The sequence below is a fragment of the Camellia sinensis genome, chromosome 8 (assembly GCF_055761805.1).
Source record: "Camellia sinensis isolate YWXY chromosome 8, ASM5576180v1, whole genome shotgun sequence".
Classification (NCBI taxonomy): Eukaryota; Viridiplantae; Streptophyta; class Magnoliopsida; order Ericales; family Theaceae; genus Camellia; species Camellia sinensis.
Genome location: NC_138968.1, coordinates 122,110,356 through 122,182,444, shown reverse-complemented (window position 1 = coordinate 122,182,444; position 72,089 = coordinate 122,110,356). Strand labels below are relative to the sequence as shown.

At 35.9% G+C, this 72,089-nt stretch overlaps 3 protein-coding genes across 3 annotated transcripts; all 3 read left to right on the top strand.

Moving 5' to 3' along the window:
• Nucleotides 1–30,767: 30,767 nt before the first annotated feature.
• On the top strand, nt 30,768–31,597 carry LOC145798020 (uncharacterized). The gene is made up of 4 exons (XM_082885465.1): nt 30,768–30,875; nt 30,992–31,129; nt 31,233–31,263; nt 31,419–31,597. Exons 1-4 carry the CDS (start codon nt 30,768–30,770, stop codon nt 31,595–31,597), a joined length of 456 nt encoding a protein of 151 aa, XP_082741591.1.
• Nucleotides 31,598–42,068: 10,471 nt separating this feature from the next.
• On the top strand, nt 42,069–44,398 carry LOC145798019 (zinc finger BED domain-containing protein DAYSLEEPER-like). Its single transcript, XM_082885464.1, has 4 exons — nt 42,069–42,961; nt 43,190–43,338; nt 43,453–44,247; nt 44,349–44,398. Exons 1-4 carry the CDS (start codon nt 42,069–42,071, stop codon nt 44,396–44,398), a joined length of 1,887 nt encoding a protein of 628 aa, XP_082741590.1.
• A 1,351-nt stretch (nt 44,399–45,749) lies between these two features.
• On the top strand, nt 45,750–52,362 carry LOC145797077 (mitochondrial acidic protein MAM33-like). Its single transcript, XM_082883273.1, has 3 exons — nt 45,750–46,132; nt 46,816–47,150; nt 51,932–52,362. The coding sequence occupies exons 1-3, from the start codon at nt 45,983–45,985 to the stop codon at nt 52,110–52,112; spliced, it is 666 nt and encodes a 221-aa protein (XP_082739399.1). The 5' UTR covers nt 45,750–45,982; the 3' UTR covers nt 52,113–52,362.
• The last annotated feature ends 19,727 nt before the right edge of the window (nt 52,363–72,089 follow it).

The following is a 72,089-nucleotide window of genomic DNA, read 5'->3' as shown; positions in this document are numbered from 1 at the left end:
GTTACTATCTGCGCTCAATTTATTAATGAAAATTTCCTTCCCGTTTCACTATTACTTGTACGCAGTTTTTGGTATTAACGAAGAGTTTTGCCTTCCACTACTTTGGATAAAATGATTACTTTCTGTTGTGCCTTCTAACTATCGATTGGATAACAGTGTAATCTTGGCAATTATATTAGTTAAACTTTAATTTATCCGAACAAGTAAATCGACTCTTGGTGCCGAATAGGACTAGTAAATCGATTCATGAAGCCGCTGCGGCACTCAAGCCGAATAGATTAATGAATCTGCCCTTGCCCTAGCTGATTCATGAATATTAAACGCCGAATCAAACAATATTGATGAGTCGATTCGTGAAGCGGCTGCGGCACTCAAGCCGAATAGATTGATGAATCTGCCCTTGCCCCAGCTGGTTCATGAACATTAAACGCTGAATCAGACAATATTGATGAGTCGATTCGTGAAGCGGCTGTGGCACTACTCAAGCCGAATAGATTGATGAATCTGCCCTTGCCCCAACTGGTTCATGAACATTAAACGCCGAATCAGACAATATTGATGAGTCGATTCGTGAAGCGACTGCGGCACTCAAGCCGAATAGATTGATGAATCTGCCCTTGCCCCAGCTGGTTCATGAATATTAAACACCGAATCACACAATATTGATGAGTCGATTCGTGAAGCGGCTGCGGCACTACTCAAGCCGAATAGATTGATGAATCTGCCCTTGCCTCGGCTGGTTCACGAATTTGCCTTTACGGAAGTTAATACTGCCGAATAATAATGTTTGATGGGGGGCACGACTCGGTCGGCGCTGGGCTATTTAGGTTTTGATATTAATGAGATTGCCTCGGTGGCGCTGCCCTCGTAGGGAATAAATGAACGAAAGTCCTATCTATGTGCTCAGTTAGCAACTTAATCCAGGTCTTTGATGAAGAATAAACAAGCGCAAATGTTGAATAGACTCTTCTTTAACAGCAAAGGGGAAGCGATGACGCTAGCTGAGCTGAGAGGAGACATGAATCGAAGTGACGAACCTTCGTGCGCGGGAGGCAGGATTTCGAGAGATCGGGAGAAACGTGAATCTCCTCGTCGTCGAAGTAGGTTGCCTAGGAGGGACAATGAGCCACAGGGCAAATCCCCGCAACCCTGTTCTGGTAGGGAGCCCGGTGCGAACCCACGCCTATTGGGTTTTGCAGTCTTCGTGGGGAATAGACCCATGACAGATGTGGACTCGATCGTTCGAGATTCAAGTGTGGCAGTCGAATTTGCTCGACAGATTTTTCCTCCCGAGGTCCAGCAGTCGATGGTAGGTCGGCAGGACTTCGAAGTGTTTCGTGAAGGTATTAACGGTGTGGTGAAGGGGCTTTACACCGCCTACGAAATCGGCATGCGTCTCCGTGCTGCCCGCCGAGAAATAGAGAAGAGGGATGAACGCATCCGAAGCTTGGAGGCTCGCGTGGAAGCGGCTGAGCGTGAGCTAAGGAAGGTCAAGGCCGTTCAGGCGCAACCCGTTGGACAAGCTAACCCAATCGTGGAAGAAAGGGTCACCCAGCGGCTTATTAGTACCGCGCTCGCCGATCGCAATACGGCGATCATGTTCGCGATGGAATCCACGAAGGGGAGGGCCTATGAAAAAGGCTTCCACGAAGGCTGGAAATTAGGGATACAGAAGACCAAGGAAAAGCTCGCCGAGAAAGTTTGCCGACGTGAAAATCGTTCGGCGATTCGGCACTGCTACGCTTTAGCCAAATCCTCCGGTCGGCTCAGGTGCTATTTTCTCAGGGCTAAGGACACCAACCATCACTTGGTAATGATGCTTGCCAGCTCTGGCAAACGAGTTGATGATGTAATGGTCAATGTCCGACGCAAATGGGAATTCGGTAAAGGCGAAGATTGCCTAGGCCCTATTCCCAGATAGAGGGGTGAACCAGGTTACCGTATAACTCCTTGTTTGTTGATCTTTCTTTTATTCGGCTTTTTCTTGAAGTCTAACCCTTTGTTTTTACAGGCAATAAGTTGAAGAGGATTCTAACCTCGGCTGACGACGAAGTCCTTGCGGAAATTAAGACTGCACTAAAGTACTTTGGCCGTCCAAACGTACATAAGCAAAGGAGAGCTGCCCATATTCTCCTGCGGTACGAGCCTACCTATACTACTACATTCTCGGCCGCAGACGACATTCCGATCCCAACTGGCGAACAACGCCTTACAGCTCTTATCTTCCCCAGCTTCAAGACCCTCAGGCAAATTGGTCTCGAAGCTTTTGATTCGGAGCAAGACTTAGAGCCGGTGGTTGAAGTAGTTGCCGAATCAACGAAGGTGTTCGCTGCGGAGGCTGAAGAGGTCGACGAAGCTCTGAAATCAGCGTTTGCGGCAGCTAGTCTTAACCAGCCTAACTTTTCGTCCACTTCAGGTCGGGCGGAGTTTTCCTTCGGAGATATTTTTACAAACTTGGGAGATCTACCCGGCACTTTTTCTGAAGGCATGGCTGGGAAAAATCTCACGCAGATGGCGAGAAAGAGAAATGCCGAGTGAATGGCCGCCCGAAAGAAAGCCGAGGCCACTCGTTCTGAGCCTGCCCTAATTGAATCTTTATAACCGGTTACTGGAGAAGAAACGGCTCAAGTTGTTGTGGCCGAGACGAAGGGGGCTGAACAGCAGGTTACGGAAGAACGAATGGTTTCAAAAGAGCGGGGTGAAAAACGTTCCACTGAGGGAGAGGCCAGCTCAGAGGATAGCCCTGCTGACAAACGGCCTCGCTTAGAGTAGTCTGACGTGGTTGTCCCTTTCATTGTTCAACCAAAGATCAAAGACACGCCAATATCCTCTAACGCATTTGCCATGAAGGATCCAGCCGTGGTGTTGAGCTTGGCCGCCTCAGTTTCGCTACCGGCTGACAAGGCCACCTTTCGAGAAGAGCCTGATTTGGTAGCTATAGCGTTCGTTGCCCAGTCGGCCCTTCTGGTATGTATATGATACTTTGTTTTTTGCTCGTTTGGTTTGGTTTGCATACGATATTGCTTGGTGTGGTGATCCAAACTTGTTTTGCAGACGGTTGGAAGGATAGCCGAACTAGGCCGCCGGCAGCATGATGCCATTGAAAGAATTGGCCGCTTAAAGTTTGAAGCTGAAGGTGAAAGAATTAGGGCCGAGTTCGAGGCGATGAGAGCCACAATGGAAAGTGCTCGAGCCGAAGCTGAAAAGGAGAGGGCTCGGACTGCTGACCAGCTCCTATCTGAAGCCGAGGATAGGGCGAACACTAGCGAGGAGTCGCTCAAGTTAGCCCAGGAGGCACTTTCTAAGGCAGAGGCCGTGTTAGAAAAATTGAAGGCGGCCAAGGAAAAAGCCGAATCTGATGCTTCTATGATGCTAGAGACTGGGAAGAGCGCCGTCTCGAAGGAATACGTAGATGAGGTTCCCAAATTCAAGAATCGGGGATTCAAACATGGGTGGCTCAAAGCCCTTGCTACCGCTGGAATTACATTGGCCTTGCCAATTCCATACGAGCTAGTGGACGTTGAGCCACTTGAGTCTGATCCCGAGGATTGATCTGGGAGACATTCTAGTTTTATTAGGTATCTTCAATTTCTATGTACGTTTTTGTTTAGTGGATTCTTGTTAGTTCAAGGTAATTTTCATGTATAAATTAGTTACTATCTGCGCTCAATTTATTAATGAAAATTTCCTTCCCGCTTCACTATTACTTGTACGCAGTTTTTGATATTAACGAAGAGTTTTGCCTTCCACTACTTTGGATAAAATGATTACTTTCTGTTGTGCCTTCTAACTATCGATTGGATAACAGTGTAATCTTGGCAATTATATTAGTTAAACTTTAATTTATCCGAACAAGTAAATCGACTCTTGGTGCCGAATAGGACTAGTAAATCGATTCATGAAGCGGCTGCAGCACTCAAGCCGAATAGATTGATGAATCTGCCCTTGCCCTAGCTGATTCATGAATATTAAACGCCGAATCAAACAATATTGATGAGTTGATTCGTGAAGTGGCTGCGGCACTCAAGCCGAATAGATTGATGAATCTGCCCTTGCCCCAGCTGGTTCATGAACATTAAACGCTGTATCAGACAATATTGATGAGTCGATTCATGAAGCGGCTGTGGCACTACTCAAGCCGAATAGATTGATGAATCTGCCCTTGCCTCAGCTGGTTCATGAACATTAAACGCCGAATCAGACAATATTGATGAGTCGATTCGTGAAGCAACTGCGACACTCAAGCCGAATAGATTGATGAATCTGCTCTTGCCCTAGCTGGTTCATGAATATTAAACGCCGAATCACACAATATTGATGAGTCGATTCGTGAAGCGGCTGCGGCACTACTCAAGCCGAATAGATTGATGAATCTGCCCTTGCCTCGGCTGGTTCACGAATTTGCCTTTGCGGAAGTGAAGACTGCCGACTAACAGTGTTTGATGGGGGGCACGACTCGGTCGGCGCTAGGCTGTTGAGGTTTTGATATTAATGAGATTGCCTCGGTGGCGCTGCCCCTGTAGGGAATAAATGAACGAAAGTCCTATCTATGTGCTCAGTGAGCAACTCAATCCAGGTCTTTGATGAAGAATAAACAAGCGCAAATGCCGAATAGACTCTTCTTTAATAGCAAAGGGGAAGCGATAACGCTAGCTGAGCTGAGAGGAGACATGAATCGAAGTGGCGAACCTTCGTGCGCGGGAGGTAGGATTTCGAGAGATCGGGAGAGATGTGAATCTCCTCGTCGTTGAAGTAGGTCGCCTAGGAGGGACAATGAGCCACAAGGCAAATCCCCGCAACCCTGTTCTGGTAGGGAGCCCGGTGCGAACCCATGCCCATTGAGTTTTGCAGTCTTCGTGGGGAATAGACCCATGACAGATGCGGACTCGATCGTTCGAGATTCAAGTGTGGCAGTCGAATTTGCTCGACAGATTTTTCCTCCCGAGGTCCAGCAGTAGATGGTAGGTCAGCAGGACTTCGAAGTGTTTCGTGAAGGCATTCACGGTGCAGTGTAGGGGCTCTACACCGCCTACGAAATCGGCATGCGTCTCCATGCTGCCCGCCGAGAAATAGAGAAGAGGGATGAACGCATTCGAAGCTTGGAGGCTCGCGCAGAAGCTGCTGAGCGTGAGCTAAGGAAGGTCAAGGCCGTTCAGGCGCAACCCGTCGGACAAGCTAACCTAATCGTGGAAGAAAGGGTCACCCAACGGCTTATTAGTACCGCGCTCGCCGATCGCAATACGGCGAGCATGTTCGCGATGGAATCCGCGAAGGGGAGGGCCTATGAAAAAGGCTTCCACGAAGGCCGGAAAGTAGGGATACAGAAGACTAAGGAAAAGCTCGCCGAGGAAGTTTGCCGACATGAAAATCATGGATTTAAACATGGTTGGATCAAGGCGCTTCAGGCTGAAGAAGCTCTCCAAGCAGCGGGCGTCGATTCAGCATTGCCACTGTACCAACGTAACCATTTTCTATTTTCGGCCTTTGAAGTCAAGCAGAGTGAGGATGAGGGTGACGTCATGTAAAAACACTTAATCTAACGTTCGAACGCAGATCGCGTTCATAACAATGTAATTATTGCCTGATTGAATAAAATGTTTCATTGTAATTTGCATTCGGCACACACGTGTTTGCATGTGTTTCATTGTATAAACATTGACCGGCCCGAATCAACTAGGCATTTTAATTCCGAACGGTTATATACCAGCTTGTCATGAGCGTTCTTCATTAAATATATATTTGGCATGTGTCACGCACGGTCAATTGCGTCGATGAGGCTCCGAATTCGGAGGCTTAACCGGCCCAAAGGTGTCATGCACCAGGGGCTCCGAATCCGGAGACAGTCAGCCCATCTATAATTGCCATTTATATAATTAGGCCATTTTAACTCCAAAAAAGAAAAAAATTAGCACATGGAGTGGCTGTGGCCAATATCGCTCAGTGTCCGTCTTTTGGGGTTGTGTTAATGAAAACGCCTCGGGGTCATTGCAAGGATTTAGAAATAAATTGCCTTGAACTTTTCGCTCTAGTAACTTCGCTTACTGTGTTTAGACTCGTTTTAAAACGATTTTGTTGTGTGGGGTTAGATAAGTGTGAATGTCAAATGGAGTTTTCTTCAGCAGCAGAGGAGAAACTTGGACTTTGGCTGAGCTTGACATTGCAATGAATCGCAGCAGAGAACCCACTCGTGCGGGAGGTAGGGCGTTCAAAAAACGGGAAAAACATCAGCCTCTAAGTCGTCGAAGCAGATCAGCCCAAAGGGAGAAACATCAATGAGGGAGTTCTCCGCAACCGCGACCGAGAAATGAGGCCGACGTAGCGCCGCGACCATTGAGTATTACTGTTTTCGTGGGGAATTCCTTTCTTGTCCTGGATCTTGGCCTTGACGTTGTCTATGGTGTCGAAGCTCTCCACCTCGAGAGTGATTGTCTCGCCGGTGTGAACATCGTGGATTCAAGCGCGGTCAGATCAAGGCATTTCAAGTTGCGGATGCTCTCCGATCAGCGGGCGTTGATTCGGCGCTGCTGCTGTACCAACGCGACACCGTATGAAAATAAATATTGTAATGCTTCGAACGCAGATTGCGTTTTTTTAATTACTGTTTAATCGAATAAAATATTTTATTTTAAAAGTTTATCTCATTCTGAATTTTTATATGCTTAATTAAGCATCTTATTTTGAATGCTGGCACGTTTTGTCTTGTTCATGCGGTTGTACTGGCTCAACCTACATATCCCTGCCTTGATGTGTAAATGTTTTGATTCTGGAGGGCGCTCCGAATTCGGAATATTACTCGGCCCTTGAGCGTCGCCCTATGGCACTATCTGGTTAGCCGAATTTGGAGGCTTTATCGGCCAAAGACGTCGTGTGCCGATGGGGCTCCGAATCCGGAGGCTTTTTCGGCCCAAAGACGTCATGCGCCGATGGGGCTCCGAATTCGAAGGCTTTTTGGCCAATCGTGATATCCATAAAGAGCGTTCCGAATCGGGAGGCTTTTTCGGCCCAAAGATGTCATGCGCCGATGGGGCTCCGAATCCGGAGTCTTTTTGGCCAATCGTGATATCCACAAAGGGCGCTCCGAATCCAGAGACTTTTTGGCAAATCGTGATATCCACGAAGGGCGCTCTGAATCCGGAGACTTAATCGGCCCAAAGATGTCATGCGCCGATGGGGCTCCGAATCCGAAGTCTTTTTGGCCAATCGTGATATCCACGAAGGGCGCTCCAAATCCGGAGACTTTTTCGGTCCAAAGACGTCATGCATCGATGGGGCTCTGAATCCGGAGTCTTTTTGGCCAATCATGATATCCATGAAGGGCGCTCCGAATCCGGAGGCTTTTTTGGTCCAAAGACGTCATGCGCCAATGGGGCTCCGAATCTGGAGTCTTTTTGGCCAATCGTGATATCCACGAAGGGCGTTCCGAATCCGGAGACTTTTTCGGCCCAAAGACGTTATACGCCGATGGGGCTCTGAATCCGGAGTCTTTTTGGCCAATTGTGATATCCACGAAGGATGCTCCGAATCCGGAGCCTTTTTCGGCCCAAAGACGTCATGCACCGATGGGGCTTCGAATCTGGAGTCTTTTTGGCCAATCGTGATATCCACGAAGGGCGCTCCGAATGCGGAGACTTTTTAGCCAATCGTGATATCTACGAAGGGCGCTCCGAATCCTGAGGCTTTTTCGGCCCAAAGACGTCATGCGCCGATGGGGCTCCGAATCCGGAGTCTTTTTGGCCAATCATGATATCCACGAAGGGCGCTCCGAATCCGGAGGCTTTTTCGGTCCAAAGACGTCATGCGCTGATGGGGCTCCGAATCTGGAGTCTTTTTGGCCAATCCGGAGGCTTTTTTGTCGGAGCGCTATTTTAAATAAGAATCTAACTTCTGAACAAGAATCCTTCCATTACAAAGGTGGAATGCGTACATGGCGAATCATTTAGAACTAGGATCATTCTCCACAAGTTGGGTTTGATGACAGAATTTTCATGAGTGTTTCAGGAGCAATGTCGCGTACCTAATTTTCCATCAGCCGGTCTCCTATCATTCGAAAATACCTTCAGGAGCAACTCTCTCGGTGTGTAGCGGCGCGGCTGAACGCGTTGATCATATGTCCTGGCAAGCTGCTGCTGGTATCGCCTAGAGCTTCCGTGGCTTTTTGCTAGGGAGCCGTCCGATATCGTCGAGGCTGTTTTGATTTGGCACATCAGTGGAGTTGACCTGCAACTCCCTTGGTGTCTTTCCAGATAGGAGATAACATGCTTGTACGGATTGCTGGGAACCACAGATCTGCTCAATGCCGTGTTTGGTCGGGAAGCGTAACAGCTGATGATAGGTGCTTGGCACGGCCTGAATATGATGTAACCAAGTTCGCCCCATGATGAGATTATACGACGCAGGGAGCTTGACGACCAAGAATTCCACATCCACTGTTTGGGAGCCCGCTCGAACGGGAAATGTGATTTTTCCCAACGAGTACTCTGGATTTGCGTTGAAGCTGAATAATGAATGAGGAGCCGGAGATAGGTCTAATTTGTTGAAGCCGAGTTTGATGAAGGTCTCATAATACATAACCTCCTAACTGCTCCTCTGGTCTATGAGAACGTGTTCAATGGTAAATCGGTTTACGTATAGTTCAATGACCAATGGATCAATATGGGGAAGTGTTATGCCGATAAGATCGGAATCGTCGAAGATAATACTCGGAGCTTCGTGGGGCTATTTCATTGGTGTGCGTTGCTTCTGGGGGGCTGATTGAATTTCGTGTACGGTACGTGGCGTTGGAAGGCTGTATATCATATGAATAACGCCGAGCGGAGGTGAGTCCTGCCGAAGGGCAACTGTTTTGATTGCGCTCTTTCAGACATGTTGCTGGAGCCGACCATCTTGGACCAATTCCTCAATGTGGTCTTTCAAAGCATAGCAACTATTCGTATCATGACCGTGATCTTTGTGATATTCACACCGCCTATCCCGCCTTCTCGTGTCAGGGGGTCCAACCATTTTGGACGGCCATTTGAAGAACGGAAGATGTTGGATTTTGGACATAACCGAGCTGATTGGCTCTGACAGCTCCGTATATTTCTTGTCGGCGTGCTTTGTGTGCCTGCTATCGACCTGCAGTTGCTCATTTGCTCGGTGTGAGCATTGATCGCTCGATCAACGAGAATCCCGTTTCTTGTCTCATTTAGCTCGTTGTCGTGGTTCAAGACTCTGAGGTGGTACGAAACTTATTGGCTGAGCAATTTCAGGAGGGGCTGTTTTGTTGGCCATTTGTCCAGCTTTAACCCGCAAGGTGTCGTCTTCCACTTTGCAGTATTCTTCAATTTTTTTCGTCAATGCCCAGACTTTTTTGGGGGGCATTCTTGTCAGGGAACTGCGAAGTGCATTGTCTGGGTGTAATCCCATTTTGAAGGCGGTGATGGCCATTGAGTCGTTGCAGGCGTCATCAACAAGATTAAAGCACTCCCAATATCGTGCCGAATATGCCCTTAGTGTTTCTCCTGGCTGGATCTGCATTTCCCAGAGAGAGCCGGCTTGTTTCGGCTAGACCTCGTTAGTGATGAATCTGGCCCTGAAGGATTTCTGTAATTGGTGAAAAGTTTTGATCGAAGCTGGCTCCAGTTTATAATACCACCTGACAGCCAATGGTCCCATACTGCTGGGGAATATTCAGCACATGAGGGCCTCGTCGTCTGCATGCAATGTCATGGCTTGCTTGTAGTGGTGGATGTGGTCGGTGGGGTCTGATTTTCCGTCGTACAAGGTGAATGACGGTGCTTTGAATTTCTTGGGTAGCACTGCCTTTGCAATCCGTCGTACAAAGGGATCGTGTTGATCTTCGTCTGAATTGTTTCTTCTTCGCTTATGCCTTATATGGGGACTTTCTTCAGAAGAACTGGTAGTTTCAGGTTGCCCCTTCTTCCTGGGCTCCGGGGATAACGAGTCGGAGCCGCTATCAGTGTCGTCTTGTCGGGCTCGAGGTCGTCGAGCACCTGCCTTCGGAGATCGTTCCGGATTTAGGCATACAGCTTGTTTGGACTTTGCCACTTCCAAGGCCAAATCTTCGCGAAGACGTTCGTTCTTCGCGATCATGTTCTCCAACCTTTGTTCGTTTTGCTTTGCTTGTTCCATGATCGCTTGCATTGCTTCATGCTCTGGAGTCGAGGGTGAGGAGAAGTTCAGAGCGCGTCTTACAGGGATGGTGTCTGGTCCAATCATGTTTGATGGAGTGAGGTCATCTCTTTGCGTCGTTTCATCAGTGGCTATCGGAGGGTCTTCCGTTGCGCCCGCCATGGATGTGTGTGAGTATTCCCACAGATGGCGTCAATTGTGGAGAAGTGGTTTGGAAATACTCTTCTGATCCTGGGAGACGCTCGTGATTCGCTGATAGTCACTTGAAAAGGAATAAACACTCCGGTCGGGGGTGCCGGAATTAGCACTCCGACGGATAAGTCAGTCTCCACACTCAAGAATGCTTGTATTCTAAGTTAAGAACAACAATTCTCACATACCTTTCTTATTCTGTTGCTCCTTTACTTATACTTGTTTCCTGGGCCTCGGGGCTAGGCCCACTTTTCACTCATTATCCTCTTATTTACTCGGTTCCATAGTTCAATATCTATTCGGCCTATCTGTATTATTCGGCATTCTGATTGTACAGGATAGAGCCGAGTAATATCTGTCTTCCAGAGTACGCTTCTGACTCTTCCAATTATCCAGCTCCCACAAAAGCAATTCAGCAATAGAAGAACATTTGATATTAAAAGAAAAAAATAGAACTCCGTCTAAGAAAGCTAAAAGAATTATTTTCTTAAACTGAATTACCTCGTTGGACTTTGAATTCTCTCACACAAATCAGAGAGAAAGAAACTAATGGTGCTAAAATCGAGAACACCGGTATTTTCAATTTCCTGCATGCATATATATAGTGGTCAGTTTTTGCACTCATGTTCAAAATCTATTTACTTGCCATTCCTATGGATAGGTGATTAGTTGTATTTTCACTTTTGTGATTGGTGTGTGCTTTATATTTTTTGTAGTCAATTTCTTAGTCTCTACCATTTCTATATCCAAAAACTACTCTCTTTTTTTTGTTTATAAAAAATGATTCTGAGATTTTCGAACCCTCGAACCTAAGATTTTCGTCACAGGTCACCAATTGCTGGTTGTTCGCCATGTTCTAGGTTCATCTTTGCACCAGTCGTTTGCCGTGTTCTGGGTTCATCTTTTCATATTTACACCAGTTACACCAATTGCAATGAAGTTCCTAAGGAAGAAAATAAAAGAGATTTGATCTGGTGTGGTTCACTCTATGGTAGGATTGCAAATAGACCGTTATGTTAAATAGAATTTTGATATGATTTGGTCAAACTTAAAATTATAAATAATATTAATTTGAATCATCAACTAAGAAAACATCACATATATTATATAAAAAGATTATGTATATACAACTGAGTTTTCTGTTAGTTCAGCAGATGGAGATAGACGGGGGCTTAGATTGTGACTCGGAATGAATTTTAAGGTTTAAATTGATGCAATTGAAATCTTGAAATTTAATTTGAAAAACATGCGAAATCTTGGATTTTTTTTTAATTTGTCATTTTTTAATTTCTCAGCGTTCGGTTAACACTAAAAAGTATTTTAACTGACAAAAATCTTAATAAAGAACTAATTATGGAGTAAATTTTAAAAACAAAAAGAATAAAAAAAATAATATTAGTACATAATTTTGCTTCTGTATATTTATATATTCATTTTTTTTTTCAAAATTGCGAATCATAAAATGTGTGTAATTGTTTAGACTTAGACTTAAACAGTTTGAGATTTTTCCTGTTTGGTTCAATTTTTTTTTCCCCAAAATTGCGAATCATAAAATGTGTGCAATTGTTTAGATTTAGACTTAAATAGTTTGGATTTTTTTTTCTTCATTATTTCTGTCATAATTCAAGAGGACAAGTTAATTAAGTAAACCAACCTCTTTGCCCATGTTTGGGAAAATTGTGATTTTTTGGTTTTTTATTTTTTTATTTTAGTAGCAAAAATTGTGATTGTTAATTGATAGATGGTGGGTAGGCTTAGCAAACCATAATTGTGATTTTTTTTTTGTTTGTTTTTGTTTTTATTTTTGTTTTTTTTGTGTGTAATACTATTAATTTTTTTGCAGGTTGGTTTATGACTTTGTGTTATTGAGAATAAACACCTTCTCGGGTGATTCTTTATCGGCACTTATCTACTTTGACGGTAAGTATTCTGTATGAGTGTTAGATTTATAATGAGTGTTAGAGTTATAATCACAACAATTATTTTGTGTTGTATTTTTTTCCTGTAATACTATTAATTATACTTTCTATAAAAAAATTTATAAGAAATGAAATGTTTCACTGTGTTATCCGGTTAAAAAAATTATTATTATTATTTTTTTGTTTATATCACCATTTGTGTTTGTGTGTTTATAATTGCTGTGATTTTTTTTTAATTGTTAGTTTTCTTTATGTACATCAAATATGTTTCAATGTTACTGTTTATTTTTTATTATGAGTGTTCTAAGTGTCTTGGGTTTGTAATTTTCTATTTTGTGTGCTGCTGTATATAACAATTTTGGGCTTTTTCATGTTTGGTATGTTTCTACTTGGTTTGTTTTTCACCTTTTTTTTTTTTTTTTTTTTTTGGCCTAGGTGTGGAGTTAATAATTATCTGTCATGATCTGAGATGATATACTAATTAAGTAAACGAACCTACTTGCCCATGTTTGGAAAAATTGTGATTTTTTTTTAATAATAAATTTAGGTATTGTTTGAGTAGGGAAAATTGTGATTGTTAATTGATAGATGGTGGGTAGGCTTAGCAACCATAAAACCCATAATTCAGTTTTTAAAATTTTTTGGGGGTTTTGGGGGTTTTTTCCCCATAATTCAGTGTCTTGGATTTTAATTTTTGTATTTTTTTGTGTAATACTGTTAATTATACTTTCTGTAATACTAAATATTTCAACTAAATTAAACATTATTTTGTGTTGTATTTTTTGGTGTAATATTGTAAAGTTTTTTGCAGGTTGCTTTACGACTTTGTGTTCTTCAGAATAAACAACTTCTCGAGTGATTCTTTATCTACACTTATTTACTTTAACTGTAAGTATTCTATATGAATGTTGGATTTATGCTTGAAACTTGAGAAACCAAAATATGAACACCTAAATCATACATTATTTTGTGTTGTATTTCTTTTCCCTTTAATATTGTTAATTATACTTTCTATAAAAAAAATTATAGAAAATTAAATGTTTTGTTGTGTTATCAGTTTTTTTTTTTTTTTTTTTTTTAAATTTTGGTTTTTTTTTTCCTGGAATTTCTTAAAAGTTTTTCCTTATTTTCCTTTGTTTATATCTAATCTTTTTTATTGTAACCATTCTAAAAAACCCTTTGTTTAATCATATGTTTATTTTCAAGTGTATTTTTTTTTTTTAAAGAAAGAATTGAGTAGTCCCAAAATTTCATATGCTTTTTTTAATTTTTATGTTTACGTAATGAGTTTGTGATAGTCAGAACAAATAACTTCTACAGTCATGTTTTATTAGTACTTATCTTCTACTTCTCTTTTGATTGTAAGTATTTTTAATTATTATTTTTTATATGTTTAACCAGATGTTTGAAAAATTTATATTCAGCTTGTTTTTAAATTATATCTCAAGTTGCACACGTTGTGGCCCATCATTACCACAATCTCTTTCACTTGCAATTTTATTTAATTCTCCACAAAATGAGATTAGTACTTACAATAATATGCATTACAAAAATATAAAACCAAAAATATGAAAATACTTACATAAAAATATAAAGCTTATATTATATTGTTAGTATACGAGTGCCGTTGTAGCTAATAATCTCATAATATATTATTACTGCCTTTTTCATAATTACATATAAATAACTATAAAATATGTAATTAGTATCGAATATATAATGTAGGCACATTTTAAAAATAGCCAAATTTCATCTACGTAACACATATTACTCAAAATAAACATATGAAAACACTTATATAAAAATACAAAACTTATTATATTGTGAGTATACGAGTGACATTGTAGTTAACAATTCCATAATATATTATTACTGTCTTTTACATAATTTTATATAATGTAGGCACTTTTTTAAAATAGCCAGATATCATCTGTGTAAGTGTTAGTTTGCTAACAATCTCAGGAAAAATTGTTAATCATATTATTTAATTTTGATGTTGTCTAAAATATTATTTGTAAAAATCTGGATTTTTTAATATACATATTATTTGACACAAAATATTATCTGTTTAATATATATATATTTGTTAATTATTATTTAAATAAAAATATTTTTGAAAACTCTACTATTCACTTTTTGAAAAATTAAGCTGATCACTATTTACTTTTTGACAAAATTAAAATTGATTAATTATATTGATTGATTGGTTGTATTATTTTGACAAATTTGGTATTAATGGGTTGTCACGCCCCATTTTTCAATTACTCTGAAACATTACCAAAGCCTTTAAATTAGATCCATTTTTTTTTTAAGGGTCTATTACCCTTGGGTGATAGAAACACAATGATACATGTTCTCTTTCTCCATGAATATTACAATGACAACAATAATACATGCCAAGTTTCCACTACGGAGCTACAAATAAATAATTACAAACCACAAGATACATTTTTTATTCCCTTAACATCTATGATAAATTTTACACATAAGGTACATAGAATCCATACTCTTCAACTAATGAATCCGAAATTCTCTTCCTGAAAAAGAATAAAACAACGAGGGGTGAGCACTAATGCCCAGTAGGAATCTCATAGGTCTACAACAATAGCAACCACATAGATAGAAATGAATATGCATGCAGAGTGATAACATTTAGTAAGATGGCATTTTGTAAGCTCAAAATATTATACCAAAAAGTATCTTTTCTTAAAATTTCACTTGAACCTTTTAAGAAAACTCCTTGCCATAAATGTAGTCTCTCATCATTAAGAAGCCATAAATTTTCTTCGAAAACAAGTACACTTAAGGAAGAACATCATCTTAAATTTATTAACCCGATTCCAAATTATTCCTCATTTTGTTTCCATTTTAATATTCCACATTTCGTTTCCATTCTAACATTACACATTTCATTTCCATTTCTAATTACCATACTCCATAACATCAAAATCCAAAGGATTAGAATTCAAACATAACACAAGAATCACAAACCCTTTTTAATTCAATTTTCCAATTACTTACAAAACAAAGGTCATAGTCTTCCATTTTGTCACAAGTAATCCATTGAGTTCATCATCACAAGCCCTTAATCCAATTACCCACATAATGCCAATTTCAATACTTAATCCATTTCCCTTTAGTTCATTTTCAATTCATTTAATCTTCTCAATTCATGAGTAAATTTCATTATTTCACAACAACTAAACTGAGACTACAACTCAGTGGTTTTCCCAATCATACAAAATATACATAAACACTTCAAACTGCCATTTTATGAAAATTTCGTCCGGCGGCTCGGCACCCATGTATAAATTTCAGGACTTTCACCCAGGACACTCCGGCCAACTTAGTTAAAATGGAGTCCATCCCCTTTCTCCTCCCAAATAGTGGAGTCCATCCCCTTTCTCCTCCCAAACAAACATACATATACAATGTATTTAATCACATAATCACACATGGAGTACATCCCTTTTCTCTTCCCAAACAATCATACATATACAATGTATTAAAACACACAGTCATATTCAATGACAACCATTTCTCAGACTAAACATATTATTTACTTTTTTCAACTAGCACAATACATGTGATCCAAAATATGATTTTCAAATGAAACAAATGCTCTTAAACATAGCACAAGAATTTCCAAAATCTTTTTCCAAAACATACAGTTTAAATCCTCAAAATCCATTGCATTCTCCATGATATGCATGATTTATAAATAGTCTGGTTTGCCTAGTCAACATGCAATTTCTACACCAATCACAGCTATCCTCCACTGATAGCCCAAAACAAATACATCTAAACCGATATATAAATTCCTTTGAAGATATGTTTTTTTCCAAAATCTCATATGGGAGTGATAATGCATATCAAACTCCATCATCATCATTAATAATCCTCCGATTTCACATTTACATTGACAATTTTAATTGCTTATACAAAATAACAATTTGATCCAATTAGGGAAAAATTTCCTTTATTTATATCAACCCAAAATTAATACAACCCAACACAACTCAACTTAATTCAACACAACACAACTCAACATAGTCAACACAATTCAACATAATCAACACTATTCAACATGATTCAATTCAACACCACTAGATATAATTCAACATAATTCAAGGTAAATTCTTAAATCCCATCTCATCATTCCATAACCGAGTTTATGTCATCTATATCATTAATAAATCATTTCCCCCAATATCCTTTCTCATTATAGCATGATTTACAATGCTCATAACAAAGTTCATTCGCAAATTTTAAACATAATTTTCAAATATAACCAAATTCCAATTAAACTTGTACGTATATAATTCAACCTATCAATTTCATGATTCTACTTTCAATTTGGGCCAAATCATTGATTATCATCATGAATCAACCTAGGGTTTCTAGAAAACCTAGAAATTTCAAGAAAAAAATCAAATTTCTTAACCCATTACTTTTTATTCCAACTTTCCCATTGATTATACACCTAGGGTTCACAATCCACCATTTTAACCCATCAATTGAACTCCCAACATCTCAAACACTAAACCCCTAATTCTCATAATATACTCTAGATGCCCAAAAATGTAGGTTTTGTATGTATATAATCAAAATACCACAAATCTATCTATTTATGGAAGTATTGAGGAAGAACAAGAACCCCTACCTCAAGAATCAAGCAAAGGAGCGAAGCTTTGATGAGAATCCGTCACAAATCCGAGCTTCAATCTGTTGAAAATGTTGATCTTCTCTTGTTCTCCATCCTTAATGCAAGATCCATGGTCGATTTGTTGATAAAAGTGGAGGAAATCAAGGTTTTTAGGGCTAGGTTTTCGGACCTCGAATGAGAGCAAAGAAGAGGGGAAAAGAAAATGTAAGAAATGATCTAAAAATCACGTTTTTAAGCTGCTGAACTCGCGCAGTCCGCTCGAGCGTCCCTTTTTCTGCTCGAGCGTACCTGTTTCCAACACAGATTTTGAAACTTCGAATAGGTATAACTTTCCCACCCGGACTCCGTTTTAGGTCGTTCTTGTGTCCAAATTGAAGCCCCGAAAATAGCCTCACATCCAAATTCAAAGTGTGGAAAAAGAAACGGGTAAAAGAGTAATGGCTATTCTTAGGAAGATTATCCGAATTAAAGTTTTTGGTCCAATCTTACTTTACCATCATGTTACCACTTCGATTAATGACCCAAAATAAAACTAGGAGGCTCCAAAGACAATAATAAAAGGGTCAAAAACAATTCCACTAGCCTCAGAAATTCAAACTCAACTAGGCAGACCGCTCGAGCGCCCAATCTCGCGCTCGAGCGCGCAGACCAACAAAGCCGGCCGCTCGAGTGACCACTCCTATGCTCGAGCGGGAATTCACAACTCTCAGAATTTCAGACAGACTGCAAAAATACTGGAAGCCTTACAAGTCCGCTCAAGCGTCAACTCCCCCGCTCGAGCGGAAGGAAAAATTCTAGATTGCTACAAATGGGTTGTCTTCTTTTGACAAATTTGATATGGAGGGGAATGTTATATTTAATTTAAAATCTCTACAACATATACAGAAAAAGAGTATATATGATCAGATCTATTATAAATATTACTTAAAAGGATTTTACTATATATGCAAATATTTGATTAGAATATTATATAGAATGCATATAATATAAATAGAATACATCACGTGAGCAATTAATTTTTTTACACTACATTGATTATATCATGTTATAATAAAACAAGAAGAAAAAGATGGAGTTATATATTATAATAAAACAAGATGGAGCAAATCATTTGCTTGTTTGAAAGTTATGAACTTTGTATTAAATTATTTACAAAACGGTGGCTCCATGTTTGAAAAAATAAAAAAAAAAGGAAAAGAAAAAATTAGTTTTACTTTTATCTTTTTAATTATTAACATTTGCTGACTATTTAAAATCAAGAAGCGTGTTTATGTAAGCCATGACGTCAGCAGGGTGCTCATGTAAGCCATGACGTCAGCAGCGTGCTTATGTAAGCCATGACATCAGCAACGAGCGTCCAACGGGTATATTTTTGTGTATAAATACAAGTGTTGTGTGTGGAGAAAAATCAAGAACTTGAAGAGAAAATTTTCTGTGAGCTCCAAAATTCTGAGTATATTGTATTCTGCTCTTTCACTTTCAGATCTAAGTCTAGCCTTTGTTCTTACACTTTCATATCTACTCTTTGTGAGAGAATTATTGTAAAAGAGGGTTTAAGTACCACTTATTCTTATTTTTTATTTTTGTGAGAGATTTTGTAAGGATAAGACATTTATTGTTGAGTGAGGCTCAATAGATAAGAGTAAGTCCTGTGCCAAATCCACAAGCTTAGTGGTGTACTTATTCAATTGATAGTAAAGAAATTCTCAAGGAGGTTCCTTGGGGAGTGGACGTAGGCCTGGCGTGCCGAACCACTATAAATCGCAGTGTTTGATTTTCTCTCTCTATCTTTCTTACTTTTATATTGATAATTATTATTCTATTTTTTTTATTTATTAAAATTCTGAATATTGTGTTAATTTTAATATTGTGAAATTTTTAATAACCCAATTCACCCCCCTCTTGGGTTGCTTATCTGGGATAACAAAAATGAATCACGATTACCCTAACACATCAAATTTGAGACATGTACAACAACAAAATCATGAACGACGTTGCTTATACCTAGAACAGCGGAGGCGACGCTCAACTTTGGAACCAAATGCTCAAACTGAAGAACCACAAAGAGAATTCGAACAGTTACGCCTTCAAAACTTGAGCACTGAACAACGCTCAACAAGATTGGGGCAACGTCGTCTTGCTCAACATAGGCGGAGATTGTTTATTCGTGAACAAATCGCGAGTTCTAATGTGCAACAAAAAGAAATTCAAAGGGAAAGTGGGCGTAATTACCCCAGACAAAGGAGGGCAACTTCGACTACTAAACAGCGCGAACAACAACTACCAAGGCGACGAACAAATTATCGACAAAGAAGGCAAATATCTGAAAATCTCGAACAAACTTCTCATCCAGATCAAGCACATAATATGACAAATGCACAACAAAGATTTGTACGTATTTTAATGTACATATATTTTAAAGATTTGTACATATTTTAATGTACATATATTTTTATTTATTAAATACGTTAATATCAAATGTTACATTGTACATAATTAATCATATGATTTATATATATATATATATAATTAGAAAAAATAATATAAAATTCATATTATAATTCTAAAAGAAATTACCGCCGCTAGTATATAGATGTAGACACCCCATTTTTGACCGTCCTCAAGACTTGGACGTCACCGTTTGAACACTCGGTGATCATCCATGTTCGTGTTCGTTTCGAGTTCTCGGAGGTCTCGGCTACGCGCCTTGCCTCAAGATCTCTCAACTTGGCTGTTTTGTGCTTGGTCATGGACCAAACACTTGTATTTTTGCTTCTGAGGGCAGAGAATGGCTTGTTGGTCATCCCCACACCTCACCAGCCTTGGCTTGAGGCCACCGGCCTTGTTTTGTTACTACCGGCCATTAGTGATGGCCGGTCGGCATTTTTTTTGGTCGGCCGGCCGTTTGTTTGGTCAATCGGCCATATTTTCTGGCCGGGACTTCTTTTTGCCTTTTTCAGGCATTTTTCATGCCAGCTGTGCCAACTGGAGCACACATACCTGTCTTCCATACACGTGTATGGAGGATTTGCACCCTCTGCACCCTTTTGCTCTAGCTTGTTGAGGAAGCTTGAACCCTTTGCTCTAGCTTCCTCAAGAAGCTTGAACCTTTGCCTTAGCTTCCCCAAGAAGCTTAAACCTTTGTTCTAGCTTCTTGGGGAAGCTTGACCCCTTTGTCTTGGCTTCTCCAAAAAGTTTAGGCCCTTTTTGTTCTATAAAAGAGGGCCTCCTTTCTCGTTTAGAGGGGTTTAGCAAATCAAAGGTATATATCAGAGATATATATCACATATATATCACTCCCTCTCTATATCTTCCCCTCTCTCTCCATTTATGTGTGGAATAGTGTTCAAAAAGTACTTTTGTTCTTAGTTTTGCACTAAAACACCTAGTGTTGCACTATACTTCGGTTACTAAGGTGTTGAGGGACTGGTTTTAGAGCTTTTAGGTTGGTTTTGATCAGAGGAAGGGGCTGGGGTTGGTGTTCTTGAAGTGTTCTTCAAGGGTGAGCACTATTTGCTTTATATTTCCCATTTTTGTACAAGCTTTTAACCTATCTTGCATGCTATTTTAAGCTTAGTGTATAACTAATAAAAGTTCTGTATTTTCATGCTTAAGATATTTGTTTAAGGTTGCTTTTGGGTTGGGGGTTGTCTACCCCGTCTTAGGCCTTGTTTGGCCTCTTTTTGTACTTTTCTTGTTGAGCTTTGGTACCTTCGTGTATTGGCCTTCTCACCACTAAAATCTAGAGGATTTTCAGTGGTGAAGAAGTGGTTTTGAGGTCATGTATAGGGGGGGACACCCCTCTCCCTTTGTGTCTCCTTTGCTTGTGTTTTTGGCTCATAAAGGTAGCATGCATGCTTAGTCAATTTTGGCTCCATTTCAAAGGGCTTTTGGTATTATTTGATCATATTATACCTCTGTTTTTGGTCAGATTGTTAGTCCTTTGCATGCATAATACACTTGCCTTGCATTCCTCTATTTTGCCTAGAAATGTATCATGCTTTTAGACCACCATGCTTGCATGCTTTGACTTAGCTTTGTGAAGTTTTTAGTCATGTTTTACCATGTTTAAGCTCTGATTGGTGTCGATTTGGTCATGCTTGCCATGCTTTGTATAGCCACCTTGCATTTTGGCTTGTTAGCCTTGGGTGTGTGAGTCTTGAGCATGCTTCATTTGGGTTATTTCAGTGATTTGGAATCACTTCTCATGCCATTTCAGTCCATGTTCCATGCTCGTATGCTTGCATTTAACACCCTTTAATGCTTTGAAGAGTTGTTGTTTTATACTCCATGTTTAGGCCATTATGCATGCCTATTTGTTTAAGTCTTCGGGCTGCCATATCAGTGGGTTTTGGGGCTTATTTTGACTTGTTTTAACTCTGACTTCATTAGTCTAAGTCATGCCATGTTCGGTTATAAGAGGTGTAGTGCATTTGCCCTTTTAAGCCTTGTATGTGTTTTGTTTTGTGTCTTTCTTCATAGCATGTTTTGGCTTTGTTCCATATGAGTTTTAGCTTCATTTTGGTATGCCTCAGGACTGTTTTGGGTCGCCTCGACCATTCGGGGCTTGGTTGACATAGTCATGGTTTAAGTCCCGTAGCCAGCTTTGAGCTTTAACTCCATTAACATGCCATGTTTGCATTGTGTAGTCGATTTGGCGTCATTCTTCATGTGATTTCAGAGTTTATTTGCACTGCCATATCCTCATATTTATCACATCTTGCTCATGTTTGAAGGTTGTGCATCATGGCCTAAATTGATGGACCAACATGTGTGCATGTTTATCTTTCATTTTGGTGCCTTAATTTTGGTATTTTGGCCACTGTTTTGGGATTGGCTGAGGTCTTTCCATTTCGGTTTAAGCCCATCTTTGCATATAGTTGCATGTTTGACATGTTGCATTTGTGTGTTGTTGCATGCTTGCATTATACCATATTTGCGTGTTTATTATATTGCATGTCATTTAGCTAGTTGCATCACATAACCTTGTTGCATACTTGGTGTGTTTGTGTTACATTAGCTTAGATTGCATGTTAGGTCACATTGCATTGCATCTCGCATGCTTAGCACATTGTACATTTGCATGTTTAGGTTGCATTGCATTTGGCATGCTTTGCTAACTTAGCCTCATATTGCATACATAAGCCATTTTGCATATTTGAGCCATATTGCATACATGCATTGCATTATGTTTGGTTTGGGGTGTCAAACCAAACATGAGGTATGAGGTGTATTCGTACTTAAAGTGACGAAACACGCCTCAATCCTCGGTCGCCGACACTCTTGATCCCAACATGATAGAGTGTGTAGCATTCATTTGTTTTCGTTGCACTCATTTTACATTGATTTGCAAACTTGGCACCTTTGGCCATCATGCATTGAAATGCGTGATTGGTGGCCCGAGGACCGAGAGCCATGCTCCCTTGAGTTCATTGCATGATAGGGAGAGTGGCTATGCACACATTGCCTTGAAAATACCTTGCCATGCACTGTCTGTCGTCTGTTGCAGCAAAACCAGTATTCTGCAGGAAGAAATGGCCAGTCGGCAATTTTCAGTGCCGGCCGACCACAAAAGTCTAGCCGATGGACCAACTTCTGGTCGGTTACCATATTTCCATAGCCGGTGGTCAGATATCTTGGCCGGTGATATCCCATAATGATCAGAGAGTAATTCAGAAGCATCCCAAGAATTTTCACAATTATCAAGGGTGCAGAACAGTGCAAACAGAGGCAACAGAGGCATGGCAACGGGTTTCCGAGCAAGACAAATCGAGCATGCATCATCCAAGCATTCCGAGGCGGGGCTGCAGCGGCCTCCCTTTGTAACTGATTTGTTAATTAATTTAGGATTTTGTAATATTTAATTAGCTAGAGTAGTTAATTATTTATTTATTTTGTATTATTTATTCGGACCCTCCGCGAGAGGGCAATGTTGTAATAAGTGTGTGTGTGTGTGATGTATGTCTTCCAATCCCACGTCTTTCTCCCTTTTATTTACTAGCTTTTGATGGTTAGTTTAGGACACGTTTCAATTAGTATACTTATGCTCGCATGTTTGCATCATTCATCTGTTTTGCATGCACCGGGCTCGGCGCATCATGCTAACTGCATTGTGTTTCAATTCCAACTTGAATACGTGTATCTAGTTGCCACATTTGACATGCCATTCTTAGAATAGCCGAGCCTATTTTAGTTGCATTTTGCATGTGTTGCATTAGCCATCTTAACATGAACTAGGATCATGCATAATTCCTAACTAGTTTCTTGTTTTGGCTCGGAGTACTAGGTAAGTTTTTATGCTTTAGCACCTTACATGAGTGTGATTTTTTGCCATGATAGCATGCTTACCATGAGGCTATCTGCTTACGTGATATAACTGCCTGAATGCCTGTGGGTGAAGGTTGGGTTGCTTGAGTTGGAATGATTCGTCGAAACCTGTGTTTTAGCCTACTTGCGAGTAGTAAATTTCAATCCATTTTCAAAAATAAACGGATATGCGATACTTTGTTTCAACTTAGGCGATCCAGTCTATACTTGTATGCTGTGTGCATCACATAGTAATTCTAGGTTAATAACTGGAATAAGAGCACATAATATTTTCAAAACTCGATATCATGGTTAGTAGAGGCCGATCTTTGATCGGGCGAGCGGGGGTGCTCACGAAGTGACCTTCCCCAATAGTACCCAAGTTCCCGAGCCGAGGCAACTTTGGTGATGACGGACACGTGGCCTTAGGCATGAGTCAGGGTTTCCTAAATTTTTCCAAAATAAAATATTTAGGTGGCGACTCTGTATCTAGCAAAGCAGTCCATGTTTGGCACTTCTTTCTAAAAATCTGTTTTCAAAACGATTTGCCGGATTTGGACTCTTTGGTGATTTATCAATCTCACATCGCACATTGTGAGATCAGATTAAGAACCGTGACATTTGAGTCCGAACTGTAGTGAGCCCAAATGAACAAAACAGGATTCCCTCCGAGGATGTTCGGGGACGTCTACAATAGATATATGCGCAAATGTCTGTACAAGTATACATATACATATACACACAAACAGAGAGACGGAGGTGATGAAACGACCTGGCAGTACATGGGATGAATAAAAAAAACCTAGTTGTGTCCAACCTAAAAACCCTAATCATGCCAGAGAGATGACATTATTGTAGGCAAACAAACACAAACAAACCACATACAAAAATGGCTCGGCCTGACTCATCCGGGCTCGGGTTTGGTCCGACCCAAGCAGGCCTTGCGACTCTCGTTTTTTAGCGGGCTGGGCTTGTCTATGGGCTGAAAAATGGGATCCAGACCCAGACCCACTCATAATAGGCCTAGGGCTTGGGCTCGGACAGCGGGTCAGGCCTAGTCGAGCATTTTTTTTTAAAAAAAATGAACGATAAAAATATTATCTATGTAGATTATTTATTAGGGATAAAAATTGAAAAAAAAAATTATACTAGAATATTTTAGTTAAAATTAATCAGATGTTTTGTTTTGATGTTTCATGGTGGTATTTAAATTTAATTATGTATGACTTATGTTTTTTTATTTATGAACTTATAACTAAAAAAGAATGCAATTATATAATTTTTTTTTCTTTCGAAATGAATAATTTTATATATATGAAAATAAAACTTTCAATATTACAATATTAAATTAATTATATGACATTTATTGAATGAATAATTTTTATTTCAAAATGAAATAAAATATTAAAAAAATTTATATCATTAAATAAAATAAGTATAGATTATTGATGATGGCGGAGCAATTGCATCACTATAGGTCAAGTACATCCCAACTAGGTTGGCACCTACTAGCCTACCAATCATTTGCATTATATTCCACCTCAATAATCTAATACCAAAAAAAAAATAAAATGAAATGAAATAGTAAAAAACGAATTGTTGATCAATCATCGGAGGAGACAAACATTTCAATCGTGTTGCCTAAGGATATGTCATCCAAATCATTTTGAATTCGCTCATTTTCACTATAATTTTGTCTTCTCGTAAACTCATGTATATGATCTCTAGATATCATCAGTGCCTCAACTAGTTAGGGTGAAAGCCTACTGTGGTAATCGCTCAACACTAGTCTACCTGCACTAAAAGCTATTTCCCAAGCAACTGTAGAAATAAGAACGGTTAGTACATCACGAGCCATCTGTGAAATCACAGGTTACATAGTTTCATTTTGTTTCTACCATTCCAAAATGTCAAAATCATCAGAATCATCCACTGACGGGCTTTCCAAATAACGTTGTAGTTTAGAACTACTTACCTATGTATGTTGAGATATTTTTCTACTTTTTATTGCTGAAAAAACACTTAATCTCTCACCTTGAGATGAGACTGTTAGTGTAGTGTGTGTAGGTGTATTTATAGATGCAGTTGCCCTATATTCTTCAAATAATCTATTGCATGTTTAGATAATAGGGGCAAACTGTATTTGATTAACGAAAATACGTTCTAAAAATTCTTGTAAACTAATTTCTTTACACCTAGGATCAATTATTATGGCTAAGCCTAAAAGATGAGACAAATGATCAAAATATTTATCAAATTTTACTTTCATTGAAGTAATAATGGTTACATAACATTTATTACCCATATATTTTACGAAAACTTTAATTATCTCTGCTAGCATATATAAAACAAATGGTGAAGTAGCAATATATATAAAAAAAATAATAATTTTCTTGAAGTATTAAAAAATTTTAAAAAATCTTTATACAAGGCTACTTGGTGCCAATTAAGTTCTGTGAGAGTCAGTATTCCTCCTATTGATATTGTTGCAAAAAATAAATCTATTGCTCTTATTTATTTACAAGCGCTTTTTAACATATTATACGTTGAATTCCACCTACTATCTATATTTAAAATTAATTTTTTAAATGACATATTCTCTCGTTAACAAATTCTTCTATATTTCGAAATTCGATTAGCAGAAGCCATAATAGTAACAACTATATTTTTTATTACAAGTACAGAAGTCTCGTATGCATGTGTAGCTTCTTTAACAATCAAGTTTAAAATATGGGCACAACAACAAACATGAAATAAATCATCATCAAAAAGTAATTGTAAAGTTGATTTTAAATGGGTTACAGTTTAATTATAATATATTGCATTATCTGAACTAATCGTAAATATTTTATTTTGTAAAGCCCACTCATATAATATATTTTTTATTTCTACACCAAGCGAATGACCAGTATATGGAAGTTTAACTAATTTAAATGAAATAATTCTTTTATTTAATTTTCAATCATTATCAATAAACTGTGCAGTGATACATTGATATTTGAAATCATTATTTGACCACAGATCAGATGTTAAACAAACTCTTCCATTCAATTTTTTAAAGATGTCAAATAATTCACTTTTAACATCCTCAAATTTCTTTAAAATCCTATTTCTAGTAGTATTTCTTCAAAAACTTTGATATTGTGGTGCAAAACTTTCGTGAATTATTTCGGTAAAATCGGGACATTCACTAGTAGTAAAAGGTTATTCTTTTTTTAATAATATAATCAACTACAGAATTTTGTGCAAGTATAGGATCATATGAAAATGTTTGTAATTACCAGTTGATGAAGCCCCTAATTGCATTTTACTTCTAATCCCAAGTTGTGGACTTTGTAAATGTTTGTTAGGATGCCTTTTTAGATGACTAATACTCCCTGCAGATGCAACAGTAAGTTAATGTACATAATATTTACATTTTGCTTTAAATGTAATTGTACCATCAAGATTATTTATAGATATTTTTTCAAAATATTCCCAAACAGTACTAGTTGTGCCCCTAAATGATGATCCAACTGTTGGAATATGAATATTAGAAGGAGAATCAACAGATTCATGTTGTGTAGTATATGTATCAACATCGACATAAACATTAGGAATATTAGAATCCATAATAATGTAAGTAAAACAATATATAAAAATTAACAATTAATTTAAATAATGTGTAAATACAATGAGTAAAAAATTATAATTAATATATGTTCACAAATAATTAATGAAAAAAATAAGTAGCTAATAAATTTAATTAAACTAATTAATATTACCGATTGGCGAATGCGATACATAAATTAGTTTCTTCTGATAAAAGTTTCTTATTGCACAATTGCAATTGCCACTTAAAACAACTCCAATGGGATAGGTAAAACAGATTTGTTAGGCATTTTAGCCAATTTAACTCTGATTTTGGGCCTCCAACGGACTAGCTATTGGGCTGGCTATTTTACCTTGAGGATTTTTTGCTGGCTACAATTGAAGAGCCCTATGAGGCTCTCCAAACACATACAGTCTCTTTCCCACCAAATCCTTCAGCTTCAATTCTCTCTCCATCAACACCTTCTCCATCAATGCCTTGTGAATGTATGGTACTCTTTTTGTTTCTCTTTTCTTCCCCTATGTTCACTAAATCTTTTTCTTTGAATCTGCCATTATTTCCCCCCAATCTATGAGAAACCCCAAATTGAATCCGCCTTTATTTCCCCCTCCTAAACTCCTATTTTCTCCTCCATACAAGTCTCTCACTTTATACAAGTTGAACCCTCCATGTATACCTTCTGATTTGGTTTTATGAACATTATCTGATTTTGGTTTGTTTGTATGTGTATATATGTTGAATTTTTGTGTATGTCCAAATACTGATTTGGGTTGTGTATATGTGTGTGTGTATATATATATATATTTGATTAGTAACGAAAATTTTTATTGATAGAGAAAAAAAAAAAAAAAAGAACATGGTTATAGATGAGCATGGGTTTGAATTGGGTGGCTGCCTTGGTGATGCTCTGTTTACCTCTGTTTTTTCTTTTGCTTTGGGTGATGGTTATATATGAGCATAGGTTATAGTGTATTGGGTGGTTTATGGTTTATTGGATGGTTTTGTGTAATTGATATCTCATCAATTGTGGGTTTATGGGTTGTTGTCGAGAGGGTATGCTCTCCCTTTATTAGTGGTTTTGCTTGTATTTTCATATATTTAGTATCAATAAAATTCTTATTTTTAGCTGATCAAAAATTTAAAAAAAAAACTATATAAATAATAGCAGCAACGATCAACAACCCTGTTTTTTTATGATTAACAATATATATATCGATTAGGGTTTGTGTATGTGCATGTAGTATTTGGTTTGGGCTTGTTTGATTGGGGTTTGTTTCTTACTCTGTTTATGTTATTACTTTGAGTATCTGGGGTCTTTGTTTTATTGTTATTTATTTGTATCTTTCCATGCAAATTTATGCTAGAAACAAAAAATGTATGTATTGGGTTTGTGTATATGTATATATATTTACATTATTTTATTTGGGTTTCATATTTGCATTATCTTTGTAATCTTAAATTTATCAACTAATTACGCATGAAAAAACAACCTCTAAGTTCTCATCTTTGTGAACTCCACTCAAAGAAGGCATATACTTGCCTCCATTTCACTTTTATCTCCTTTATTTGGCAATTATACCTGGTTTTAAAAATTTATCTAGATGACACTTATATATTATTTTTTATAAGCTGACCCCAAAGAACACCATTATTGCCTTCAAAAAGCTATTGGCCAACTTATTTCAATAACCACCATTCTAGAGTGTTAATGGTAAAGTATCCAAATGCTTGTGGTGGTAGAAGCCTCAACCAGTAAGCAGTTTTACTTATAAAAAAAAGGACCTTTAAACAGACAGTAGAATATTGAAGCCCAAGGTATACTAGCAAATACAAACATGTGTAGAGTAGAAATAGTTTTCTTTGTTTTTTTATTTTGTTCATTACAAGCCATAATTTTCTTTATTTTTAGCTATACCACAAGGTGTTTTACAACGGAAATAGTAATGTTTCAGTTTTAGTTTTTAGTTTTAAGAATTAAAAAAATGTTTTCCTTATCTATAGATGGATTATCAATAAAATGGTGCATATTACACCAACTTAATGAATGATGGGACTGACTATGAATTTATAGATGAACCTCTTCACCAAGGGGATCAATCTTCCCCAATCTCTCCTCAAATAGAAACCACCAAGAAATCACAACGAGGTGGCAACTTCACTACAGAAGAAGACAGTATGCTCATATTGGCATGGCTTAACATTAGCTTAGATCCAGTGTAAGAGAATGAACAAAAATCAAAGGCATATTGGCTAAGAGTGTGGGAGTATTTCCACCAGTTCAAAACATTTTCATCTAATCGTAGTCAAACTTCTTTAATGAATCGTTGGTCAGCGATTCAACTTGCCATGAATAAGTTTAATGGGTGCTTCGCCCAAATTCAAAGGTTGAATCAAAGTGGAAAGACTTAAAAAGACAAAGTATTAATGCCATTGAGATTTTTATACTTATTATTGTTGGAATTGTCTGATCTCATGATAATTAGTGTTCTTTTATCTATTATTCAGATTCATGATGCGAAGAAATTATACAAAGAATTGTACAAATTGTCATTTCCATTTGAACATTGTTGGCATGAGTTAAGAGATTAACCAAAATGGTGAGAGAAATATAGCATGAAGAAATAAATCACAAAAAAAGTGGCAACTCCCAACGTTTGTTCTCCTTATACACCAGATTCAATCAATTTAGAGGACAATGATGCCTCATATAATGATAATGTAGACTTGGAAAGACCACCAGGTAAAAAGACTGAAAAGGAATGTTTGAATAAAAGAAAGAATAAAGATCGTGGAAATGAAGGAGGGTCGCCTATTTTAATATTATTAGAGGAGTTAAAGGTAGATAGAAAGAAAATGAATGACAAGAAAATAGAAATGTATGAAAGGTCGTATCTTCAAGAGCAAGAATAGATTGATCATGAGAAAGAGAGGACGCGAATGGAACAAGAAGAGATTGATAATGAGAAAGAGAAGATGCGAATGGAACAATTGAAGGAGGAAGAGCGAATAATGTCAATAGATACAAGTGCTCTACCACCATTGCAAGCAGAATACATTCATCACCACCAGATGGAAATTCTCCAAAAAAGATTTAGTTGTTGGAACTACCCAAAAAAGATTTAGTTGTTGGAACTATGTTTTTTACTTTATTTATCTTTGGATTTGATTCTCCATTGTAGGTAGAACTATGTTTTTTATGTAGTTTATGTTGGCACTAGTTATTATTTGTTTAAACTATTTTGGAACTACCTATTGTTGAATGTTTGAACTAGTAGTAATTTAATCACTGAGTGAAATTCTTGTTGAATGCTTGCTGAAGTACTCCAGGGCTAAATATAATTGCTTATTGTATGTTGGATTGATGTGCTACTTATTTACAAGACATTTGTATTAGTTGATGAATTAAATACAAATTATGTAAGATGCTAGTGTTTTGATTTTGGAAGTAGTTTAATATGTTTTATAAATTTAACTTTACAGAAAATTGAAGTTGTTAGGCAAGAACTTGCAAAGCTTAAGAAGCAAAACACATACTAATATTTATTTTCAGTAGTTTATCTCTCAGCTTCATTCTTCTTTTAATTTCCATGGCTCGCAATAGTGTAATGAAGATGATTATTGATGACTCTGATTCTGATAGTGAATTGGAGATATTTGCAATAGCTGCTTCAGAAGAAGAGCAACTACATAATGAGAGACAATTGGGATTATGTCATGGTTCCATTCAAGGCCATACAGTTATTTATCGTAATCAAATTCAAGGCCACAAGAGACTTTATCAAGATTACTTCTCTGAAAGGCCTACATATCCTCCCAATTTATTCCGGAGGAGGTTTCAGATGAGTTGATGTCTCTTTCTTCGTATTTTATCTATGGTGGAAGCATATGATCCTTATTTTTCCAGAAACAAGATGCTGTTGGAGTTCTCGGTCTGTCTCCCCTTTAAAAGATAACAACTACTATGAGGATGCTCGCTTATGGAGTAGCGACAGATTATGTAGATGATTATGTGAGGATTGGAGAAAACACTGCAATAGAAAGTCTACAGAGGTTTGTTGAGGCAGTGGTTGTAATTTTTTTCAGATGTCTCTTTCTTCGTATTTTATCTATGGTGGAAGCATATGATCCTTATTTTTCCAGAAAAAAGATGCTGTTGGAGTTCTCGGTCTGTCTCCCCTTTAAAAGATGACAACTGCTATGAGGAAGCTCGCTTATGGAGTAGTGGCAGATTTTGTAGATGATTATGTGAGGATTGGAGAAAGCACTGTAATAGAAAGTCTACAAAGGTTTGTTGAGGCAGTGGTTGCAATTTTTTTCAGATGTGTACTTGAGGACGCCAAACAAAGATGACATTGCTAAATTACTAAAGGTGGGAAAAAATTGTGGGTTTCTTGGAATGTTAGGGAACATTGACTGTATGCATTAGAAATGGAAGAATTGTCCTACTGCATGGAAAGGTATGTATTGTGGTCACATCCATTAACCAACTATTATTTTAAAAGCGGTGGCTTCCTATGATCTATGGATATGGCATGCATTTTTTGGATTACCGGGTCTTATAACGACATCAATGTGCTAGAATATTCTTCTGTATTTTCTCTCCTTGCTGAAGGGCGTGCTCCCCAAGTTAATTACTCAATCAATGGAAATGACTATACAATGGGATATTATCTCGTTGATGGTATATATCCTCAATGGTCAACATTCGTTAAAACAATCCCATCTCCACGAGGCAATAAGCAAATACATTTTGCTAAAGCTCAAGAGTCAGTAAGGAAGGACATCGAATGAGCATTTGGAGTGCTCCAAGCACGTTTTGCAATTGTGCGAGGACCTATACGTTTTTGGAAAGTTGAAACCCTTAAAGTTATTATGAAGGCATGTATAATATTACATAACATGATTGTCGAGAATGAGCGAAATGAACAAAATATAGACTGTAATTATGATACCATCGATGAAAGTCTCCCTCCAGCAGTGTCACACGAGCGTACACCCGAACTTTATGAATTCATTCAAAATCATCATTGCATCAGAGATAGACAAACTCATTCTAAACTTCAAGCAGACCTAGTTGAGCATTTGTGGCATCTACATGGAGAATTGTGATAACTTGAATTAGAAATAGTTTATTTATTTTGAAGTTTATTCTTAACTTTGCTATTTGTGATTTTTTTTCCCTTCTTATATTCATTGACCTTTGTAAGGTTTTTGATTAGTTAATTTGTGTTCTTTCGGTTCTTAATTTGATAAATTTCAATTATTGAAGAACTTCCTTTGTATTGTTAATTTTTTTTTTAAATTATTTATTGTTTTCTTTTATTCTTTCCCTCCTCTCCCCTTCAAGATGGTTCCACAAAATTCATATGTTGGTTCACATGCTATAAATTGTATAAAAAAAATTAAATATTACTTAAAAATTGTTTTTTATAATATTTTTAAAACTAATATTAAAAAATATTATCACAAATGTTACATTGGCAACCATATTAGCATTTGGTGCATATGTGGCATTCTATGAAAATGACAGTAATATATATAGCATTTTTTGTTTTAAAAATTGGTTAAGTTAGTTTAAATGACTAGCTAAAATAAAGAGTATGGTTGGAACACACAGTAGCTAAACTAATTAGATAAAATAAAGAGTATGGTTGGAGTTGTTCTTAGGAATGACACTTCAAAATTAATTGACAGTTGAGAGAGATTGAGAGTTTAAGAGAGATTGAGAGAGTTTAAGAGAGAGAATTATTTGTGAGATTTATTTTGAAAAAAGAGGGGATATTTATAGTAGTTTGAAAGATTGAAGTAAATTTATAAAAAATAAAAATAAAAATATTGTCGTTGTATTAAATGATAATATGACTATTTGAATATTATTATTATTATTTTTTTTTAAAGTCTGCAGAGGTGCTCAGGTGCAGAATATTATTTATTTATTTTCATTCAATGAATGTGAGTGAAGAGTGAGTTGAGTGATGCAAGCATAGCATAGGAGTAGGATGTAGGGGGCGATAGGGGCGGACAGCAATTGAGCTGCAATATTTTTTTTATTATTATTATTTTTTTCTCATTCATTGCAACAGTAACTTGAACTTGATTGTGAGTGAGAGTGATGTGATGCATGAAGGGCAGGGCAGGGCAAAGGCATGGGCATAGGCATAGGTCTAGAATTATATATATATATATATATTCATTCTTTTTTTTTTTCATTCATTGTAAGGAAATGACCGTTGTATTATTTTGTTTTTTTTTATATTTTGCAAGATCAATCTTTTATTTATTTATTTTTATTTATTTTATTTATTTAATTATTTAACCGTTGCAAGTTACCTTTTATTTATTTTTTTAAAATTTGACCATTGGTAGAGAAAGGACCGGGCTGCTTGTAGGGCCCAAACTTTTTTTAGGCTGGGCTTCAAATGGAAGGCCTAGGACCAAGCCCAAGGTATTGAGCTGGGCTCGGGCCCGGGCCTAACCGGGCCGAAATAGGTCGGGCCCATCTCGGATCTCAGGAGGGCTTTAGGCCACCCACGAGCCTCGGACTATTTTTACACCCCTACACATATCTTCTGGGATTTTTTATTTATTAAAATTAAAATAAAAACCCTTATTTCCATAAAGAAATGTAAGGATAAATTATGTGCTCGTTTGGCATAAATAGTTTGAGTTAAAATAGTTACAAAAAAATTAAAATAGATTAAAAAGTCAATAAAACAAAATATTATATTTAAACCATAATCATTTTATTTTTTTTCTCACAAAAGTCAAAAAAATCAAAAAGTTCATCCCAAACAAGATTTTTTAGTCTCAGGCTAAAATAGCCAAAAATCAAAAAGCCAAATAATCAACCCACATTCTAAACGAACCCTATAAATACACCTTAAGTTTGCATAAAATACAAATTATCTTTTATAATTTAAAAAATTATAAATACTTCTTATCAAATTTTTTATAGCAAAATTAATTAAAAAAATAAAATTACTAATTGCTCTCTTATATAATGATAAAATTATTTAAATTATTAATTGAAATAAATTTCTAAAAATTATTAATTGACTTGATAATTTATTAATAAAATGTGTTATTTATTATAAAATTTAAAATTTCAAAGTGCAAGATGTAATTTTTAAAATTATAGAACAAAATGATATTTTAAAAAATTTTAAGGATGTATTTATAATTTTTCCTATTAAAAAAAAAAAGAGTATATAGAGGTTACAATTACCTCTCATTAAGTTTTTTTTTTTTTTTTTTTTGGTTACAGGAAAATCCTCCCACTTTCCCGCAGATCCAAGGCAGCGCCTCTTGAGGAGATCACCAAGGTGTCCTGTTGTCCATTCCGAGTAAGAGACTATAACCTGGAAGCTTATCCCGACCTCCCAAGACAAGCTCCGCTTAAGTCAGGACTCGCACAGCGAGGGAGCATTAAACTCACACTAAGCTGCTGATTAGGCATCTTGAGGTCAACCTCTCATTAAGTTTCTTACAAATATATTTAATTTCTTCATATTTCGAAAATTACGGGTTTGTTTGGAATGTGAATTAGTTTTTTGACTTTTTGAATATTTTAGTGGGTGTTTGGGAAGTGAGTTTTTATGTAAGTTTTTTTAGTTGTAGGATATTATTGGAGAAATTTTTTTTTATGTTTGGAAAGATAGTTGGATTTTTTATGGTTGGATGTGATATTTGTAAGAGAAAAAGTAAAATGATTATGAGATTGGATGTAATATTTTGTTTGGATGTGTTTTTTTTATTTTGCAAAAAGTTTATCTTTTTGTGAAAAAAATCAAAAAAAACCCAACTCTCAAACTTTCTAAACACCACCTTAACCTGGTGTTAAAAAATCTCGTTCAAGATAGATTTTTTACTTTTTGACTAGGTGATGATGTGTTCATATGTCAAATTACGGAAGTGCCCTTGAGCAGCCCTTTATTTCTTTTTGAATATTCTTTTTTTTCATTCTCTGGTCGTGTGCGTAGCACCGTCCTAGGCTGTCCCATCAGCCTATTCTTTTCGTAATACTTCGGTTTGCTACTGTGTGGGATAGAAAAGAGAATCAAACTAGGGGTAGTTTAGTAATTTCAACATTGCCTAAAAGGCGTCAGGCAGCGTGTGATGGGTTTTGTCTCATATAGCTGAAATAGACTAATTTGTCCGAATATGGCTAAAATAGCCCCAGCAAGAATCCCAAACGGGGGATAATGCTTCTCAGATTTTAAAATCACATTACAAATCCACCTTCCGTTAGTCCACCAAGAGTCAACTAACAGAGTATGTTGGTATGGTCTCCACTTTCTTTTTGGAAAAATATGGTTTTGGTATATTTTATAAATATTAATAATTAAAATTATAAAATTTTATAAATTTGTAATTATTTTTTGGAAAGTCCGCTGGACTGTAATTTCCTCTTTCTTTTTTAGTATACTATATTTTGTTTGTTTGCATATCAATTGTTGAACAAATATGTTCAAATATCAACTATGAAATGAATTTTCATTTCACAATTGATATTTGAATCATGAATTTTTATTCAATAATTGATGTCTAAATAAAAATGTAGTATGAATTTAGAATTTTTCTTTTGTAATGTGCAATTAAAAGCTCCATTTGATGCAACATATTAAGGCTGTGTTTGGGAAGGCAGTTTGAGGCTAAATTAGTCACATACGGACAAAAGTGGCTAATTCAGCCACATGGAGACAAAAGCATGGCAGGAGCTTGGCAACAACCATTTCATAGGTAAATTTACGAAACTATCCCCACATGAAAGAGGGGTTAATTTAGCCTCAGCGTCAGAAATATTCAAAGTAAAAAAAAAAAACCTTTTTTCAAAAAACATCTTTTCCCAGAAAAAACAAAGAAAGTTGAAAAAAAAATTAAAAACATTTTTTTTTTGTTTTTTGTTAAAATATTTTATAAAAATAAATTCAAACTCTATTTTATAAAAATATTTTTAAAATATTTTAATTTTTTTGTTATGTATTTGGTTATGATTTGAGTGTAGAGTTGTGAAAGTAGTATGAAATTTCGAGTTATGTGTTTGGTTATGAGTTTTAAAAATAATTTATTAATTGAGTTTTATTTTATATATTTGGTTACGATTTGAGTGTAGAGTTGTTTTTAAATTTAAAATATTAACATTTTAAATTATTTAATTTTTTTGAATATTTAAATTATTTACATTTTTTTGTTAAAATAATTTTTTGAATATTTAAATTATTTAATTTTTACGATTTAAATTTTTTGAATATTTATTTTAAATTTTTGCTTATTAAATTATTTAGATTATTTAAATATTTAAAATATAATTAAAATTAAAATTAAAATTAAAATTAAATATTTAAAATTAAATTAAAATTAAATTATTTAAAATACATAGGACAATAAAATAAAACCTCACCTTTTATCATTTCACAGAAAATGAAAAAAAAATAAAAATAAAAATAAAAAACACATGAAAAAACCATTTGCAAAAAAAAATAAATTAAAATACATAAATTATTTTTAAAAAATACGCCTCATTCAAAAATATTTAAAATTTTTTAAAAAATTACAAAAACATAAATTCAAAAAAAAAAAGAACGACAAAAATACGCCTCATCCAAAAACATAAAAAAAAAAAAAACAGAAATTACCATTTGCCATGTAATTTACAAATAAATAAAACACATGAAAACCCATTTTTGAAATATAAAAACAAATTAATGTGTACGAATTAAAAAATGACAAAAACATAAACTAAAAAAAAATAACGAGAAAAATACGCCTCATTAAAAATATTTAAAAAAAAACATAAAAACATAAATTACCATTCGCGACGTAATTTAAAAATAAATAAAACACATGAAAACTCATTTTTGAAAAATAAAAAAAAGTTATTGTATACCAATAAAAATAAAAAAGATAAAAAAATAAGCCAAATCTAAACCCAAAATAAAAAAAATAAAAAATTTAAGTAAAATACGCGAAATCCAAACCTAAAATAAAAAAATAAAAAATTAAGCAAAATACACCAAATCCAAACCCAAAATAAAAAAAAATAAAAAAAATTTAAAGGAAAATATGCCAAATCCAAACCAAAAAAAAAAAAAAAAATTCAAACAATTTCGGTCCTGTACATGGTGCTGACGTAGAGGACCATTTGAGTGGAGTTGCCATGAGAATCATGTGTCAAGGGCAGTTTGGTAATTTACCATAAAGACACCTCATCAAAAAGTCAAAAAGTCAAAAAATTCTTCCCAAACCAAGCTTTTTAGCCCCAGGTTAAAATAGCCAAAAAAAACCAAATAGTCAACTCACTTCCCAAACGGAGGCTAAAAAATTTAAAATACCAAATTTAGTATGAATCTCTCTATATCTTTTAACCTATCTATTATTTATTTATTTTTGTAAAACACACACAAAGCCCTACCATTCTCCTTCTTTGTTTATATTGAAATTTTCTAGTCGAAGTCTACCTTTGCATTGTCCCCTCCTTAATGTGCCATGCCACAACGCAATCCAATGACTCAAATTCTCACTCTAAAACAATAATATTGCTACCCTTAATTCAAGAAAACTTATACATGTACATATACATATATGTATAATTATGTCTATATAAACCCATTATATGAACCAAAATCGTGAAGATTGTTAAGAGCCCTTGTACAATTATACACATAGATCATATTGTTTATGGATCAATTGGATCGATGCGAATTAATAGAAAGACAAAAATTAAATGAAAGAAAATCGTTTTTCCCTTTCATGGCTTTTGACTCAACGGGGTTACGCTCAATAGAGATACATTCAAAATGATCATTTTCGATAATTTTTTATTTTTGCATATTTTTTGAGGTAGGATTTTTTTTTTCCCTCTCAAAAGCAAACCTAAATGTTAATGTGTGTCTTATGTTTTTTAAAAACAGAATCATAGTGCTATATGTATTGTTTGTTTTGTTTGAACCCCTAAGATATAATAATATATCAATAATACTACAAATCCAGACTTATGAACTTAGAATTTATTTAGAAAAATGAATCAATGATTTCAATTTATTTTACTCGTGAACTCTACACTTTATTAATTTAATCTCCACCACAAAAATACATATGGGAAAATTATGGGTTGATAAGGTGGGTTCATAGCATTTTTGATAATATATGGGTATTATGGTTAAAGCATGGAAATGGAGGGAGAAAAGATAAAAAAAAAAAAAGTGATTTATTAGAGACTGTGCAAGAGTTAAAAGGGAGATTTTAGCATTAGTAGTTTGATTTTCTAGAAAAACATGAACAATGATAAACTCCAAATTTTAGGGTTGAATAAGATTAATTTGATATTTATAATTATATAGTAATTTAAATTTAATTTTTTTTTTATTTATGAATAATCTATCTATTAACCTACAATAAGAAAAGAGTCAAAATATCAAAATGCACGATGAAGTACAATTGAACAAAACCAAATAATTTTCCAACTAGTGATATGAGGTTTATTGACAAAACTAATGAATTGCAATCTATTTTTGTTTAAGAAAAATGACTTGGACCCCCAGCTGGGGGTGCTGGGGTCGCCCATGATTGGGCAAAAAAAACAGTTTTTTTTTTTTTTTTTAAGTTCCCGGCCAATCCCAGGCCGACACGTGGCACTAGGGGTCGGTGGGGGTCGTCCGTACTGGGGGTCTGTAGCATTGTTGTTTTGTTTAATTTATTTTAATAATGGTTTACTAATAATGTCTCATCATCATTTATATTAATAAATTTGGCAAAATTACAAAGTACCAGTATTTTCAATGAACTTAAAATTTTAAAAAGTACAATTTAAAATATTATAATGAAGTCCTAGTAATGAAGGTGAAATGTAATATGAAGAAATTTTCAAAGGAGAGAAAATGAATAAGATCCACAAGGTAGAGAGATTTATGTGGTTTGAACTATTGATCTTTTAGTGAGGTGTATGAATTCTACCTAATTAGGCCTCTTAGTGAGGTGCAAAAATTCTAACCAGTTGGACAAAAGTGCAGGAGTTGTGGCTAATTGAGCAAGCCCGTTGGTTGAAATTTATATTTAGTTGTTCAAATAAAAATATTTTAGTCTATGAATTCCTTTCACTGTTAATGCTAATTTTCCCAAACAAAATGGATTAAATTAGCATAAAATGCCTTTAAAAAAAATAAAATAAAAATAAACATAAATATAAAGGGTAAATTACAAATAAATTCTTAAAGTTTGCTTAAAATACGGATTGCTCCTTATAGTTCTGAAAATTATAAATATTCCATTGTCAAATTTTTTTATTTAACAGAATTAATATAAAAAATAAAATTATAAATTACTGTTCTATTTAATAATAAAATTATTTGAATTGTTAATTAAAATATATTTCTAATATCATTAAAAATTATTAATTGATTTAATAATTTTTTTAATAAAAAATAATTTATTATGCCATTAAAAATTTAAAAGAGCATGATATAATTTAAAAAACTATAAAACCAATTCATATTTTAAACAAACTTAATGAGTGTTTTGTATTTTACACTAAAATGAAAAGTAAAAAAAAAATGAGTGATTCTACTTACACCGAATAAACTCCTTACACCCTTCAATTTTAATTTTTTTTTTTTATTACATTTCAATCATTGTATAAAATTACTAAAATATCCTTCCACCTTAAACTTTGAAAATCCTAATTTTTCATTACACCCCATCACCACCGCCTCTATCAGTCCTTCACCTCCGGCTAGCTCTTCATCGCCACCCAATCCTTTACTATTATCTCACCCCGCCACCCCCTTCATTCTTCTCCCTATTCTTCTTATTTTTCTTCTTCTTCCAGACATGAAAACCTACGCCTAGGTTTTCCTCTCTCTTTCTCTGTCTCTCGTTCTCGCAGAAATAGGGCAGTCGCAATGGTGGTGGATTGCAGTGGTAGGGACGCAGATGTTGGAAAATAATGGTTTTTGACAACTTTAATTTGAAATTAAAGTAAGATCCAACTGTCGATTAAGGTGGGTCTGAGTGGTATTGTATTCTCTGAAGTGAGAAGATTACAATATAAAAATAATGGACCGAAACCTTGAGTTGTGAATATCAATAAAGTTGGGTTTAGATTTAGACTTAGTCTTGATTTGAACTGGGCCTAGACTTGTACTTGTGTATGTACTAGGTTTGGTCTTAGACCTAATCTTGAGTTTTAAGTTGAATTGTGCTGGGCTTAATTTGTGCATGTGTTTGAGATTGGGCTTGGATCGGGTTGTGGCCTAACACCCGTATCCATTTTGCGACCCATTTAGTTTAATTCTCAAAACTTATGCATTATATATATATATATATATTATGATTTATATAATGGTTTTGGAGTTTTGAACATTTGTAACTCTAGCCCTAATGGCTAGAGTTGATGACATTTGATGGCCCTATTAATGTATAGCCTTCATATTTAGGGATTCCCATACTTGTATAAATAGAGGCCTTTTCCCTCCAACTTGTAAGAAGAATTTTAAAGAGATTTTTGATGAAAAATGGAGATGATGTTTTGAGATAAAAAGTTGGAGATGTTTATTTTATACCAAAGAAAATTTTTCCTATCTTTTTTTGTTAGCCCCTTCTTTGGTTCTTGTTAGAGAGAATGCATCGATTGTCAAGTTCGCCAAAGCTATTCAGAAGGTGCTTCTGTGTTAGCTGGTTTTGATCGTCGTATTTTAAGAGACAGACGCCGGCGTATCTCCAGCATCCATCGGGAGGCAATGAATCTGTTTTAAGGAAATTGTCTAGTGTAGGCTTTACTTTACTTCTTTTCTTATCATTTGTTCTTAAATTTGATGAGTTCTAATTTTTTAATAATTTATTCTATTAGTAATGTAATCTAATTCATTTCGGTATTTTTAGTTGTGTCGTTTATTCTGTATTTCATCTTTTTAATAAAAAATTATTTTATCATTTCTATTTAATTTATTTTTATATATTTTTCTTGTATTATTATGGAAAAAAATACCAACAGCAGATATGAAAGTGTTGCAAAAAGGGGTGGTTGCAGCGGTTCTCCGTCATCCCCATCTCTTTCCGTCACTACCCCCTTTCTCTCTCTCCCTTTTCTTCTCTCATCCAAAAGCCTAATCTTAGGTTTTATCTCTCTCTGTCTCTCTTTGTCTCTCTTTGTCTCTTGCTCTAGCAATGGATCGCGGTAGTAGAGAAGCAGATCTAAAAGTGTTACAGAATGGGGTGGTTGAAGCAGTGGTGATGGTCACGGCGGTTTAGCGACGGAGGAATTAGTGACTGTAGCGGTGAGGGTTGCAAAGGTGGTGGTTGAGACAGTGGTGATTACGGTGTTTGAAGGGCTGTGAAGGTTGTGAGAGTGACTGCCCGAAATAGAGTAGCTGTTGAAAGTGGTGGTTGGAGGACTTAGGGTTTAGAATGTTGGATGAAAGAGATGAGGGTAAGTTTGACATTATGAGAAGTAGAGCTGTGCATAATACTGCCAAAATCGCCAAAATCGCACCGAATCGCTCCAAACTGCACCAAACCGCGCAAAATTTCAGTTCTGGCTGGCGGATTGGAGGACTTGCAGTGGCGGGTCGGCGCGGGTGGCGGGTTAAATTTTCCAAACCGCCTGTCAACTCGATCCGACCCGCCTAGGTTTTAAAAAAAATTCCAGCTGTTATACACCCTCTCACACACAATCATTCCTCCATTAAACCTAATACCTACACACAGCTACACATTTCGATTTCATCTCATTCATCACATACACCCAGCGCCGCTGCTCGTCTCCTTCCCTTGCCTTGTCAATCGTCTCGCCGCTGTTTCTCCTTCTCTTGCCGATCGTCTCCCGCTGGTTTCTCCTCCTCGTCGTCGGTACACTCACTACTCTCTCTCTCTCGATGCTCTCTTTGTCTCTTTTCTTTCACTCTCTCTTTGTTCTTTGTATATACATATATACTGTTGCTGGTACTGCTCTACTCTATATATATATCTATAGTGTTGTTGATTCATTCAATAATATTGTGTGTTATGCATAACCCTAAATATAGTGTGTTATTTTGTTTATATAGTGTGTTATTTTGTTTATTTATTGGAATACATATATTTATTTTTTTATATCTTATATAGTGTTGATTCATTCAATATCTATATACATATATACTGGATTACATATATTTATTCATCTTTTCTGTGTATTTCTGTATGGTAGATTAATTCACGGTCGTTCATCCTTGATAATTTTTATTTATTTACTTATCATTCATATAATTTTTTTTATTTTTTGTAATAGTGAATGGATGAGGAAAATACAAATGCTGGTGGAAACCCTCCTACACCAACTGCAGAATCAACCACTGTTGCAAGTTCTACCACTACTACAATGCCTGCCAAAAATTCTGGTAAAACTCGTCCATGCCCTAGTATTAATTTAGATAAAAAGACATTTGAGGTTTGGGAACACTTCACTTTACTTGATGATTGTGAACCTGATAAACCTAGGGCTGCTTGTAATTATTGTGGTAAGGATTATGGTGCTCGTGGAAAACAAGATGGAACTAGTAATATGTGGAACCACCTTAAGCATCAATGTATGAAGTCTCCTATTAGGCAAGTGGACAAAAAACAAAAAATACTCTCTTTTGTTAAAAAAGAAGGAGAGGAAAAGGAACATAATGGTCGAAGGATTGGATCTCTCAAAGCAGTAGGATGTGATGAAAAACTTTGTAGGGAAGCACTAACAAATATGATTATAATTGATGAATTACCTTTTAGGCATGTGGAGAAGGAAGGGTTTAGAAATTTTTGTTTAGTTATGGAGCCTAAGTTTCATGTCCCTTCTCGCACTACTGTTGCTCATGATTGTTTGAACTTATTTCTTGATGAAAAACAAAAATTGACGAAAGTTATAAGGAAACAACGAGTATGCCTAACCACTGACACTTGGACATCAATTCAAAATCTAAATTATATGTGTGTCACCGGCCATTGGATTGATAATGATTGGAATTTGCACAAAAGAATTCTTAGTTTTTGTATAGTTTCTAATCATAAGGGTGAGACAATTGGCAAACAATTAGACAAATGCTTGCAAGACTGGGGGATTGATAAGATTTTCACTATTACAGTTGATAATGCAAGCTCTAATGATGGTGCTATTGCATTTTTGAAGAGAAGAACGAAAGATTGGTCTTCCACTATCTTGGCAAATGAGTTTTTGCATATGAGATGTTGTGCACACATAGTGAATTTAATTGTTTGTGATGGTTTAAAAGAACAAAATCACTCAATTTCCAAGATTTGAAAAGCTGTGAAATATGTGAAGTCATCTCCAGCTAGGCTACAAACTTTTAAAAATTGTGTGGAGCATAAAAAGATTACTTGTAAAAGTTTGCTATGCCTTGATGTTCCAACAAGGTGGAATTCCACCTATTTGATGTTGGAGGTAGCCGAGAAATTTCAAAAAGCTTTTGAGTGTTTAGAAGAGGATGACCCACGATTCAAATTATTTTTCATGGAGAATGATGATGAAAATGAGAATGCAAATGAGAATGATGGTGGAAGAGGCAAAGGGAAAGGAAAAAGATTCATTTCATATCCTAAAGAAGAAGATTGGGAGGTAGCTAGAGTCTTTGTGAAATTTTTAAGACTTTTTTATCATATGACTTTGCAACTTTCAGGGTCTTTGCATGTGACATCTAATGTTTTTTTTCATCAACTTGTGTCGGTGCAATCCAAATTAGTTCAATTGAGTAAAAGTGGAGATGCAGTGTTGAGTAATATGGCTGATAAGATGAAATTGAAATACGACAAATATTGGGAGAATCTTGATAATATCAATTTCTTGTTATATGTTACCGTTGTGTTAGACCCTCGATACAAGTTGACATATCTTAAGTTTTCATTCAATAAAGTGTATGAAAATGACAATGTAGAAATTTTAGTGGCAAGGGTGAAAACAACATTGGAGCGCTTGTTTGATCATTATGTTGGGAAGAATAATGTTGGTAATGTTGCACCTTCATATGCAAGTCAAGCTCCTCAAGTTATGGAAGTTGATGAAGAGGAAGAGGAAGATCCCATGACACTCTTTGTCTCTCAATATATTAACCATTTGGAGTCGGAAAAAAGTGTAGAAAACAAATCAGAGTTGGAAAAATATTTGGTTGATGATTGTGTAGACCCAAGAGTTCCAAACTTTGATATTTTGAATTGGTGGAAAGTTAATGGCCACAAGTATAAGGTTCTCTCTCTAATAACAAGAGATGTGTTGGCTGTCCCAGTTTCTATAGTGGCCTTTGAGTCAGCTTTTAGTACCAGTGGACGTGTGCTTGATCCATTTAGGAGGAGTTCTTTGACGCCAAAGATGGTGGAGGCTCTAATTTGTGCACAAAATTGGTTACGGTCTTCATCAATTCCAATCAATCTTAGAAAATGTATGGATGATATTGAACAATATGAAGAAATTGAGTCAGGTAATTTTTTCGATATGTGTTTATTTTAAAAAGATTATTCAATATTGATTTTAGCTTTTATGTAATTTTGAATAACATTAAAAATATTTTTTATTTTTCAGAATTTTTTTCATCATCTACTACACAAGAAGCAACTATTATTGAGGACTAATTTGTCTCCAAGTTAGTTTGGTTTTAAAGTTCTTGAAGTTAGACTTAATTCTTACTCTTTAATATTATTTTGTTATAATGTTTTTTTTTATTTATTTATAATGATTTTGATGATAGTTTTTTGTTATTTATTTGTGTTTTGTTTGCTTGTGTCCACAGATTGATGAAGTTTTTGGAGTTTAGTTGAATTGAAGCAATTATGAAGGATTGAAGTTATTGTGGAATTTGATGAGTAGATGAAGTTTTTTGAATTCTTAGATTGTTTGTGGGTTGAATTATGTTGAACTATGTTGGTTGAACTATGTTGGATGTTGTAGAACTTTTTTTGTTGAACTATGTTGGATGAATTATGTTGGATGTTGTATGAATTATGTTGTATGTTGGATGAATTATGTTGAATGTTGTATGAATTATGTTATAGAACTATCTTGGATGAATTATGTTGAACTATGTTGGATGTTGTAGAACTTTTTTTTTGAACTTTTTCTAGTATTTATTGTATTCTTAAATTGCTATTGTATAATTTATTTAAAGTGTTAGATTTTTAGTTTACTAGTTTGTTAATATTTAATGTCACATTAGATGAATATTTTAATGTTGACTATTTCAGTTAATTTATAAATTAGATATTTTTATTCTTTGATTCAAGTTTTATAATTTGAATTATATTGTTTATAAACCGCCAAACCGCCTGAACCGCCAAGGCAAATTCGTTATTATTTGCCAACCGAACCGCCGATTTTTGATAAGAAAAATGACAAATTCTAATGACATTTTTTATCAATCCGCCACCCGCCATAGGGTTTCTATTTTTCTCCTAAACCGCACCGACCCGCACCGCGCACACCTCTAATGAGAAGCGTAAAGAGAGAGAAATTTTTGGGTGTGGTGTAAAAATAAAATGGGTGTAAGAAGTTTATTTAGTGGTGTAAGACCATCTCTAACCGTATATCAAACTTATTATCAAATTTAAATTTGATGGAAAATAATTCTTTTTTCAGCTCCAACGGTTTCATCAAATCAATATCAAATCCATGATTTTACTTTTTTTTTTATTAAACTGAGGATTAATATATCTTTCATCAAATCACTGTTTATTATCATTGAATTTTCATCAACGGATATTCTTCTAAATGACCATTCTAAAACAAAAATTTATGAAAAAATTACACTGACCGATTGATCGCCCAGTCAACTTTCAAATGACCACCTCAAAAAAATAAAAAATTATAAAAAATTTACATTAGCCGAACATCTGTCCGATCGTCTACCTACTACTCGACTAGTGATTTGACGAAACGGTAAAACCGTCTGTTGAAAAAAATGATATAAAAGAGAATTTTTTTCCCAAATTTTTACTCAAAAAATTGATACATGCCTTGAGTAGAATCAAAGAAAGTAGGCAATATCAGAGTAGAAGCAGATGCTCGAGTGCTGCTTCACCAATCACCACCCCCATAAAAAACTAGGCACCGCCACGAAACCACCGCCGCCACCGCCACCTTGTGACAAAATATAAAAAAAGTTGAGAAAGCAAATCAAAGGGCAGAGAGAGAGAGAGAGAGAGAGAGAGAAGAAGCAAAAAATGTGGAGGCAAGCGTTGGGCGGCGCTCTGCAACCGTGGCGCATGATAGCATCGCGGCGGTCGTCGAGCGTATCCTCCGCCGTCAACTCCATGTTGATCCGCTCCCTCAAAGAACACTACTTCGAAGTCTCCAAAATGACCCCTCCCCCTGTAATACACACTCTCTCTCTCTCTCTCTCTCTCTCTCTCTCAATACATATATATCTGTATATATATACATATTTGTATATTTACGTGCGTATACACTCATGCTGCTTGTTTTATTTAGGGTTTAGCATTTTTGTTTGTATTTATTTGTATGGATGTCTCATTTGTATGAATTTATGCAGGATTTAGTCTCTAAAATTATAAATTTTGAATTCTTTTGGCTTGTGGCAATGCTGATAGAGTGTCTAGGGTTTTATTTGTTTGGGGAAATTGCAAATCAGTGGTGTCTTCTTAAAATATTTGCAAATTTATGGAAAAGTTATGACTTTAATTATTAAAGTTGATAAAGTATACCACTAATTTGACTTTTTTTTTCTTCCAAACTTCCACTGAATTGCAATTTCCCAATTTGTTTTTTCATCTACATGTAGATATATTTCGTGTTTAGGGATTTAGTGGCTTTGTCTAAATTTGGATGCATTGTGTGTTTAGGGTTTTAGTGGGTTTTAATGGCTTCATCTAGATTTGGTACATTTTTTTCTATAGGATTGTAGTGGATATGTCCGAATGCATTTCATGTTTAGGGTTTTAGTGGGTTTTAATTGCTTGGATACATATTGTGTTTGGGATACTTTTAAAAAAAAAAAAAAAAAAATCTAAATTCAGGTACATTTTTTGGTTTGCAGAAGGTGAACCCTCCTTCGCCATTCATGATTGGAAAAGGGGCACTTGACAACAATTTGCCTGTTCTAAAACGGGCTTATGGTGACGAGGAGATCAATCTCTATGTAATGCGGTTGGCTAACATTATTCCTGGGGGTGGAGATGATGATGGCGATGATGGTATTAACCAGTTGTTCCTTCATGTCGATATCTCGAAGCCTGGACAAAAGGATTCGTTGCATTTTCTTTGTGGGTTGTACCCGGATGCATTGGGGATTCACTCTGTTTCAATGAGGCCGAAGCTTGAAACTTCTGATTTTTTCGTAGTTCCAACCACATATAATGGTCCTGTTTTCCAGTAAGTTCTGTACTGCATTTTATGAGGGTTTTACTTTTCTTCACTATTTGATTAACTTTCAGCTAATAATCATCTTTTATTTTCTAATTATCATGCATGGAGGGAGTTGTAGTTATTTGATGTTCACATCTAGCATAATCTGAAGATTTCATGGTATAGCACATTAGCATAACATGTTAATTCTTTTGGTGCAACACTACTGTAGACAACATCATTCATGTAAGAACCCTAGGATCTCCATTCAGGAAAGAAGAGCATTACTTAAATATAGAGCACATTCATTTGAAACCAAAATAGCAGGCTAGCAAGGTTGTGGTACGATGACATTAATATGTGTGTTTTTGGCCATATTGGTGAAATTGATATTTTTTTAAGGGAAATTTAAGGGCTAATGGATTTGGTAGAATGAAACTGATCTAGTTGTGGATTGACATGAAAGGTGGAACTAGTTGATAGTTCAGGATGCAAGTGGGATCCATGGCTTTTACGCTTTTAGGTTTTCCTTTGGGGTCTTTGTTCAAGGCATAATATGTTTGGTATATAGTTATTGGTGATTTCAAAGGCGGTTGGTGGAATGGAAGAGGTACTACATGTTCGAAGATAGTAGGTTGACTTTAATTAAAAGTACCTTGTTTGGTTGTGTATGCACTTCGTTCCTTTGTTCTCCATCCTGAGTTCGGTAGCAGAGAGGTTGGAGAAACTGCAACATTATTTCCATTGGAGTGGGCTAGGAGATAAGTTTAGATATCATCTGGTTGATTGAAATACTGTTTGTACTCTTTGGAGTGAAGGTGGCTTAGGGTTTCAAAGGCTTGCAATCTTCAACCAAGCTTTATTGGAGGTTTTCTGTGAGGGGAAGAGATATTGGAGGAGAGTGGTTGAGTCTAAATATGGATGTACATAAGGGATGGGCGTTGAAGGTGGTCACTGTCACATTATATGAAATTGTGGAAAGGTGTCAATCCATATAGTGTGGGATACCTTTTCAAGATACATTCTGTTTGTGATGCGGAATGGTAGCATAGCAGGTAAGGTTTTGCCATTCTAGAGCCATCTTTGGTCTGGGGAGGATAAGTTGGTAGTGGTGCAATTGCTAACATTGTGTCCAATAAAGAGGTAGCTTGCTATTAAGAGATCATTTTTTTGGGATATTGATCTTCTTAGAGAGCTAAATACTTGGGAGGTTGGGGAGTTGATGGAGCTTCGTAAGTGTCTTTATGCTCTATCCCACATTGATGACAAAGGTGATAATGTCAGGTGGACAATATCAAAATGTAGACAATTGGAGGAAAAATCCATTTATGAAACATTGGTGGGTCAAAGAAGTCAATTTTTTATTGGAAAGGATTGTGGTGGACTAGGGCTTCCTCTAAGGTTGCCCATTTTGTGTAGACAATAGTGCATAGCAAAATTATCACTATTGATAATTTGATTAGCAGGAAGCAAGTCCATGTTAACTGGTGTTGCATGTGTAAGTATGATAGGGAATCTACAGGCCATTTGTTTTTGGGGTGAAAAATTATGAAAAATTCAAAGACACTCATCATTTTCATATTATTATATTTTTTTGGGTGCAAAATTAGTGTTTGAAAATTCAAAAACATCTTTTTGTGTGTTTATTTTACCAAAGAAGTTTTAGTATTTTCAGAAAATAGATTTTGAAAACAAAACAAAAAATAGGCTCTTCGGCTCTTTGTCTACATTTTGTATACGGGTTTAACACTCCCATTGCTTCTTTTATAAAAAATTTTCTTTTTGAAAAATGATATAATATAGTCAACAAATTGGAGAAGAAAACATCGCAAACTAATTACTATTACATGGAGTGATTCTATGAATTGCTCATATAGATGTGAAAGCATCGCAATAGAACTCAATATACAATGAATGCTGCTATTAGCACTTTACTTGTTAGTTTGGATCCTCCATTTCTTTGAACGCTCACTTATAAATTTCAAAACTCTTAAAATTTCTCCTTTTCGTAAATAATGCCAAAATTATCTTTCTAATTTTTTTTTTTGGAACAAGATCCTTCTAAAAATTTCACTCATTAAAATGCACACTCCTAAAAATATTCATTTTCCAAAACCCTAGAAGTTCAAATTTGAACTTCATCGTAGAGATTTCCCTGTCGATCATGTTTCTCATTGGCGGTATTTCTGTTGCTCTCTCTCACAGTGAATCTCATAAGAAGAAAGACAAGTTTCACAAATGAAGAGGAGCTTCTCTGTTGATCTGAAACCGATCTTCACAAGTTTCACGTTGGTATCTCTCTCTCTTGATCCATCAAATTTTAATAAATTCCCTTGTGCGGACCTGTGTTCTTGAACAAATAACCTATGTTCGGACATGCATTGCTAAACAAATGACTGATGTTCGGCCTTTGTTCCCGAACCTTAGAAAATGTGAACTCCTGCGTATGTGCACAAGTTTGACCCATCAAACTTTAAGAAATTCCATTGTTCAGACCTGTATTCTCGAACAAATAACCTATGTTCGGGCCTGTGTTACCGAACAAATGACTGTTTTCGGGCCCGTGTTCTTGAACCGTAGAAAATGTAAACTTCTGCCTATTTTTGAAGTTGAATTGTTTTCTTCATTTTTGTTCGTGTTTTTGAAGAAACTTACTATTACAAAGCCAACCTCCTCCGAACTTCAAACACTATCCAAGTTATAAACCTCCTTTGAGCTTACATTATTGTACTCTATTAGTCTCATGGAATTGTGTTGCCGGAAAAACTTTTACTCATTGCAATTGCCGGAAAAGTGTGTATAATCAAATAGTTGCCACCGTTGCCGCCGGAGGGTTCTCAAGGTTTGAGGGTGGGTAAGTTTTGAAGTTTTTGAAGTGTGTGGGTGGTGATGGAGGTGGGTGCTCTCATAAACCCTATTTTATGATTGAGTGGGTGTGTAGACTTAATTGTGAGATGGAGTGTCCCAAAATAATTGATGTCCTCTTTAGTAATTTCATTTGAGGTTATTATTGTAATAAAAAATAAAAAATTGAGGAGTCCAAAGAAATAAATAGAGTGCTAATAGCAGCACTCATATACAATAGAGAGAATTGATGAGGAACTTTCTTTGGAGAGGGCTTGGAGACAAGTTTAAGTACCATATTTAGGGGTGTTCACGGGTTGAGTTGGTTCGAGTTTACCCTTGAACCGTCAACCAATCGACCATCATTGGTTTGCCTATCTGCTCAACAAAATGCCGACCAAATATTCTATTCGAAACCATCCGCTCAAGTCCTTCGGTTGGCAATCGGACACGGCCGGTTTCACAACTAGCATTCATTTACCAATCTCTCAATCTTTGTATTCAAAAACAAAAACAATAGTTGATCTCAAAATCCTAAAATTCAATTTTAATAAAAGGGGATTGAAATTAAAACATATAAAAAAACCTGGGGAACATTTAAAAAAAAGAAGCAAGAATTTGATAACATGAGTGAGTTTGTGAAGGCAGACATCATCTCATCCACTGTCCAAAAAATTCTTTGGTACCACCGCTTGTCTTCCTAATCTTCCACACCATTGACATCATCAATCCTTCACGATTTGCTTTCAATACGAAGTTATGTTGATAGTTGGAGATTCATGAAGAAGGGTTTAAAGAAGATTAGAAAATATAGGTGTGAGGGAGGGAGATCGGTGAGGGGATTTAGGAGGGGAGATGGAGAAAATAGATTGTTTGTAGAGGAGGAGAGGAGACTTGCAGATTTGTCTGTAGAGAGAGAGAGAGAGTTTGGCAAAATATAAATTTGGGAAGTTGAGAGATATGGGGAAGAGAAAAATATGGAACTAAAGAGATATTTTGAAAATAGAAATCTGGGGAAGAGGAGAGAGACGAAAGTCTCTGAAAGAGAGAGATAAGGACTGTGAAAGCTGGAGGGTCCTATGACTCTTAGGCTCCTGTTGCCTTTGTTCTTGAAAATTGAAATGTCATGATTAATTTTTTTTGTTAGACACAAAGGATTAAGAAGCTTAGTAAGCTTTGCACAACCACCAAAGGATAATGAAAGATGGTCAATAGGTCATTGATTGATGCATTGTCTTATATATATATATAAAATTCGGTCGGGCGGTTTTGACGGATCTAATGCATACCAAACTGTTACCGACCACGAAACTGCAAAATCCATCCAAGAAAAACTGCTTGCCAACAGTCTGTGTGATTGAAACCGCCCGTGGCTTACCGGTTGAGGTTGGTCCGGTCAATTTTCTTGGGTTGGCGGATTCCATGAACAGCCCTAACCATATTATTGATTGTTAGGAAGTTTGCTTACTATTAAAAGGGGAAAGGGAGATTTGGCTGAGGAGGGTGATAGATGGTAAGTAAGAGCATGATTGAGGGGATTTGTGCAGTAATGGCATAAGTGGGACATATGGTGTGGGAGGAGCCATGGCCACCCCAGGCCAAGCTATGGCTCCGTTCCTGATAAAGGCTGTGTTTTGCATTAGGAAGATGAGATGCTTCTATGAATTAAAACTTCTAAAAACTACAATGTTTCCAGTTCTGCTTTTTTTATTTTTTATTTTTTAATAAAATATATTTTGAGGTAGTGACCTGCGCATAATGGCAAGTGCTATCTGCTCCCAACCTTGTGGTGTGGTTTTGGAGTCATGAGAATTAGCCTTCCCACAAGAAGTGGGGTAAGGCTCCTACCTACTACTATCTCTCCCATACCCTGCTGTAGGCGAGAGCCTTGTGCACTGGGTAAGGCCTTTGGAATATGCATTACACTGTGAAATCAATTAACAAATGTGTTTATTCACTCACAGAGATCTTGATGAAAGGATGAGAGACGCACTGCATGGTTACATTGAGGAGCGAGGAATAAATGAGAGCCTCTTTCCATTTCTTCAAGCTTGGCTTTATGTGAAGGATCATCGGAATCTTATGCGTTGGTTCAAATCTGTAGGCACCCTCGTTGATGAGCCCACACAAGCTTCAGGTGCTTAAATTTTTTTTTTCCTTTCTATGAAATGATTTAATTGGTAAGCCAGAAGGACTCAGGAGATTGTTGTTTCCAATGGGGGATTTTTGTTTCCAATGAAGTCCTGTATCTGTTATATTGCTAGCGTAATAGGTTTTTGTCATGATTCTTATTTTGCAACACTGCTACTTTCCCTGCTTTATAGGAAGCTTAATTTTACACATCTTTAATCTTTCTTTGTGTTTCAATCTTTAAAAAATATTTCTTGTGTTTTTATGTTCTCTGTAGTCTACTTGGATTTTTTTATCTAGTCAGGCGTCATAAAAACTGGATCATTGCCCCGTCAATGATTGGCCTGACTTCTGTCCTACTTGTTAATTGGCGTACTTGTTTTCCCTTTCCCAGTTTTTTCGGTCTTCTTGGATACATACTTGTGTAGTCACTTAATGCCTTCTATCTACTTAAGCAGAGCATCACACTGACAAGATCATTGCCATGCCCCAAGTATTGTTCTACTTTTTTGGGGGTAAGTGAGATAGTATTACCGAAAAAAGAAAATATATGCAACAAAGCTCAGTAAACAGACCTATAGGGCAAGACAGGAAAAGAAAAACCTAGCCTAACAAGTCTCTTACATCCCAAGAGAAATCAAGAAAACAATCTCACAATCCGAAAGGATTGGTAATGCAAGCAACTAAGGGGTTTGATGCACTAGTTGTTCATTCCCCTGGTTTTTCTTTGGTGCTTCCTAACCCCCAACTCAGGAGATTCTCCGAGCTTTTTCTTTGGTGTTTTTTGGCCATAATTCTTGAAGAAGTTCACTGAGCTTCTCTCTTTAGGGAGCTTGAGATTTTTTAAATCTTTTCGTCATGCTTCTTGTTTTCTTCCATAGAGACATGAAGGAGGATGTGCTATTTTCTACATAAGAACTTGTTAGATGCTTCTTGGCGCAATACATGACCATACTCTTCACTGTCATTATCCTTGCGTGTCACAACCTAATCCTATTCGGTAAGGTGGGTGTTTTGCACACCTTTGTTCTACTTAGGTAATTGGTGTAGCCTCTTTTCCTTCTTGTCATGCACTTGTCTAGTGGTTGTTTTAAAAGGCCGAGGCCTTGTCGGCCTTTGTAGTGAGTGTCTCAGCCAGAGTTTCCTTGTTATCTTGTTTAACCTTAAATTGGAAAAAAATTGTCTTATGAAAAGAAAGCTTGCTGTTTAATTTCAGGAGGGACTTGGATATTCAGTTCGACATCAAATAAAGTTTGAGACCAATCATTCAAGAAACACTTATTAAAAAATAAATAAATGAAAAATCATTCAAGCAACATGAAAATAAATTAGATAGATCATTCGATATTGAAATAATTGAAAATTTTCTTGTTTGGTTAAATAGGGAAAAATTGTACAATTCGAACTGTCTCAATGGTATATTTTCCTCTTATTTTTTCTTTGAAGTTATGATCAAAATATTCATGTTACTATATTATGGCCTTTGTTCGCATGGGCTTCTTTGATTGTCTGTAACCTTTTATACGTTTTTTAGTTAGGAAAATTTTATGATATTTGTACATTATCTTTTACTGATTGATAAGAAAAAAGTTAGTTTATAATCCTAAAACAATGTTACATTTATAGACCCATTGTTTCATCTTATCAAAGCCCACTATGATTAATTTTTTTTTTTTCACAAAAAAATTAGTTTGAAGTCAACCAATTTATGTGCTGCATGTGCACTCTCTCTCTCCGTCTCTCTCTCTCTCTCTCTCTCTCTCACACACACACACATATATATAGGAAAAATCAGTGCAATAATGGGAAGCAATGGGCCACGAATTGTCCATGGTTGTGCTTCTAGAAAATGATTATTTCCTTCAAAGTCTTTGCAGGATGTCAACTCTTCACCGTGGCTTTTCCTGTTAGTAAATGATAATGTTTTGCACATTTTCATGGACATGGACTAGTCAATTTTATGAATGGTCATGCTATTTTATAATAAAAATATAGTGTTTGGTTTGAGTTTTGGATTAAATTTTTTGAAAATTTAGTTTTTTGATTTTCTTATTCTTTTATTTTTAGTGAATATTTTTTAAATTTTAAATATTTTTTTTTACTTTTTTTAGATGCACCTTAGTTAGATGTATCTAAAAAGTAAAAAATTTGTGAAAAAATATTTTAAAAAATTAATAAATACATAGAAATATAAAAAATGTATTGAAATTTTGTATTTTTTTATATTTTTGGTATTTATTGATTTTTTAAAAGATTTTTTTTATAATTTTTTTATTTTTTAGGTGTATTTATGTTAGGTGTGTCTAAAAAGTAAAAAAATTATTTAAAATATTAAAAAAATTTAGTAAAAATAAAAAAAATACGAAAAATAAGAAAGTAGAATTTTTTTAAAAGTGTTTTTTGAAAAATGAAAATAAGCAAACTGATTGGAATTTTGTTTTAAAAAAAAAATGACCATCTTTAGTGGGTATTGAATTGAAAAAAAAAAAAAAAAAAAAAAAAGGATGTGAAATTGATTGAATTGTTGAAGGTGTCATGCTTTGGCATCATTGAAATCGTTGACCCATGCAATTGTGTGTGTGAGTGACTCGAAATCGTTGACCCGTCCAATAGTGTGTGTGAGTGACCACATGGGTTTACTTTTAGTGTACGCATGAAACACACTTGGTGCACCACTTTTATACATATAAATGTTTATTATTGTTAATAAATTAATTTTGTGGGAGACAAATTGGTCCAACAGGTATAAATTCGTGAATCCACTTTATTTACGCGTTTATGGCCGTTTGGAATTTCGACAATTATTGTCTTGGAAGTAGCATTCAGGCTTTGTTTGGAATAGCATTTTTGAATTAAAATAGTAATATAGGATAAAATAGATTATTTTAATCAAATATAATAAAATGTCACATTTATTTCATAATTATTTTATTTTTTTTCTTACAAAAATTAAAAAAGTTATTTCAAATAAGGCTTTTTAGCCAAAGGCAAAATAATTAAAATGTCAAAAAGTCAATCCACATTCCAAACGAGCTCTTAGGTGTTAAAGACGAGTGAGGTTTTAGGTTTGAGTTTATGAAAAAATGTTGATCTGTATTATAATTTAACTATTAACTTATCATCATATTATATATATATATATATAAAGTAATCTTTGCTTCTTTTTTTCTCCTTATGTGGCATATCTCATTTTTAAAATTTTTTTAAAGCTATTTATTGCGTCTCAATATATAATCGATTAGATAATTATTTAAGCTATTCTATTGGCTAATATAAATAAAAAGTAATTTTTTTAAAAGATTTGTCAAACGTAACCCTTAAATTTACTCTAAAATACGTAAACTATTGTATGTCAATTATTGATATGTTTAAGGATCAATTCTAACATGTCTTTGTGGATAAATTTAGGAGTGATGTTTTAAAAATCTTTAACTTACTCATAATATATATATACTATTTAATTTTTAAAATTAAAAAATGTAACGTGTACCTTATATTAATAAAATTGACTTGATGAAATTGACTAGTATGTGAAATCATTGAAGGTCATCTTACTATACATCATATATATATATATATATATATATAAGTAGTATTTTTTTTTAGGTGACACATTTTAAGGCCTTATTTAAAAAAATAAATAAATTGCATCAGCATACCTTTTCCATTTACATATAAAATTCTATATAAATTCAATTTCAATTATAATAACCAATTTTATATGGACTCTATTTGAAAAATATTTATTTTCCATATATATAATTATAATTGAATTATTATGATATTTGACAAAAAACGTATCTTGATATACATATAAATAAATAAGTATTTATTATGTGTATCGTATGGATCAAATTAATTTTCTTTTATATTTTTTATTTTTTGTCTATCTTATTGATATCTTAATATTAATTTATATTTAATTTTTTATTTAACATGAAATTCTTTATTACAAAACATTTATATTTAATTTAAATTTTATATACCTATATGCAATATGTATGAATAATTCAAAAAGAATATTAAAGAAAAACTCAATACTCTATATAATGGATTTATGTATTTTCTTCTTAATCTAATCACAACATATTTATATTTAATCTTTTAAATAAATTTTGTGTAGCCCTATTTCAACATATTTTTATTTTCTAAATAAATATAAAAATAAATAATTCAAATCACTTTTAATTTTATATTACTAATTCTCTTTCTAATTTAACTATTATTATTTTTAATATCAAAATGAGTGTTTATTTTAATATCTTATAATTTAACTAGTAGGTGACCTGTGCAATGCTAGAGAATTCATTTTTGAAACGAAAAATTGATTTTGAGTCATAATACTTTATGTTTAGAAAATTTTAATAATTGAAAGTCAAATACAAATAGATTTGTTAATTGTTGATGAAATTTTTTTCATTGTGTGTCCTATGTAAAAGGCTTATAAAAACAATTTCTTTCAAAGTTCAAAAAAAAAAAAAGAGTATATTATCAACCTAAAATCAAATCCTCATTTGTGTTAATCAAATTTATCAAAAATCATGAATTTCACTTTTATCAAAAAATATATATTTTTTGAAAAATAAAAAATAAAAACAATAGAAATTCTATAATAAATAAATTATGACTTAGATATAAATCATGGTGTATTATTTTGGTTATTAATCGAAAAATTCTTTGCTAATTTCTTATATTTTTTATTATATCTAAAGTAGTGACTTGGGTGTTTAATTATATTTCAAGTAGTGTTTGATTATGATCTATTATTATACTTTTATATGACAATATTTAAGTATTTTATTACACAAAAAAAAATGCTTAAGGTTGGTTGACTCAAATGTAGGCTTTATGTTTATATTAGTAAGATCATAAGAGTTATTCACATTGATGTATTATAAATTCAAATCATAAACAGTGTCCTCAAAGAGAATTAGACAAAAAAATTCTTTAGTCTTAATAATTTCAGTTCTCTAAAGGATTCTGATTAATTATGTGACACGTCATAATAACTACAAATATTTTAGTCCAACCAAATTATTCTTACATATCTTTTTTGGCAGACCTCATGAAGGTGCATTATCAGTAATATTATATATTCAAAATTTTTATTTAAAAATTATTCAAGAAATAAAAATAGGTGCCTTAAATATACATAATCATTTTCGATAAATCATTATTCTTTAAAATAATGAAAAACTAACACTCCACACTATTTATCATTTGATATTTGTCAATTTATCTTCTAAAAACTTAACAAAAAAGTGTTGCGTTCCATTATTTTAATCAATCAATATTTATTTGGACATTACACATGTATGTAAATTACTTTTAAAAATATGATGTCTAACATAAAATCACAATATAATTAACTTTAATTAATGCAATAATATTTTATAATATAATATGTGTTACAAAAGAATATTATCAATTTTAATTTAGAATAAAATTTAAATTTAAATTATTTAATTTAATAATCTTAGCATTATCGTTCTATAAAAGTGTTACTTGAATATTTACATATAATAAATTTTTAGTTAAATTATTTGTTAATTTTGGTAATTTTAGTTCTATAGTGCTATAAAAGTGTAATTATCATATAATGATTTTTTATGATATATATTAAATTATGATATATAAAATAAATACTCATTTTGATATTAAAAATAATAGTCAAATTAGAAATAGAATTAGTAATATAAAGTTAAAAGTGATTCTAATTATTTATTTTTATTTTTATCGTTATTTGGATAATAAAAATATGTAAAAAGAGAACTACACAAAATTTATTTAAGAGATTAAATATAAATATGTTGTGATTGAATGAAGAAGAAAATATATAAATTAATTATGTAGAGTACTAATTTTTTTTTAATATTCTTTTTAAATTAAACATACATATTGTATATAGGTAATAAATTTAAATTAAATTATATATATCATAATAATTAATTTATAATTATATATATAGAAAATAAGTATTTTTCAAATAAAGTTCATATAAAATTGATTATTATAATTAAAATTGTGTTTGTGTAGAATTTTATATATAAATAGAAAAAGAATGTTGGTATAACTTTTATAAAAAAAATAAGTCCTAGAATGTGCCATCTAAGTAAGGGAAAAACACTACTTATATATATATATATGATATATATCATATAAAATCATTATATGATAATTACACTTTTATAACACAATAGAACTAAAATTAATGAAATAAATAAATAATTTAACTAAATTTATTATATATAAATATTCAAGTAACACTTTTATGGAACGATTATAACGATTCTGATTTAAACCCGATCCGTTTATTGTTTTGAATCTGGGATTCCTCATTTTATTTAGTCGTTCATATCCTTGTTCATCTTTTCCTTGTTAAATTGGGTTATTTGAATATTGTGGTTAGGGGTGTTCATGGATCCGAATCACCCGACAAATCTGAACCAAACCGTCAGAACCGATCCAAGTATGGGCAGTTTCGAAAATCTCACAGTCGGCAGCGGTTTAAATTTAGAAAATTTGTTCAAATTTCGGTCGGATATCGGGCTCCTTATATAAAAAATCATTTAAACCGATCCGACCGACTTTTTATTATACAAACTACACTTGCAACTTTATATTTAAAATAATGAGTGATGTTTCCAAAGTTTGACTATCTTCCAGCATCTACTTTCCCAAGACAAGCCTTTTATTATTTTATTGTGAATATTCAAACTTCATTATTGTATCCACCCACTCTCTAACCTTTTTGTCTTCCTTCTCTTTCATTCCTCTCCCTCTCAACTCAACCTTTCATATCCCCCTTTCCCCCTTTCAAGTTTCAACCCCACCTTCTCTTTCTTTCATCTCTCTCTCTTTCTCGTCTCCCTCTTTTTCTCATTCAATTTATTTATATGTATAAGCGTAGTGGGTTACACAGCTGATAGTGGAGTCTTTGATCTAAGCCATCATGTCCGTCTCTATCTCTCTCACCCTCTCATATACCCTCTTCTTCTCTCTCATGTTTGAGATGTACCACACCCAAAACCCAGAAGCCATTGAACCCTTTCTCTCTCTTACAGTTTCATCTCCCTCTCTCTCTAATCTACCAATCGAACCCAAAAGCCATCATCAACTTCGAGTCTATGATCTACCGAAATCCAAACCCTTTTGGCAGAAGATCAAGAATCGTACATGGCGGTGATGTATAGTAGAGATAACGGTGACATTGTGCCATGGCAGAAAGATTTGTGTCTTCTTTCTATTTTCAATTTTTACTTCATTCTTTCTGGTGTGTGTGAGAGAGAGTTTGTTATCTCTGAGATTTGTATAATATGCTACTGTGATTGTGTTATGTTGCATATATGTATATTTTTGTGATTTGTGTGAGAAAGGAAGGGACAAAAGCCATGGAATTGAAGCGATGAATGGAAGATTAGCCGACCGAAAACCGCCCGCTAAACTGAGCACCCGATGTGTACGGTTTTGAGCAATATTTGGGTCGAAATCAGATGACCACTTCTGTAAACCGACAAGGTCGGTTCGAGTGACAATTCAGTGGTAAAACTGACTCGACTCGACCCGTGAACAACCCTAACTGTGGTTGTGTTTGAAACAGGTTGGGAGTTTGTTTTTTAAATGAGTCTTTGCCCAGGTTTTGGTTAGTTCGCTCGAGCGGTCTTTGGGAACTTTCAGTACTTTTGCAAGCCTGCAAAAGTACTAGGAGTGTGTTTTTCTAGCTCAAGCGATCTTGGTTCAAGCGGTCCTTCTTGCGTTTGAGCGATCTTGGTTCAAGCGGTCCTTCTTACACTCGAGCTGTTAGTCTTTGTCTGCAAAACTTTTGAGAGTATGTCATTGTGTGCTTGAGCGGTACTTTGTTCACTCGAGCGGTCTCACTTATTGTATCTGATTGTTAGAGTGGTTTGCGCGTATATCAGTTTGTAAAATTCACTTTTTGAGTCATTTTTTCATCTCTCTCTTTCTAAACTTTTTCAAAATCCTAAATCTAGACCCTAAAACTCATTTTCAACCTCCAAATACTCTCAATCTAGTGATCTCTACACCCTAGTCCCTTTGTTAAAAAGGTAGAGCTCACATAGAGCTTCTATTTGGTCGGAAAAAAGTCCATTTTCGATTCTATTGAAATTTCAACCTTGCTCTTGCTTGTCTTCTAACTTGAGGTAGGGGTTTCTTTGCACTTTTGTATGGTTTTTAACTTAATTATTTGCTTTTCTAAACAATATTGTGATTTGGGGATTTTTGGATAAAATCTAGGGTTTTGATTTTGAAATCAAAATAGGGGTTTTCAAATGGATTCTTGAAAATGGTTGTGGAATTGTAAATGTTGATGAGTTGTGGTGAAATGATGGATTTTTATCCTTGGAATTGATTTATAAAGAAAAAGGGGTTTTTACCATAAAATGTGAATATTTGATTTTGTAAAGAGGAAATGGAAATGATGTTGGATTTTATGAAATTGGAATGATGATGATGATGATAGTGGTGGAGCTGGATATGCATTATCACTCCCATCTTGAAATTTTGAAAAATTCATCTTCATTGGAGATTATCTATCTGTTTAGAGATATCTGTTTTGGGTTATCAGTGGACGATAGCTGATTGTTGTAGAAATTGCATGAGAATTAGGAGAATTGAAACTAATTTCTCATCTATTTGCATTGAGGATTGTTGCATATTTAACACATTGGAAATGTATACTGTTTTGAGAAAAAGATGTGAATACCTTGGTAAATCTAGGTGGGGGGTGTGGTTGTGGTATTATTGTTGGCCTGTGTGCCCTTGGTGAAAGTCCAGAAACCTGTGTGGTTAGGTGCCGAGCCTTTCGGTTAGTACCGGTAAAAATGGCAATTGGTAGTGTTTGTATAGCCTACTTGTAGACACCTACCTAGAGATTCCAATGTTGTATCCACTGCCCTATTTTCTATTGTAAAGGAAATGATTTCATGAATTGCGATATAACCTGGCATTGCATGGTTTTGGAAAGAGATATAAATTATTTTGGCACGAGCATTGCATATGCATTTACCTTATGGTTTTGTTAAGATTCATACATTGTGTTAGAGTATCTCTACTGGGCTTTGGCTCACCCTATGTGGAAAATCATTTTCAGGTGTTGATGATATACCTCCGCCAAGGCAGTAAGCTTGGGAGGACTTGGAGCCAAGAGCTTCCCTTTTTGTTATTGTTGTATTCATTTTGTACAAGCCCAGGACTTTATTTGTATTGAGTTTAAAACTCACTTTTGTTGTAACCAAGTATTGTCTTGGAAAGTTGTAGCTATTAGGGCATTTATACACCTATTTGATTTTTATTTCATATCTTTTGCTTATGACACATGCTATAGATTCAGGGTTAGGACTTATGAATGTATTACTGCATGTGTTACCTTTTTGTAAAATGGAATCATATGAATGAAAGGATATTATGTTTGGAAATGTATTGCTATTTAATAGATGTCATGCGATGAATAATGGTTATTATTTCGAGGCATTACAACTTGGTATCAGAGCAACCGGGTTTGAATACTTTGGAATCGTGGGATGCGGTTTTTACCATAATGGGTTATCTCGCTAGTTAAAATTAGAAATAACCTGGTATGCTATGTAATATCATGCTTATGTGACTAAGTGGGTATGGAATTGAATTTCTAAGATATTGATTGGGTCTAAGAGTTTCTAGAAGTCCTGTTAGAAGAGCACTTGATCATTGTTATTTCTAATTGGAACTTTGGCAATATCGCGGGACGATCATTATCTAGAAAGGAAATTCGTATGTGTTTGTGTGACTACGTGCTTACGTTGAGTGAATTAAATATTGTCCAACGCATTAGGACGCGAGTGAATTAGCTTCGGTACATTTGTAAATGTGCTAATCTCTTGTGTTATCTTCATTAGGATGTCATGACATGGATGTGGTGGTGGTAGGCGTAGCAGGCCTAGACGGTAGGAGGTGCTTTTACCAGAGGATATTCCGGCACAGGAGGAAGGGGTTGGTCAGGCCAATGTGGCCGAACCAGTTAGTCAGCAGGCTATGAGCACTTTGGCCCGTGAAATGGCTGGGATTTTGTGGGAATCCATGGATATTCTCAGAGCTGAGAATCAATTCCAAGCTCATGTTGCTGAGACAAGGTCGTCATTTTTGAAGAGAAAGTTCTTCTGGTCTAATCTGGATGAGTTTTTGGGGGATCCGAAGGAGCCACTAAAGGTGGATGAGTGACTAGAACAGATGGTGAAGACGTTCGAGATGCTTGGCATCGAGGACGACGGGATGAGAGTGAACTTGGCATCCTTTTAGCTGAAGGGAGATGCGAGTTAGTGGTGGAAGTATGCACGTGGGCGTATTAGGGTGACTTGGGAGGCTTTTGTCAACGCCTTTTAAGACAAGTTTTTGCATTTTACTACTAGAGAAAAGTTGAGAGAGTAGTTTCTGAATCTCAAATAATACAACACACCGTGGTCGAGTTTGAGGCTGCATTTACCAGTTTGTTGAGGTTTGCACTGGAACTTGTAGCGACGGAGGAATGCCGTTGCATCAAGTTCGAGAAGAGATTGAGGACCAAGCTTCTTTTCAAAGTCGCTGGGTCTATGATTAGGGATTACAGACGCCTTGTGGAGGCGGCAGTGACTTATCTTGAGACCGGGGTTTAGTCGGAGGAGGAGTGGATGAGGGGCTCTAGACAGAGAGGTCAAGAGGTTCAAGAGGAGATGCGGGACAGTAAGAGGTAGAGAGTTCTACCCCACAGTAGTCCTAGAGAGCACAGTCTAGATCTGCTTTTCCTGTACCGAGTTTTGGGTCAAGGAGAGGTGGACAGGGAGGGATCACCTGTTTCAAGTGTAGTCAGTTGGGCTACAAGTCTTTAGTTTGCTCACAGAGAGGAGGAGGGCAATAGTCTACACCGTCTACAGCTCGTCCTCAGAGATAGAGTTAGGGAAGAGGGTAGCCGCCTACTTGTTATCAGTGTGGGTAGTCAGGGCACGTAGGGAGGTTTTGTCCTAAGTCGGGTGGCACATTTGGTGCATTTGGGTCGAGGCAGACAAAGAGCCGTTAGCCTACACCGTCAACTCAGGCCTTGAGGGCCAACTAGGAAGTCTCTTCGGCTCAGTCAGTGTACCAGACTTATGCTCCGAGGGGTGAACAGGTAGAGCAAAGACCTACTAGGCATGTGTATTCCGTTGCCATGCCAGATTTGTTGCCAGCACCTTTAGTAGTGAGAGGTAACTTCTTGTTATATAATTCTATTGTCAATGTGTTGATTGATACTAGTGCATCCCATTATTTCATTTCGTCTGCATTTCCATCAGCATTGGGTTTAGAAGTAGATTAGTTAGCATCTTCACTCAGGGTAGAATCACCTGTTAGTAATGAGGTTGGGTTGGACCAGGGGTGTCGGGGTTATGAGATAGAGGTTGTTGGTCATTGATTTCCTTTTGCTTTTGTGTTGATTGATATGTTAAGCTTTGATGTCACTTTGGGCATGGATTGGTTATCATCATATCGGACCATTATAGACTATTACTGTCAGATAGTTACGGTGTGCATCTCGAGTTGTCATGCCGTGGATTTAGACGGTCCGGCTCACGTGAATAAACCACCCAACAATAAACAATAGATAACAACTCTTATGCAAATGAATGCAATATAGTCACACAATACATGTGTTTATTAGATTTTATATGTTCCTACATACAACATCTAAGTCGAATGGATGTTCTGTAACTAAAAACATACACAGATGTTATAAATTAAATTGAACGCCCTAAGGCTTACATAAGGGTGCAACCCTTACAAGAATGACACACGACCAGTAAATAACATAAATGGCCCATGGCCTACAAATAACTGAATCACCCTACACTGTTCTGAACACAACTTCACGTCATATTCCACATCCACATATGTACACCTGAAAAACATTTTAGCCACGTTGGGTGAGCATAGAACCCAGTAGAGAATATTTCAAAAATTAAACATGCTCCGCCAACATAATTGTGATTATGATGCAAGACATATATATAATATGCCCAAATGCATTTTCAAACCATTTGATTTTTCAACGAAATCCTTTCTTTCCAAATACCAAAACCTTACGTTTAATCAAAATGTTTTCCAAGTTCAAATCATCAGTTTGATATAAAATTCCTTTCCAAAACCAATCCCGGTACCTCAATACCAACTAACAAATATATTGCTAAATCAAATGCGAATACATCGCTAGACAACAACAAAAACATTGTTAAAACCATTTTCCAAACATCCTGTTCCAAACCAACATAATAGTAAATAAAATGGGTAAATCTTCCAAAACAAATACAACCTTTCATGAAAATTTCGTCTGCGGGAAACCGTAAAACGACACCCATGTAAACTTAGGCTATACAAGCGCTACTATTTCCATTTTACGAATATTTTGTCCGTGGGATCGGCACCCATGTATATACGCGGTTTTTAGGACTTTCACCATAGACACTCAAGCCAACTTATTTCAACGAGACAATATTTCTCAGATTCACCATTTTATTTACCTTTTTCAATAGTACAGTACATGTAACTTTAAATATTACTTTCTAAAACAATGCAAATATTCGAAAACATAATGTAAGGATTTCCAAAACCTCTTTCCAAAACATATAGTTTCAATTTCCAAAATCCATTACATGCTCCATGATATGAATGATTTCAATTGCCTAATCCACATGCAATTTCCAACACACGACAATGTTATCCTCCATCGATAGCCAAAATAGTAATCTCCAATGCAATAATTTAAAAGATAACAATACAGTTATACAATCCAATAGTTTCAGAAAATCACCTTCCCAGAATATTCCCAAAGGAGTATTTAATACTCGGTATTTTCCAAAACCTCATCATACTTTTCTAACCAAATCCATTTTCCAAAACTTATCAAATTACCAAAATCAACATCATTTAGTATTTTTCCACAATTGGGGGTTTTTCTCCTCTAGGAAATCATATGCAAGTTTGTATACCAAAAATAGATTTAATAGCAAAATCATAACCAACAACCCCCAATTTGGACAAACCTTCAATCCATAAAATATACTCCAAAATCAATCTAAGTACTACAAGATCTATATATCAAAATATACCACAAATACGCTAATGAACTCATATCGAGTTAAGGAAATAGACCCTACCTCTTGAAGCGAAGATGAGACAAGAGAGAGAGAGAGAGAGAGAGAGAGAGAGAGAGAGAGAGAGAGAAAATGGAGAAACGTCCAAGACGTCGAAAACCAACTTTGCTTCGATCAAAAGAAAGCTCTCAATGTGCTCTACCTTTTTGTCAAAGAGACTAGGGTGAAGAAATTAACGGATCTAGGTGTATTTGTAGAGAGAATGTGAGTTTTAGAAAGAGAATCTCTAGATCTAGGGTTTATAGAATGTTTAGAGAGAGAAAGAGAAATGAAAAAGTGACTCAAAAAGGTGACTCTGCGATCTAATATACATGCAGACTGCTCGAGTGCAAAAAGTGTCACTCGAGCGTCCAGACACAAAAAGTGTAACCTCTCAAGCAAAGGAAGTGAGTGCTCGAGTGTAGAATACAAACTCTTAGAAGTTTTACAGATAGAAAACCACCGCTCGAGCACAAAAAGCACCATTCGAGCGAACACAGCTTGAGTGCAAGAAGGACCACTCGAGCGAAGAATGTCGACTCCTAGTATCTCTACAAACCTGCAAAAGTACTAGAAGTTCACAAAGACCGCTCAAGCGCAGGACGTGCCGCTCGAACAAAAAGGTAAAATTTTGGGCAACAACAGTTTTGAAAAACAAGCTACTAACCTGTTCCAACTGCAACCAAGACACTTTAATAACCAAACTCAGTGATGAATAAGGAAAAACTAGACTTGAACAAGCATATAAGACAATGAAATCTAGATCCAAAACATCAACGGGTTGAGTCTAAACCAAAATTGCTACACGAGTGGTGATTGTTTTTATTTCTTGGGGGACCAGGTTGATAGAGATTTGTTGCCAGTGTATGATCCACGTGGTCGGGGCGAGCTTAGTCTTCTTTTTGCTACTTTCTTAGGTGTTGAGAGTGATGTGATCTGAGTAGAGTTGCCGAGAGTAGTTTGCGAATACCCGCACGTCTTTCTTGAGGATCTTACTAGTTTACCACCTTACTGTGAGATTGAGTTCTCTATTGATTTAATGCCTGGCACGATACCGATTTCCATGGCACCGTATAGATTTACACCTGCCGAGTTGAGTGAGTTGAAGATTCAACTCCAAGAATTGCTAGATAAGGACTTTATCCACCTTAGTACTTTGCCTTAGGGTGCACCAGCTTTCTTTGCCAAGAAGAAGGATGGCACACTGCGACTTTATATTGATTACCGGAAGTTGAACCGGGTAACTGTTAAGAACAATTGCCTATATAGATGATTTGTTTGACCAGTTAAAGGGGTCTTGTTACTTACCTAAGATAGACTTGAGATCAAGTTATCACCAGTTAAGAGTGAAAGAGGAGGATATATAGAAGACGACATTCCGTATGCGGTATGACCATTATGAGTTCCTAGTGATGCCTTTTGGGCTAACCAATGCACCTGCCTTGTTTATGGATTTGATGAATCGAATCTTTTGCAAGTTCTTAGACCGATTTGTGGTTGTCTTTGTTGATGAGATTTTAATCTACTCACCTTTTGAGGAGGAACACAAGGAATACTTGCGGATTGTACTTGAATTGCTTAGAGCCCACAAATTGTATGCTAAGTTCGGGAAGTATGAGTTCTGGTTGAAGGAGGTGAAATTTTAGGCCATGTGGTATCCAGGGATGGGGTGACTGTAGACTCTTCTAAGATAGAGGCAGTGTAAGATTGGGAACAACCTAAGAATGCCTTTGAAATCCGAAGTTTCTTGGGATTAGCCGGGTATTATCGTCATTTTGTGAAGGATTTCTCTAGATTGACCTTACCTTTGACTAGACTGACGAGGAAGGGAATCAAGTTTGTGTGGAGTGAGACTTGAGAAGTCATTTCAAGAACTTAAAGTTAGACTTACCACTGCTCCAGTGTTGATTATTCTGGAGAGGGATTTGGGTTATTCAGTGTATTGTGATGCATCTTGGAAAGGTTTGGGTTGTGTCTTAATGCAAGAGGGGAAGGTAGTAGTATATGGCTTACGATAGTTGAAAACACACGAGAGAAACTATCGTAGCCATGACTTAGAACTAGCAGCAGTGATTTTTGCATTGAAAATCTGGAGACATTATCTTTATGGTGAGAGGTTTGAGGTATTCTTCGATCACAAGAGTTTGAAGTATCTGTTCTCATAGAAGGATTTGAATCTAAGACAGAGGAGGTGGATGAAGTTTATGAAAGATTATGATTTTGAGCTGTACTATCATCGAAGGAAAGCCAATGTAGTGGCCGACGCCTTGAGGAGGAAGTCCATTAACAGTGTAGCTAGTATTGCCATTCAAGAATGGGAGATGTTGGGTGCTATTGGTGAGTTTGACTTGCATCTAGGCGAGTCAGCCAAGTCTGCAGCCTTGTTTACTATAATTGCACAACCTACACTTATGAGCCAAGTTATAAAAGCATAACGGGGTTGTAGACGTGCCCGCGTGAGGCCTTTGTGCTACAGTTCGGACTCAATTTGTGTTACGGTCCTTAATCTGAACCAAATAGTCCAAATCCGGCAAATCGTTTTGAGAAACAGATTTTTGAAAAGAAGTGCCAAACATGGACTGCTTTGCCAGATACAAAGTCGCCACCTAAATATTTTTTTACGGGGGAATTTAGGAAACCCTGACTCGGTGCCAAAGGCCACGTGTCCGTCATCACCAAAGTTGCCTCGGCTCGGGAGCTTGGGTACAATCGGGGAAGGTCAGCTATGAGCACCCCCTCTCGCCCGATCCGAAGATCGGCCTCTACTAACCGTGATATCCATTTTTTGAAAACGTTATGTGTTCTTATTCTATTTATTAGCCTAGAATCACTATGTTATGCGCACAGCAAACAAGTATAGACTAGATCGTCTAATTTGGAACAAAGCATTGCATATCTGTTTGTTTCGAAAAACGTTTTGAGGTTTGCTACTCGCAAGTAGGCTAAAATACGGATTTCGACGAGTTGTTCCAACTTAAACAATCCAACCTTCACCCACAGGCATTCAGGCAGTTTATAACACGTAAGCACCTAGCCACATGGTAAGCATGCTGTCATGGCAAACACTCACACTCATGCAAGATGCTAAAGCATAAAAGCTTACCTAGTACTCCGTGCCAAAACAAGAACATGTTAGCAAACATGCATGATCCAAGTCCATGTTAAAGTGGCTAATGTAACGCATACAGAATGCAATTAGGATAGGCTCGGCTAATCCTGAAATGGCACGTAAAGTGCGGCAAGTAGCATGCATTTAAGTTAGATTTGCAATACGATGCAGTTAGCATGATGTGCCGAGCCCGGTGCATGCAATACTGATGAATGATGCACGCATGCATAGCATAAGATATGCTAAAGTAAACATGTCCTAATACTAGCCATCAAATCAGGTAAGTAAAAGGGAGAAAGAAGCGGGGGCTGGAAGACATGCATACACGCACCCACACTTATTACACAATTGCCCTCGCTCGGAGGGTCCGAAAGAATAATACAGTCCGAATAACAAACCAACTATTCTAGCTAATTAATTATTACAGACCAACTAAATTAGTTAAGCAAATCAACTAATCTAAGAAAGCGATAAACGGCCTCGGGAAAAGAGCCCAATGCAATGCATGCTCGGTCTTGCTCGGAAGTCCACTGCCATGCGCAAGCTGCCTCTGTTTTCCCTACTATACTCCTCTGAAAACTGCCAAAGTCTCAGGGTGTTCTCACTGGATGCTGGGGAATGCCACCGGCCAAAGGGGATCATCACCGGCTGTGATTTGGTGGTCATCGGCTAAAGATGAGTCCATCGGCCACCGATGGATGGCCGGTCGGCACTCTGTGTAGTCGATCGGCCGAAAATTCCTGCAGGATCTGTTTGACAGCAGCAGAGGGCAAAGCTTTGCATGGCAATGCAATTCAAGCGAATGTGTGCACCGCCACATCCCTTGTCATGTTTGTGACTCAAAGGGATACGGCCCTTGGTTCTCGGACCACCAATCGCGCATTCCAATGCGTGATGGCCCAAGAGACCAAGTTGTGCATTTTCATTTCAAATGTCATGCAATGCACATAAACAAACAAATTGAACTCAACCTCTATCACAAGCAATTCAAGAGGCCAAGCATGCATGCTAGTACAATGCAACCTAAGCATGTGAGCCTAAGTGTGTAACATGGAGATGCAATGCACAATGCTCACTGGGTATGCAATCCATGCAAGCTAATCAAGTATGCAATGTGCAACTCAACCATGCAAACATGCAAGTCATACAAATATGCTAATAACTTGACGAAGAGGATGCATACCCAATGCAGGTGATTTTTAAGCATGCAACACATGCAACCAAAGCATGCAACCATGGAATAATGTAATGACATTTGAATGGCATGCAAGGAAGGGACTTACACTGATTGGACAACCCTAAACTAGGTCCAAAACAGTAGCCAATGCTATGGAAATGAGGGCCAACACACACACACACACACATGCACATGCTAATTGGCCAACACTCAAGCATCAAACATGCAACCTTTAAGCACACTTAAAAGTGACAAAACATGGATTAATGGCATGCACATAAAGCTCTGAAAAACATGTTATAAAGGTGCCAAACCAAGTAAATAAGGCAAGCCAAACATGCAACAATGGTCCAAGATTTAAGGCAAGCCAAAAGGGAGCCTAGCCTCACAAGGCTAGGTCAACCAAGCCTCACAAGGCCAAAGGGACTTAAAATAGGTCTAATGCAGACCTAAACAAAGCTAAGGATGTACTTAGATGGCATCTAAGTGGTCTAAAAATGCAAGCATACTCCAAGGCCTAAACAAGGGGCATAAGGCAACAATCTTTAAACACATTGAAGGGGGATCAAATGCAAGCATATGGGCATATCATGAGGTCTGAAATAACATGTCAAGTGGTTCCAAACCACTGAAACAAAGCAAGGATGGCATGCTAGAAGGGCCAAAGCTTAAGGCATACAAGAGGGATTACATGGTAGCTATACAAAGCAAGGCATGGATGACTCAAATGACTTAAAACAGTCCCTTAGCACATCAAAATATGCATATAAGCTTCACAAAGCTTGGCCAAAACACAAAAGCATGGTAGTTTAAATGCTATGCATGTATTGAGGCAAATCATGGCATTACAAGGTATGTATGCTAGACAAGCATGGTGTACCAAAACCAACATACAACAATGCTATGTTATGACATAATAAGCCTGAAAATCAGCCAAGGCATGGTCAATACATACTCAAACTATATGCTCCCTTAAGAGGCTAAAAATGGCCCTTTTCAAGGACAACAAGGAGAGGGGGTGGCCCTCTCCTTCTTGGGACCTCAAGGCACCATCCTCACCTCTGAAATCCCTTAAGATTTCAGTGGTGAGGAGGCCCAAACACAATGGTCCCGGAGCTCAACCAAAATGGCACAAAATGGAGCCTTTCAAGGCTTAAGAGGGCTCAAACAACCCCAAAACTTGAAACACCCTTAAGCAACTACTTAGAGAAAGTAAAAACATAACTTTTATATGTTATACACTAAGCTCAAAAACAGATGCAAGATAGGTAAATAAGCTATGCAAAAATGGGAGAAAATGGACAAGTTTCTTACCCTTGTAAACCCTCTTCACAAATGGTGGACCAGCAGTCTCTTTAGGTCCATACCAGCTTCAAAACTTCAAAAACAACCCTCTAGAACCTCAGTTCCAAGAGAATGGTGTAGTAGTGGGTGTTTGTGTGCAATACTAAGGCCTAAAACACACACAAATACACCAAGAAAGAGAGATATAGAGATAGGATATATACAAACCCTAACCCTAGAACTCAAAGCTCTGAAAAATAATGCCTAACTTGTCTAACCCTTCAACAAGAGAGAAGAGACTCTCTTTTGTAGACAAAAAAGGTCTTGTAAAGCTTCCAAAGGAAGCTAACAAGAGGGCAATCCCTCCATACACGTGTATGGAGGGGATGAAAGTGTATGCCAGCTGCACAAAAATATCTGCAAAAGAAGATGCACAGTAATCGGCCGACCAAAAATACAATTGACCAAAAAACGATAGCCGGCCGGCCATCTATAGTGCCGGCCGGCCAAACATCTGGCCGGTGGAAGCAAAACACAGCCGGTGGCCTCAAGCCATGGCCGGTGATGTGTGGGGATGGCCCACAAGCCATTCTCTGCCCCTCCAAGGAAAAACACAAGTGTTTGGTGCAAAACCAAACACAAAACAGTCGAGTCGAGGGATCTTGAGGCAAGGCGCGCATCCGAGACCTCCGGGAACTCAAGACGAACACAAACAAGGATGATCACCGGGTGTTCAAGCGGTGACGTCCAAGTCTTGAGGACGGTCAAAAATGGGGTGTCTACAGGGGTGATCGCAAGGTAGAGTCTATCCGAGAGAAAATATCCAGTGGGAAGGTGAAGAAAGGCTTGAACGTGTACTCTGACTCAAGTGTTAGATATCTTAACCATCTTTTCGTGTTGGAGTCTTGTAGAGAGAAGGTACTCTGGTACATCCGGGAGGCACAAATTTGTGTCATGACCTTAATTGCTAGTTTTGGTAGAGAGGAATGAAGAGAGACGTAGCCTTGTTTGTATCGAGGTGCCCTACTTGTCAACAAGTAAAGACCAAGCCTTAGAGGCTAACGGGTTTGTTACAACCCTTGTCTATAGCTGAGTGGAAGGGGGATTATATCCCGATGGATTTTGTTATGGGTCTTCCGATGACTCAAAGGGATAATGATACTGTGTGGGTGATAGTTGACTGGTTAACTGAGTCAGCACATTTTGTCCCTATGCGCACGAGTGACTCGGTAGATTACCTTACCGACCTTTATGTTAGGGACATAGTTCAACTTCATGCAGTCCCT

Excerpts from the sequence above, each read along its gene's own strand:
- LOC145798019 (XM_082885464.1), top strand. The coding sequence starts at position 42,069 with ATGGATGAGGAAAATACAAATGCTGGTGGAAACCCTCCTACACCAACT. Across the intron at positions 42,962-43,189 it reads AAGAGAAGAACGAAAGATTG|GTGGAATTCCACCTATTTGA; the intron begins GTCTTCCACTAT and ends TGTTCCAACAAG. Across the intron at positions 44,248-44,348 it reads ATATGAAGAAATTGAGTCAG|AATTTTTTTCATCATCTACT; the intron begins GTAATTTTTTCG and ends TTTATTTTTCAG.
- LOC145797077 (XM_082883273.1), top strand. The coding sequence starts at position 45,983 with ATGTGGAGGCAAGCGTTGGGCGGCGCTCTGCAACCGTGGCGCATGATA. Across the intron at positions 46,133-46,815 it reads CCAAAATGACCCCTCCCCCT|AAGGTGAACCCTCCTTCGCC; the intron begins GTAATACACACT and ends TTTGGTTTGCAG. Across the intron at positions 47,151-51,931 it reads TATAATGGTCCTGTTTTCCA|AGATCTTGATGAAAGGATGA; the intron begins GTAAGTTCTGTA and ends ATTCACTCACAG.
- LOC145798020 (XM_082885465.1), top strand. The coding sequence starts at position 30,768 with ATGAGGATGCTCGCTTATGGAGTAGCGACAGATTATGTAGATGATTAT. Across the intron at positions 30,876-30,991 it reads GGTTTGTTGAGGCAGTGGTT|ATGACAACTGCTATGAGGAA; the intron begins GTAATTTTTTTC and ends CCCCTTTAAAAG. Across the intron at positions 31,264-31,418 it reads TTGTCCTACTGCATGGAAAG|GGCGTGCTCCCCAAGTTAAT; the intron begins GTATGTATTGTG and ends TCCTTGCTGAAG.